Source organism: Salmo salar, chromosome 20 (assembly GCF_965601325.2).
Source record: "Salmo salar chromosome 20, fSalSal1, whole genome shotgun sequence".
Classification (NCBI taxonomy): domain Eukaryota; kingdom Metazoa; phylum Chordata; class Actinopteri; order Salmoniformes; family Salmonidae; genus Salmo; species Salmo salar.
In genome coordinates this window covers 60,181,427-60,253,515 of record NC_138310.1, presented here as the reverse complement: position 1 = coordinate 60,253,515, position 72,089 = coordinate 60,181,427, and the positions used below count along the sequence as shown (strand labels likewise).

At 44.0% G+C, this 72,089-nt stretch overlaps 2 protein-coding genes across 5 annotated transcripts in view; both read left to right on the top strand.

The window, feature by feature from the left end:
- Positions 1–24,958, top strand: part of LOC106581007 (short transient receptor potential channel 4) — a 26,477-nt gene extending 1,519 nt beyond the window's left edge. The window contains exons 3-16 of the mRNA XM_045703718.2: positions 297–515; positions 6,234–6,374; positions 6,595–6,771; positions 7,168–7,368; positions 12,157–12,342; positions 12,493–12,643; positions 14,789–14,928; positions 18,066–18,209; positions 18,506–18,678; positions 19,350–19,545; positions 20,415–20,609; positions 21,449–21,490; positions 21,799–21,888; positions 22,081–24,958. Coding sequence (XP_045559674.1) covers positions 297–515; positions 6,234–6,374; positions 6,595–6,771; positions 7,168–7,368; positions 12,157–12,342; positions 12,493–12,643; positions 14,789–14,928; positions 18,066–18,209; positions 18,506–18,678; positions 19,350–19,545; positions 20,415–20,609; positions 21,449–21,490; positions 21,799–21,888; positions 22,081–22,662 — 2,637 coding nt within the window. The 3' untranslated portion in view covers positions 22,663–24,958. The remainder of the gene's footprint in view (positions 1–296; positions 516–6,233; positions 6,375–6,594; positions 6,772–7,167; positions 7,369–12,156; positions 12,343–12,492; positions 12,644–14,788; positions 14,929–18,065; positions 18,210–18,505; positions 18,679–19,349; positions 19,546–20,414; positions 20,610–21,448; positions 21,491–21,798; positions 21,889–22,080) is intronic.
- Positions 24,959–27,523: 2,565 nt separating this feature from the next.
- Positions 27,524–66,876, top strand: LOC106581008 (periostin). 4 transcript variants are annotated; one of them, XM_082966613.1, is made up of 22 exons: positions 27,524–27,694; positions 28,702–28,800; positions 44,975–45,039; positions 45,484–45,641; positions 45,895–46,059; positions 46,359–46,505; positions 46,728–46,869; positions 49,877–50,089; positions 50,434–50,568; positions 52,947–53,095; positions 53,802–53,938; positions 54,597–54,727; positions 55,027–55,157; positions 58,296–58,398; positions 60,882–60,949; positions 61,378–61,423; positions 61,549–61,581; positions 64,835–64,968; positions 65,126–65,222; positions 65,570–65,632; positions 65,861–65,899; positions 66,104–66,876. In XM_082966613.1, the coding sequence occupies exons 1-22, from the start codon at positions 27,579–27,581 to the stop codon at positions 66,145–66,147; spliced, it is 2,415 nt and encodes an 804-aa protein (XP_082822739.1). In that variant the 5' UTR covers positions 27,524–27,578; the 3' UTR covers positions 66,148–66,876. The 4 variants fall into 4 exon arrangements, with proteins under 4 accessions (XP_082822739.1, XP_014018133.1, XP_082822738.1 ...); XM_014162658.3 differs by having other exon boundaries at positions 64,835–65,007; XM_082966612.1 differs by having other exon boundaries at positions 61,549–61,593.
- The last annotated feature ends 5,213 nt before the right edge of the window (positions 66,877–72,089 follow it).

Below are 72,089 nucleotides of genomic sequence, written 5' to 3'. Positions count from 1 at the left end.
GGAGGGGGGAGAGAAGGGAGAGAGGGAAAGTATACTATACCTCCCTCCAACAAGCTTTAGAGGTTGGGATGGAGGGAGGAGAGGGAGGGAGGGGAGATGGAGGGAGGAATGGAGAGAGATGGAAGGGAAGGGAGGAAGGAAGGAATGGAGGGAGAGAGAGGGGAAGAGGGAAGGGTGGGAGGGAGGGATAAATAAGTCTCAGTTCAAGTACAACATCAATAAACATGATACAATTTGTTATCATGATACCATATAACAAAGTAAACATCCGTTGTCATTCCCTCTTCCACCTGTAGGAGGCAGAGATCTACTTCCGGATCAACATTAACTGTATAGACCCGTTGGGCCGCACAGCTCTGCTGATCGCTATAGAGAATGAGAACCTGGAGATTATAGAGCTGCTGCTCACCTATAACGTGTACGTCGGTGACGCTCTGCTACACGCCATCCGTAAAGAGGTGGTGGGGGCCGTGGAAATGCTGCTCAACCACAAGAAGCCCAGCGGGGAGAAACAGGTAGAACAGTTACAGAGTGCTTCCCAAATTGCACCCTTTTCTTGAGTGTTGGCTATAGTCACTTAGTGGAGGGGTTCACCTGCATACAGCACAACACACTGTCCTTGTGTTATCACCTACATACCAATAGGCTACCTGCTTTACAATCAGATTGGTCTTGAGAAAGGCCTTAGACCAGACATGTCGATATAGAACAGTCTCTACTATATGCCCTCTTGTTGTTTTCCTGTGCTTTACACTACCCCATCCCCTCCCAGGCACATACTCATTCCTATAAGGATTACTTCAAACCTATTTTATTTTTCATGGAATAGATCAGCAATGAAATTAGCAGATTTGAGTCTATTAAATAACATTACTTGCATCACTTCTAATCCCCCCCCTTTTTTATATAATGCCCCAACCCCCCTCTCCCCTGGTTAGGGGACTCAGTGGAAAACATTAACATTCAACCCTAACTGAAAGCTACAAGGAGAAAATGTACATGTGCAATTTAGAAATGTTTCTCCATGCTATTACACACTGTATATATGCTTCAGCACAGTGTCTCTCTCTTCTGCACATAATTCCCTTTTCACTTCTCTCTCTGTATGTGTTGGTCTACTCTAATTAACTGGTTCTCTCAGGACTGCAATGAGATACGCTACTCTGGGCAATTTACACATTTTCTCCATACACTTGCACTCTGGATATTTGAACCATCATTCTTACTATATATTCTCCACAGCATCTCTTCTCTCTCTGTGTTGATCTTGGTTGCATCCCAAAATGGCACCCTATTCCATATTTAGTGCACACAACCCTACAAGCCCTTATCAAAATGAGTGCACTATTTAGGGAATATGGTGCCATTGAGACTTAGCCATGAACAGGTGAAAAGAGGTATGATAAAACAGACAGGGGGTCCCTTAGGTTTGAAAGAGAACGCTTTACTCTGCTCATCACTTTATTTAAACCACTAAACAAGATCCTCCTCACCACATCTCCTAGCCCTCCTTGTGATTCCTCTGTTTGCAGTCTGTTTACTTATACACTCGCTTCGCAATATGTTAATCATCTGATTTACATGTCTGTGGATCACTATAGCAAACGAGTCAATAAGCAGGTACTGTCTTTCATTTGTATAGGCTACTGTATTTTTCTGATGTGTGTGTACTGTGATACATCTGTAGCCTATTGAAGACATCTTATTATGTGAAACTGAAAAGGTTACATGATCTCACCAGTCCTAAGGGCAGGCACGCAGTCAGTAAGAAAAGGATAAGGTGCACAAATATATTTTTCTAAGTAATGGTAGTGATGGTAGAATAAATAAACATGTTGGGAAGATAGGCAAAATGACTTACAAAAACAAACAAACTAGGAGCAAAAATGTATTTCCCCGGTGCGGCAGGTAACCTAGTGGTTAAGAGCCTTGGCAGGTTGCTGGTTCAGTGTCCTGTATGCTCTGAAGGGGAGAGTAAACATATGTGGGTGGGGAGCGAGGGAGCTCCAAGAAGCAACACACAAGGACACGGTCAAAGCATTAGAAATAAATGCTCAAACTGAAGGAAAATAACTTAACTCGAATTACATAGATAATTGGGCACTTGCGAACAAGTATTTAGCAGCGGTGCACATGTTAAAAACAGTAACAATATTGGCATGTCATAATTAGGCCTAACTCAAGGGTGCATAACTGAGACCGGGGCTGTGGCCATCACAGGCAAAACTCTTCCTAACAAAGGATACAATATCTAGAATTATGATATTAGGCTATTTAAACTCAACCGTTTATCTTGAAAAAATATATTTTATTGTGACTATTACTCTTGTTTGCAGAGGGCCAAAAATAGAACGTGAAATGTAACCGGAAGACATACACAGTCCTGAAATGCATACAACTTTATCAAAATACACTGTGCATTATCAAGGGTACATATATGATTCAGCTAGTTTTAAAACATGTAACAGAACAGAATACAGTAGGTCTGACACACACACACACACACACACACACACACACACACACACACACACACACACACACACACACACACACACACACACACACACACACACACACACACACACACACACACACACACACACACACACACACACACACACACACACACACACACACCATTACAGAGAAAGCATATGGGGGCTGAACACTTCTCAAACACATTTTCAAAGACGTCAAAGAAAACTCCCACAGCCCCAAAGCTGCTCTGAAACACTTTGGATTCAACTGAGACCCTTTTAACTAGATGGACAAGAACTCATAGAGCCTCCCATTTGGTTAGCTATTGAGACAATGTCTACATACACCATACAGTATTACATCTGAGTTAGGATTCTGTCCCTCCATCAGATGGAGAGAGAGAGAGGGAGAGGAGTGTAATAGAAGAGTGTATTTACACCCTCTCATCTTTCTATCAGAGGAGACCGTTGTGTCTCTTTTTCTCCACCTCTCTTTCTCCATCTCTACTGTATCTCCACCTCTATTTCTCCACCTCTCTTTCTCCACCTCTCTTTCTCCATCTCTACTGTATCTCCACCTCTATTTCTCCACCTCTCTTTCTCCACCTCTCTTTCTCCATCTCTACTGTATCTCCAACTCTATTTCTCCACCTCTCTTTCTCCATCTCTACTGTATCTCCACCTCTATTTCTCCACCTCTCTTTCTCCACCTCTCTTTTTCCACCTCTCTTACTCCATCTCTACTGTATCTCCACCTCTATTTCTCCATCTCTCTTTCTCCATCTCTACTTTATCACCTCTATTTCTCCACCTCTCTTTCTCCATCTCTACTGTATCGCCACCTCTATTTCTCCATCTCTCTTTCTCCATCTCTACTGTATCTCCACCTCTATTTCTCCATCTCTCTTTCTCCATCTCTACTTTATCACCTCTATTTCTCCACCTCTCTTTCTCCATCTCTACTGTATCTCCACCTCTATTTCTCCATCTCTCTTTCTCCATCTCTACTGTATCTCCACCTCTATTTCTCAACCTCTCTTTCTCCACCTCTCTTTCTCCATTTCTAGTTCATCTCCACCTCTCTTTCTCCACCTCTCTTTCTCCATCTCTTCTGAGGGAGATTAGAGATAATGATAGTAAGGTCAGACTCCATCTCAACAGCATGACCTAACTGGCAGCGATGCTAGTCATTGTTTCAACATCACTTTGTTATGCAAACTCATCCTCTGGACCACACGCATGCATGCACACACACCATCAGGAGCATCAGGAATCAATGACAAGAAGACCTGTGGTTTACGGGAACATCACTTAGATCTGAGTTGTTGTGATAAGGGGAACAGTAATGTAATCCTGTTAGCTAGTATTTCCTCATACTGTAAGTGAAGTGGTCACTCAAGTGCCTCTTTCCTTATTAGCTCCTCCCAGAGGGAGACCAATCAGACTGTGGTTGTCCCAGATGGCCCCCTATACCCTATATAGTGCACTACTTTTGACCAGAGCCCTATGATGGTGCCATTTGGGATGCATACTAAATGATTAGACCCTGTTAATCAATCAATCAATCAAATTGATTTATAAAGCAGATGTCACAAAGTGCTTTTACAGAAACCCAGCCTAAAACCCCAAACAGCAAGCAATGCAGATGTAGAAGCACAGTGGCTGGCTAGGAAAAACTCCCTAGAAAGGCAGGAACCTAGGAAGAAACCTAGAGAGGAACCAGGCTGTGAGGGGTGGCCAGTCCTCTTCTGGCTGTGTCCGGTGGAGATTATAAGAGTACATGGTCATTAAGGCAAGATTATTCTTCAAGATGTTCAAACATTCATAGATGACAAGCAGGGACAAATAACAATCATAGTGGTTATAGAGATATCCTGGGACAGGGCTAACCAGGCAGGATATAGCCCCACCCACATTGCTAATGCACAGCCCCCACACTACCAGAGGGATATCAACAGACCACCAACTTATTACCCTGAGACAAGGTGGAGTACAGCCCACGAAGAGCTCCCCCACCGCAAGAGCTCGAGGGTGCGGAAAACCAGACAGGAAGATCACTTCAGTGACTCAACCCACTCAATTATAGTATAGCGATACTCAAAAGTTATGCACCCCTCCTAGGGACGGTATGGGAGAGCACTAGCAAGCCAGTGACTCATACGGTCAGAGGCAGAGAATCCCAGTGGAGAGAGGGGAGCCGGCCAGGTAGAGACAGCAAGGGTGGTTCGTCACTCCAGTGCATTGGTGTTCACGTTCGCACCCCTGGGCCATACTTCACTCAATCATAGGACCTACTGAAGAGATGAGTCTTCAGTAAAGACTTAAAGGTTGAGACCATACCATAAAAATTAACCTAGGAGAAAGCCTTGCCTCCAGCTGTTTGCTTAGAAATTCTAGGAACAATAAGGAGTCCATGCAATGTTTTGTAGGTTATCAGTAAAACCTTGAAATCAGCCCTAGTCTTAACAGGAAGCCAGAGGCGGGCACTGGAGTAATATGATAAAAATGTTGGGTTCTAGTCAAGATTCTAGCAGGCGTATTTAGCACTAGCTGAAGTTTATTTAGTAGAACATTGCGGAAGTCTAATCTTGAAGTGACAAAATCATGGATCAGCATTTCTGCTTAATGTTTTGACAAAAAGCTTCAGATGTTTGCAATGATGAACATATTTTTTATATGTTTGTCAAAAGAGAGATCAGGGTACAGAGTAACAACGAGATCCTTCATAGTTTTATTTGTGATGAGATTAATTGTCAGATAAACCAGCAGATCTCTTTGTTTCTTGGGACCTCTGTTTTGTACGAGTTTAAAAGTAACAAATGTGCCGCCATCCACTTCCTTTTGTCTGAAACACAGTCTTCCATGGTAGGCAATTTTGGGGCTTCCCCATGTTTCATCGAAATGTACAGTTGTGTGTTGGTATGGTGTTTCCAAATGACATCACCAGGAGGTAGCACATACAGTGCATTTGGAAAGTATTCAGACCACTTCCCTTTTTCCACATTTTGTTACGTTACAGCCTTATTCTAAAATACCTTAAATTAAAAATGTTCCTCATCAATCTATACACAATTCCCCATAATGACCAAGCAAAAACAGTACATTTTTTTATTTTTGCAAATGTATATACATAAACCCAATCTAACATCTCTGGAGAGACCTGAAAATAGATGTGCGGCGACACTCCTCATCCAACCTGACAGAGATTGAGAGGATCTGCAGAGAAGAATGGGAGAAACTCCCCAAAAACAGGTGTGCCAAGCTTGTAGCGTCATACCCAAGAAGACATGAGGCTGTAATCACTGCCAAAAGGTGCTTCAACAAAGTACTGGTTTGAATACTTGTGTAAATCTGATATCAATTTTTTTTTCTTCTTATATATTTGTAAAAATGTCTAAAAGCCTGTTTTTACACACACACACACACACACACACACACACACACACACACACACACACACACACACACACACACACACACACACACACACACACACACACACACACACACACACACACACACACAGCTACTTCTCAAGTAAAACCTAAGCCATGTACCTCTATTGTATTGGTTCATAACGAAACATTATGGTATTGATATTGATAATACTACAATGTTGTTATTAATTAAGTTTTGTCTAATTCAGTTTTCTTCTTCAATCAATATCTGGATTGAACACATATCTTCTCTCTTGCCATCATCATCCCTATCTGACTATAACCCTTATTTATCTCTGCCCCGCCCTCCCTCCAGGTTCCTCCCATTCTTTTGGACAAGCAGTTCTCTAACTTTACTCCTGACATCACACCCATCATCCTGGCAGCTCACACCAACAACTATGAGATCATCAAACTGCTGGTGCAGAAGGGGGTGTCCATGCCCCAGCCGCATGAGGTGGGTCTGAATCTGGATATATGCTACACTGTGGTGTAGTACTATGGTAAATGATTAAGTACTACATGCTACAGTATGATATAGTATGTAATGTAGTACAGTACAATAGTCACAGCAGGCTACACTACCCTATGCAGTATGATACAATAGTAGAGTACAGTATGATAGTTACAATACTGCCCTTCCTCCACTAACTCTCCAGTACTGGTGTGTGTTCCAGGTGCGCTGTAACTGCATGGAGTGCGTGTCCAGCTCTGATGTGGATAGTCTGCGTCACTCCCGCTCTCGTCTCAACATCTACAAGGCCTTGTCCAGCCCATCACTCATAGCTCTCTCCAGTGAAGACCCTTTCCTCACAGCCTTCCAGCTCTCCTGGGAACTACAGGAACTCAGCAAGGTGGCTTTTTTAACAGATATTTGCTTATAGTTAGTTAATTTTATTAAATTGAGGTGGAGAACGAGTCAAAGAAGAGTGAGGAGTTGTCTCAGCAGTGTAAGTACTTTATAAGCAATTTATGGACTATGAATTGACTTTATCCTTTTCATTCTTATGTGGAACATAAGACCTCCACAAGAGAGTGCACTGACGCCCATCTTCTGCCTGTTAGGAAATGCACGGTGTTGTATGACAGTGTTTATTTGTGCTCGACTTTTAACTAACAGTTTATTCCTGTTTCAGGTGGAGAAATTGTTTCTGTCGGAGTATGAGGAGTTGTCCTAGCAGTATAAAGGTTTTATAAAGAGTTTTTAACTAGTTTATTGATTGTTAACTAACAGTTTCTGTCTGTTTCAGGTAGAGAATGAGTTTAAGTCGGAGTATGAGGAGTTATCTCAGCAGTGTAAACAGTTTGCCAAGGACCTGTTGGACCAAACCAGGAGTTCCAGAGAACTAGAGCTGATCCTGAACTACAGAGACGACATCAACCCTCTACTGGATGAGAACACCAACGACCTGGCCAGACTCAAACTGGCTATCAAATACACACAGAAAGAGGTAAGCCATAACCCATGTTTCCTCAGGAAGCTGTGTTTATTGTCGTTTTACTGCATGTTGAAGCTCAGCCAGGTGGCTCTCCCTCCCAATGTCTTTAGTACAGCTGAGGGTTTCACATGTTGTATTTCAGTGGATAAAGCATGAAGCTAATGTCTGCTGTTATCTCTAAGATAGGATTTAGAAGTAGTAGATGGCCGGATTGGGGTGGAGACTTCCTATGTGAGTTGTACTTCTGTGGTAATCACCAGGTTGTGTCTGAAAATGGCATCCTTCCTTAGTGAAACAACACATTACTGGAGCTATCTCAGTCTGCTGTCCAGTCCCTTGATGGGAACGTAATGAAACATAATGATAAAGCAATACGGATGCTACTAATAGGATAATGTTTGCTTGGAATACTAACTCACAATACATCTAAATTACACAGAAAGCAGCATGATGCACAGGAAAACAACAACCTTGGCCACGTCCTATATGGCACCCTATTCCCTAGTACAGTTATGAAATGGAAGTTGTGAAATGTTGCCCCCTACTGAGTAGAAGGGGACACTGCATCTGTACTCACGTAGAGAGTGAAGATGACTGAAAACTGCAGAAAAAACACACATTCATTGCTTATTACTTTTAACCCTTTCCATGAGACGGACATTTACAGTATGGCACTGCTGAAAATACGCAACATGCTATATCCTTTTAGGGTTAGGGATAGAACAGAGATAAGACTCAAGTCTCCACAGAGAGACATTTATAAGAACTCCATGTTCCTGTTTGAAAGAGTGCCTGTCCGTCAAATCTGTTCCTCATGAAACATTGTTATGTTTTTCTCTCTGGGAGATTTGATTGAACCATCTGCGCTGCTCTCTCTGTGTGACGGTGAGGTTAATCTCAGTCTAACAGAATTACAAACAAATTACAACCAAATGGATCCCCATCACTTAGAGCAGGGCATTGTGGGGGATGAGGTCATCAGTGAGGTCATGAGTCAGAGAGCGACTGAGACAGAGAGTGTTTTAGATGGTACCTGAGACAGTCAGAGTGTTCCTTATCAAACCTTGTAAGCAGAGGCAGATCTGAAAGAAATGCCCTTTTCACACTACTGAGGCTAGTTGAGCCAAACTGTAATGGTCTCATAACACATCCACCACAGTTCCTGGAACTGTGCTGACAAGGACAATATGAAGAGAAAGCATCTGGCGCAGAGCAGTACAGTGTGTGAGGAGGATATTAGAGAGGAACAAAGATGCCAAGGAGGGACACTTGGGACCAGGCCAGGGACAGCTGGTAACACTCACCAGAATGATCAGGCACATTAAGGTCATTAACAGCTGGAGGTGCTGCTGGACTAAACCAAACTAAACATTTAATGTAATCTGGGACCTTAGTTGACCTCCTCCATTAGCTGAGTGTGTTTACTGCTGTGCCTAACTGTCTAACTGTCAGTATGCTGTATGCTGTACACAACTGTCCAACTGTCCGTATGCTGTATGCTGTGCCTAACTGTCTAACTGTCAGTATGCTGTATGCTGTACACAACTGTCTAACTGTCAGTATGCTGTATGCTGTACCCAACTGTCTAACTGTCAGTATGCTGTATGCTGTACCCAACTGTCCAACTGTCAGTATGATGTATGCTTTACCCAACTGTCTAACTGTCAGTATGCTGTATGCTGTACCCAACTGTCCAACTGTCAGTATGATGTATGCTGTACCCAACTGTCTAACTGTCAGTATGCTGTATGCTGTACCCAACTGTCCAACTGTCAGTATGCTGTATGCTGTACCCAACTGTCAGTATGATGTATGCTGTGTCCAACTGTCTAACTGTCATTATGCTGTATGCTGTGTCCAACTGTCTAACTGTCAGTATGCTGTATGCTGTGTCCAACTGTCTAACTGTCAGTATGCTGTATGCTGTGTCCAACTGTCCAACTGTCAGTATGCTGTATGCTGTGTCCAACTGTCTAAATGTCAGTATGCTGTATGCTGTACCCAACTGTATAACTGTCAGTATGCTGTATGCTGTACCCAACTGTCAGTATGCTGTGTCCAACTGTCTAAATGTCAGTATGCAGTATGCTGTACCCAACTGCCAAACTGTCAGTATGCTGTATGCTGTACCCAACTGCCAAACTGTCAGTATGCTGTACGCTGTACCCAACTGTCAGTATGCTGTATGCTGTGTCCAACTGTCCAACTGTCAGTATGCTGTATGCTGTGTCCAACTGTCAGTATGCTGTATGCTGTACCCAACTGTCTAACTGTCAGTATGCTGTATGCTGTACCCAACTGTCTAACTGTCAGTATGCTGTATGCTGTACCCAACTGTCTAACTGTCAGTGTGCTGTATGCTGTGCCTAACTGTCTAACTGTCAGTATGCTGTATGCTTTACCCAACTGTCTAACTGTCAGTGTGCTGTATGCTGTACCCAAATGTCTAACTGTCAGTATGCTGTATGCTGTACCCAACTGTCTAACTGTCAGTATGCTGTATGCTGTGTCCAACTGTCCAACTGTCAGTATGATGTATGCTGTACCCAACTGTCCAACTGTCAGTATGATGTATGCTGTGTCCAACTGTCCAACTGTCAGTATGCTGTATGCTGTACCCAACTGTCCAACTGTCAGTGTGCTGTATGCTGTACCCAACTGTCTAACTGTCAGTATGCTGTATACTGTACCCAACTGTATAACTGTCAGTATGCTGTATGCTGTACCCAACTGTCTAAATGTCAGTATGCTGTATGCTGTACCCAACTGTCTAACTGTCAGTATGCTGTATGCTGTACCCAACTGTATAACTGTCAGTATGCTGTATGCTGTACCCAACTGTCTAAATGTCAGTATGCTGTATGCTGTACCCAACTGTATAACTGTCAGTATGCTGTATGCTGTACCCAACTGTCTAACTGTCAGTATGCTGTATGCTGTGTCCAACTGTCCAACTGTCAGTATGATGTATGCTGTACCCAACTGTCTAACTGCCAGTGTGCTGTATGCTGTACCCAACTGTCTAACTGTCAGTATGCTGTATGCTGTACCCAACTGTATAACTGTCAGTATGCTGTATGCTGTACCCAACTGTCTAAATGTCAGTGTGCTGTATGCTGTACCCAACTGTCTAACTGTCAGTATGCTGTATGCTGTACCCAACTGTCTAACTGTCAGTATGCTGTATGCTGTACCCAACTGTCTAACTGTCAGTATGCTGTATGCTGTACCCAACTGTCTAACTGTCAGTATGCTGTATGCTGTGTCCAACTGTCCAACTGTCAGTATGATGTATGCTGTACCCAACTGTCTAACTGTCAGTATGCTGTATGCTGTACCCAACTGTCTAACTGTCAGTGTGCTGTATGCTGTGCCTAACTGTCTAACTGTCAGTATGCTGTATGCTGTACCCAACTGTCTAACTGTCAGTGTGCTGTATGCTGTACCCAAATGTCTAACTGTCAGTATGCTGTATGCTGTACCCAACTGTCTAACTGTCAGTATGCTGTATGCTGTGTCCAACTGTCCAACTGTCAGTATGATGTATGCTGTACCCAACTGTCCAACTGTCAGTATGATGTATGCTGTGTCCAACTGTCCAACTGTCAGTATGCTGTATGCTGTACCCAACTGTCCAACTGTCAGTGTGCTGTATGCTGTACCCAACTGTCTAACTGTCAGTATGCTGTATGCTGTACCCAACTGTATAACTGTCAGTATGCTGTATGCTGTACCCAACTGTCTAAATGTCAGTATGCTGTATGCTGTACCCAACTGTCTAACTGTCAGTATGCTGTATGCTGTACCCAACTGTATAACTGTCAGTATGCTGTATGCTGTACCCAACTGTCTAAATGTCAGTGTGCTGTATGCTGTACCCAACTGTATAACTGTCAGTATGCTGTATGCTGTACCCAACTGTCTAACTGTCAGTATGCTGTATGCTGTGTCCAACTGTCCAACTGTCAGTATGATGTATGCTGTACCCAACTGTCTAACTGCCAGTGTGCTGTATGCTGTACCCAACTGTCTAACTGTCAGTATGCTGTATGCTGTACCCAACTGTATAACTGTCAGTATGCTGTATGCTGTACCCAACTGTCTAAATGTCAGTGTGCTGTATGCTGTACCCAACTGTCTAACTGTCAGTATGCTGTATGCTGTACCCAACTGTCTAACTGTCAGTATGCTGTATGCTGTACCCAACTGTCTAACTGTCAGTATGCTGTATGCTGTACCCAACTGTCTAACTGTCAGTATGCTGTATGCTGTGTCCAACTGTCCAACTGTCAGTATGATGTATGCTGTACCCAACTGTCTAACTGCCAGTGTGCTGTATGCTGTACCCAACTGTCCAACTGTCAGTATGCTGTATGCTGTGTCCAACTGTCCAACTGTCAGTATGATGTATGCTGTACCCAACTGTATAACTGTCAGTATGCTGTATGCTGTACCCAACTGTCTAACTGTCAGTATGATGTATGCTGTACCCAACTGTCTAACTGTCAGTATGATGTATGCTGTACCCAACTGTCTAACTGTCAGTATGATGTATGCTGTACCCAACTGTCTAACTGTCAGTATGATGTATGCTGTACCCAACTGTCTAACTGTCAGTATGATGTATGCTGTACCCAACTGCCCAGGCTTGCTTAAGATGTGCCTGTTTTCGTGTCAGTTGTTTGTCAATGTGGAGTGGAAAGCAAGTGAGAGAATAGTAAACATTGTGAAGTTGCATTAGACACACGTCTCCCCCCCCCCCCCTCTCGTTTCCTCCCTCCCTCCATCTCCCTCCTCCAGTTTGTAGCCCAGCCCAACTGTCAGCAGCTGCTTGCGTCTCGTTGGTACGATGAGTTCCCTGGATGGAGGCGTCGTCACTGGGCAGGGAAGTTCCTAACCTGTGTCTTCATCGGCCTCCTCTTCCCCCTCTTATCCCTCTGCTACCTGGTCTCTCCTAAGAGCCGCTATGGACTCTTCATCAGGCAAGTAGCCTAGAGGTTAGATAGGCAGGCCAGCAACCGGAGGGTTGCCAGTTGAATCCCTGGTCTGATGGGAAACATCTGTCAGGAAGCTGAAGTTGAATTTCTGTTAGACATATTGGACAATAAAGTAATCTTCTTCTTCATCATTAGGAAGCCCTTCATCAAGTTTATCTGCCACACAACGTCATATCTCACCTTCCTGTTCCTGCTGCTGCTGGCCTCCCAGCACATCGTCTCTACAGACCCCAACAGACAGGGGCCGCCTCCTACGGTTGTGGAATGGATGATACTACCCTGGGTACTGGGTAAGAGTGTGTGTGTGTGTGTGTGTGTGTGTGTGTGTGTGTGTGTGTGTGTGTGTGTGTGTGGTGTGTGTGTGTGTGTGTGTGTGTGTGTGTGTTTTACGTGCGCAGAGTTGCACAACATGGTTGATCAAGAAAGGAAAGACTTGGACACGTGCTTCATTGATACATAACAACTCCACAGAAGGCCAGCTGATAATAGAGTCCTTTGAGACATACCAAGTAGACTGCTATTGATGTTAGTTGATGACAATTCTGACAGGAAATGGTGGAAACCAAGCTTGTGTTTCAGCCAAATACTCTATCTACCGTTTACACCTGGTTTTCATGCATTGAACACACACTGCATTGCAAGACAACCCAGCCCATGTGTGTCCTATGTAACTTCCATTATGGTGCTCTGTTCAGTGCAACCGCATGGCAGGATGCATGGGCTTGCTACCTGTTCATACCTGTCTACCTGTCCTGGATCACAGCTTAATATGGCAAATGCATCACCCTCGATCGCCAAGCGATGCAGAGGGTAGCGTGGACACCCCGGTACATCACTGGGGCCGAGCTCCTTGCCATCCAGGACCTCTATATCAGGCGGTGTCAGAGGAAGGCCCGAATAATTGCCAAAGACTGCAGCCACCCAAGCCATAGTTCACTCTGCTACCGTCCGGCAAACGTTGCCGGCACATAGGCTCTTGGACCAACAGGCTCTGAGACAACTTCTACCCCAAGCCATAAGACTGCTAAATAGTTCATTAATGGTTACCCAGACTATATACACTGACCCTATCTTGCACTGACTGTATGCACACTCACACACAAACTACTATGACACTCTCACACAAAATCCACACACATTCACATACACTACACACGCACACACACGCATACCGAAAACACAAACACACATACAGATGTAGGATCTTAATTTGAGCCAGTTTGCTACAGCAGGAAAAAAATCCTGCAGCACCATGAAATGTGAATTATTACGTGGATTATAATTAATGGACATTTTGGTAGGGGTTGATACATTTTTCATTAGGGCAAACTTTAGAAGCCTAGTTAAAACTCAAATACACTACAAGTTTGCATTTCCTGCTAGGCAGGAACATCCTCAGAAACAAAAAAGTGATACAGTTAAGATCCTACATTTGTACACACACATGCATACTGAATCACTCTACCCTGCCTTGTACATATCTACCTGAAATACTGGTATGATCTGGTACTGGTACTCCCTGTATATAGCTCCACATTGATCTGGTACTGGTACTTCCTGTATTTAGCTCCACATAGATCTGGTACTGGTACTTCCTGTATATAGCTCCACATAGATCTGGTACTGGTACTCCCTGTATATAGCTCCACATAGATCTGGTACTGGTTCTCCCTGTATATACCTCCACATAGATCTGGTACTGGTACTCCCTGTATATAGCTCCACATAGATTTGGTACTGGTTCTCCCTGTATATAGCTCCACATAGATCTGGTACTGGTACTTCCTGTATATAGCTCCACATAGATCTGGTACTGGTACTTCCTGTATTTAGCTCCACATTGATCTGGTACTGGTACTCCCTGTATATAGCTCCACATTGATCTGGTACTGGTACTCCCTGTATATAGCTCCACATAGATCTGGTACTGGTACTCCCTGTATATAGCTCCACATAGATCTGGTACTGGTACTCCCTGTATATAGCTCCATTCTTGTGTATTTTATTCCTCTTGTGTTACTAATTAATTGTTATTATAATAGTTTCACTCTGCATCATTGGGAAGGGCTCGTAAGCAAGCATTTCATGGTTAAGTCTACACCTGTTGTATTTGGCGCATGTGGCAAATACAATTTGATTTGATTTTAACACCTGAGGAATGTGGCTCTAGATCAGAGAAGTGAAACAGACATGCCTGTCGGGCATCAGACAGGCATGACAACCCTAACCCTAGGACTGCGTCCCAAATGGCACCATTTTCCCAATTTAGATCACTACTTTTGACCAGGCCCCCATAGGCCCTCTTCAAAAGTAGTGCACTATGTAGAGGATAGGGTGAGTTACATAGGGCTCTGGTCAAAAGTAATGCACTTTGTAAGAGATAAGGTGCTATTTGGGACATACCATAACCTGCTGGTCTGTTCTCTGTCCTGTAGGCTTCATCTGGACAGAGATTAAACAGATGTGGGATGGAGGGTTCCAGGACTATATCCATGACTGGTGGAACCTCATGGACTTTGTTATGAACTCTCTGTACCTGGCTACCATCTCTTTGAAGTTCGTTGCCTATGTCAAGGTATGATGGTTGTTGTGTACTAGATAATATGAAATACGCTTGAATAAATTGCACAACGAGCTCTTGAAAATACAACCAGCTTACACTCAGGCTTCATTTAAATGAATAGGAGCGCCTCACGCTTGTCAAAAGTTGTCCGGTGGAGCAGTCTTACTGGACAAACTATGGAATGCCGCCTCGCTGTCTCGCCCTCACTCCCACAGTAGACTCTGACCTGTCCCCTCCATCTCTCCCTCTCTCCCACAGTAGACTCTGACCTGTCCCCTCCATCTCTCCCACAGTAGACTGACCTGTCCCCTCCATCTCTCCCTCTCTCCCACAGTAGACTCTGACCTGTCCCCTCTGTCTCTCCCTCTCTCCCACAGTAGACTCTGACCTGTCCCCTCTGTCTCTCCCTCTCTCCCACAGTAGACTCTGACCTGTCCCCTCCATCTCTCCCTCTCTCCCACAGTAGACTGACCTGTCCCCTCCATCTCTCCCTCTCTCCCACAGTAGACTCTGACCTGTCCCCTCCGTCTCTCCCTCTCTCCCACAGTAGACTCTGACCTGTCCCCTCCGTCTCTCCCTCACTCCCACAGTAGACTGACCTGTCCCCTCCATCTCTCCCTCTCTCCCACAGTAGACTCTGACCTGTCCCCTCTGTCTCTCCCTCTCTCCCACAGTAGACTCTGACCTGTCCCCTCCGTCTCTCCCTCTCTCCCACAGTAGACTCTGACCTGTCCCCTCCGTCTCTCCCTCACTCCCACAGTAGACTGACCTGTCCCCTCTGTCTCTCCCTCTCTCCCACAGTAGACTAACCTGTCCCCTCCGTCTCTCCCACAGTAGACTCTGACCTGTCCCCTCCATCTCTCCCTCTCTCCCACAGTAGACTGACCTGTCCCCTCTGTCTCTCCCTCTCTCCCACAGTAGACTCTGACCTGTCCCCTCCGTCTCTCCCTCTCTCCCACAGTAGACTGACCTGTCCCCTCCATCTCTCCCTCTCTCCCACAGTAGACTCTGACCTGTCCCCTCCGTCTCTCCCTCTCTCCCACAGTAGACTGACCTGTCCCCTCCATCTCTCCCTCTCTCCCACAGTAGACTGACCTGTCCCCTCCATCTCTCCCTCTCTCCCACAGTAGACTGACCTGTCCCCTCTGTCTCTCCCTCTCTCCCACAGTAGACTGACCTGTCCCCTCCGTCTCTCCCTCTCTCCCACAGTAGACTCTGACCTGTCCCCTCCGTCTCTCCCTCTCTCCCACAGTAGACTCTGACCTGTCCCCTCCGTCTCTCCCTCTCTCCCACAGTAGACTGACCTGTCCCCTCTGTCTCTCCCTCTCTCCCACAGTAGACTGACCTGTCCCCTCCATCTCTCCCTCTCTCCCACAGTAGACTGACCTGTCCCCTCTGTCTCTCCCTCTCTCCCACAGTAGACTGACCTGTCCCCTCCGTCTCTCCCTCTCTCCCACAGTAGACTCTGACCTGTCCCCTCCGTCTCTCCCTCTCTCCCACAGTAGACAGACCTGTCCCCTCCATCTCTCCCTCTCTCCCACAGTAGACTGACCTGTCCCCTCCATCTCTCCCTCTCTCCCACAGTAGACTCTGACCTGTCCCCTCCGTCTCTCCCTCTCTCCCACAGTAGACTGACCTGTCCCCTCTGTCTCTCCCTCTCTCCCACAGTAGACTCTGACCTGTCCCCTCTGTCTCTCCCTCTCTCCCACAGTAGACTCTGACCTGTCCCCTCCGTCTCTCCCTCTCTCCCACAGTAGACTCTGACCTGTCCCCTCCATCTTTCCCTCTCTCCCACAGTAGACTGACCTGTCCCCTCCATCTCTCCCTCTCTCCCACAGTAGACTCTGACCTGTCCCCTCCATCTCTCCCTCTCTCCCACAGTAGACTCTGACCTGTCTCCTCCGTCTCTCCCTCTCTCCCACAGTAGACTCTGACCTGTCCCCTCCGTCTCTCCCTCACTCCCACAGTAGACTGACCTGTCCCCTCCATCTCTCCCTCTCTCCCACAGTAGACTGACCTGTCCCCTCCATCTCTCCCTCTCTCCCACAGTAGACTGACCTGTCCCCTCCGTCTCTCCCTCTCTCCCACAGTAGACTGACCTGTCCCCTCCGTCTCTCCCTCTCTCCTACAGTAGACTCTGACCTGTCCCCTCCGTCTCTCCCTCTCTCCCACAGTAGACTCTGACCTGTCCCCTCCATCTCTCCCTCTCTCCCACAGTAGACTGACCTGTCCCCTCCGTCTCTCCCTCTCTCCCACAGTAGACTCTGACCTGTCCCCTCCGTCTCTCCCTCTCTCCCACAGTAGACTCTGACCTGTCCCCTCCGTCTCTCCCTCTCTCCTACAGTAGACTCTGACCTGTCCCCTCCGTCTCTCCCTCTCTCCCACAGTAGACTCTGACCTGTCCCCTCCGTCTCTCCCTCTCTCCCACAGTAGACTCTGACCTGTCCCCTCCATCTCTCCCTCTCTCCCACAGTAGACTGACCTGTCCCCTCCATCTCTCCCTCTCTCCCACAGTAGACTCTGACCTGTCCCCTCCGTCTCTCCCTCTCTCCCACAGTAGACTCTGACCTGTCCCCTCCATCTCTCCCTCTCTCCCACAGTAGACTGACCTGTCCCCTCCATCTCTCCCTCTCTCCCACAGTAGACTCTGACCTGTCCCCTCTGTCTCTCCCTCTCTCCCACAGTAGACTCTGACCTGTCCCCTCTGTGTCTCCCTCTCTCCCACAGTAGACTGACCTGTCCCCTCCGTCTCTCCCTCTCTCCCACAGTAGACTCTGACCTGTCCCCTCCGTCTCTCCCTCTCTCCCACAGTAGACTCTGACCTGTCCCCTCCGTCTCTCCCTCTCTCCCACAGTAGACTGACCTGTCCCCTCTGTCTCTCCCTCTCTCCCACAGTAGACTCTGACCTGTCCCCTCCGTCTCTCCCTCTCTCCCACAGTAGACTCTGACCTGTCCCCTCCGTCTCTCCCTCTCTCCCACAGTAGACTCTGACCTGTCCCCTCTGTCTCTCCCTCTCTCCCACAGTAGACTGACCTGTCCCCTCCGTCTCTCCCTCTCTCCCACAGTAGACTCTGACCTGTCCCCTCCGTCTCTCCCTCTTTCCCACAGTAGACTGACATGTCCCCTCCATGTCTCCCTCTCTCCCACAGTACAGTGGCTTCAGGGCCAGGAACGAATGGCAGATGTGGCATCCTACCCTGGTAGCAGAGGCTGTGTTTGCCATTGCTAACATCTTCAGCTCCATCCGCCTCATCTCTCTGTTTACAGCTAACTCCCACCTGGGACCTCTACAGGTCAGGATTATCATCCAACTGCGTTTCTGTCATTATGTCCAGGAGCAGTATGTATTAAGCATCTTAGAGTAGGACTGCTGATTTAGGATCAGTTTTTCCATTTAATTTGCAATGAATAATGTTACATGGTCAGGGGAGGCCCTGATCCTATATCAGCAATCCTACTCTGAGAAGATTGGTACATATGGCCCCTGATCTGTAAAGCACTTTGAGCTGCAATTTATTGCATGAAAGGTTCTAGTTGAAGATGATGATGACTATGATGATGAATATGATGATAATCCTCATTATTCCAGATCTCTCTGGGCAGGATGCTGCTGGACATCCTTAAGTTCCTGTTTATCTACTGCCTGGTGCTCCTGGCCTTCGCTAACGGGCTCAACCAGCTCTACTTCTACTACGAGACAGACGAGGGACTGAAGGGATGCAAGGGCATCCGCTGCGCAACACAGAACAACGCGTTCTCAACGTTAGTAAAGACCATGCATTATAATGTGTTTGTTTGTAACATATTAAAGTTTTGGTTGGGCTACAACATTCTGGTAACGTTCCCAATATTTCCAGAATCAGGAGGCAATTATCATTTTTGTAATTTAGACAGATATGTATGTTTTGACAATTACCTGGATTAGAGCAAAAGTAGAATGGCAGCCTTTTATGATAAATTGACTATTCTTGTAAATCCTGCTTACCTTACATATTTAGAAATATAACCCTCCCTCTCTCATCCCTTTCTCTGTCTCTCTCTCATCCCTTTCTACTCTCTCTCTCTCTCCCTCTCTCATTCCTTTCTCTCTCTCTCTCTCTCTCTCTCTCTCTCTCTCTCTCTCTCTCTCTCTCTCTCTCTCTCATCCTTTCTACTCTCTCCCTCTCTCTCTCTCATCCCTTTCTACTCTCTCTCTCTCCCTCTCTCATCCCTTTCTACTCTCTCTCTCTCTCTCACTCTCTCATCCCTTTCTACTCTCTCTCTCGCTCTCTCATCCCTTTCTACTCTCTCTCTCTCTCTCTCTCTCTCTCGCTCTCTCTCTCTCATCCCTTTCTACTCTCTCTCTCCTCCATTTTCTACTCTCTCTCTCTCTCTCTCTCTCTCTCTCTCTCTCTCTCAACCCTTTCTACTCTCTCGCTCTCTTTCTCCTTTAGGTTGTTTGAGACGCTCCAGTCGTTGTTCTGGTCTATCTTTGGGTTGATCAGTCTGTATGTGACCAACGTGGAGGCAGACCACCAATTCACAGAGTTTGTAGGGGCCACCATGTTTGGAACCTATAATGTCATCTCTCTGGTGGTTCTACTCAACATGCTGATCGCCATGATGAACAACTCCTACCAACACATCGCTGTGAGTGAAACCCTAACCTTAACCCTAACACCACCCCCAGCCATGATGAACAACTTAACACATCGCTGTGAGTGAAACCCTAACCTTAACCCTAACACCACCCCCAGCCATGATGAACAACTTAACACATTGCTGTGAGTGAAACCCTAACCTTAACCCTAACACCACCCCCAGCCATGATGAACAACTTAACACATCGCTGTGAGTGAAACCCTAACCCTAACCCTAACACCACCCCCAGCCATGATGAACAACTTAACACATTGCTGTGAGTGAAACCCTAACCTTAACCCTAACACCACCCCCAGCCATGATGAACAACTTAACACATCGCTGTGAGTGAAACCCTAACCTTAACCCTAACACCACCCCCAGCCATGATGAACAACTTAACACATCGCTGTGAGTGAAACCCTAACCCTAACACCACCCCCAGCCATGATGAACAACTTAACACATCGCTGTGAGTGAAACCCTAACCCTAACACCACCCCCAGCCATGATGAACAACTCCTACCAACACATCGCTGTGAGTGAAACCCTAACCTTAATCCTAACCCCAGCCATGATGAACAACTCCTACCAACACATCGCTGTGAGTGAAACCCTAACCTTAATCCTAACCCCAGCCATGATGAACAACTTAACACATTGCTGTGAGTGTAACATTAATCCTAATCCTAACCCTAGCCATGATGAACAACTCCTACCAACACAACGCTGTGAGTCTTACTCTATCACTGGAATGCAAAATCATTCATTCATTCACTTGTTTGTTTATGAGTCCAACCTGTCTGCTGTCATTTAATATCACACAGTTTTGTTCATATCACTTGTTCAGATGCTTAGCATGTGTTGTTTCTGTTCAGGATCATGCAGACATTGAGTGGAAGTTTGCAAGAACCAAGTTGTGGATGAGTTACTTTGAAGAGGGGGGGACTCTGCCTTCTCCATTCAACATCATCCCTAGCCCCAAGTCAATCTGGTACTTCATCTGCTGGATCAGGAAACACATCTTCAAGATCACCAGGGCCAAGAAAACAGAAACATTTGGAACCATAGGGGTGAGGATGAAGTCTCTAGTCTACATTAACAGTACTTTTACTGAACAGTAGGGTTGCAAAATTACAGTCATTTCCCCAAATTACCAGGTTTTCCAGAAATCCTGGTTGGATGATTCCCGTATTTCATGTTTATTCCCCTCTGATTCTGGGAATCTTCCAACTAGGATTTCTGGAAGACCTGGGAATTTGGGAAAGTTACTGGAATTCTGCAACTCTACTGAACAGCTTACAGTTGAAACTTCTACTCCTTCTCTTCTCTAGTCTCAGTGGGTGGTTCACAACGAATTATCATGAATGAAATGACCTGTTCTTCCCAGAATGGTTAGACGTGCATCATGAGACATAACTGTTCTGATAGCATCAGAATGGTTAGACGTGCATCATGAGACTTAACTGTTCTGATTGCATCAGCAGTTAGAAGTTAAAGGGATAGTTTGGGATTTTGGCAATGAACCATTTTTATGTCTCTGCATTCAGTATGAAGGAAGTTAGAGGTAGTTTCACAAGCCAATACTAACTAGCATACGCGCTAGCTTAGCAAAAAAGTCGTAGCCCAAAGACGGGAAGTCTTTTCATACAGCTAGTTAGCATTGGCTCACAAAACTACCTCTACCTTCCTTCATACTGGATTAAAATTGTATCCACGAGTTCATCTGACTCTGGAGAAGAAGATAAAGGGCTTCATTGCCAAAATCCCAAACTATCATTTTAACAGGAATGAATGGGCAGGTGATGACAGAGCTAGCTGGCCAGCTCTCTACCAAGCAGGAAATCACATTAACTGATTAGTAATGCTGCCTGGTGTGCTCTTGGAGTAAATTAATGTTCTTCTTTTGTAGAGACGGGCTGCTATAAACGTAAGAATAAACCACCAGTATCAGGTATTTATGTGTTTCTTTTTTCAATATAAAATTCATTATGTTTCAGTTTTCAATGTGTTTCATTCTGTAGATGCACATATTTTGAACTTGATTTTTCTGAAATGGCACCCTATTCTCAATATAATGCACTACTTTTGACCAGAGCTCAATGGTAGTGCACTATAGTATATAGGGAATAGGATGCCATTTGGAACACATCCCTGTACCTGTCCACTCTCAGGATGATGCTTTCCATATTATCTCCAGAAGTTGTTGTTGTGGGTGTATTTGATAGGATTTTATCAACCTGTGGACTGTGTTGTTTTCAGGAGGTTTTGAGGAACCTGGTGAAGAGATATGTAGCAGCCATGATCAGAGATGCCAAGACAGAGGAAGGACTGACTGAGGAGAACTTTAAGGTAAGGTTTGGTTTCCTCTGACATTACACATTTATTTACATTTGTTTCTCTATCCAGCACCAGACAGGGACTACAGAAGAACAATAAGCATTGTTTCTAACTCCAGCAATGAATGTTGATTAACGTGCACTGTCCACTGTAAATGTCATAAATAGATAAACAAGTTGTATGTGTGTATGTTTCTTTCCCCAGGAGCTGAAGCAGGACATCTCCAGCTTTAGGTATGAAGTCCTGGGGATGATGAAGGGGAAGGTGGGGCCTGGGGGTGGGGGCGTGGCTCTAGCAGGAAGTAAACCCAGTGAAGAGGCAGGGGCCTCCATTCTGGTCTACCCTGACCACTCCTTCAAGTACTCCCCCAAGTTCTCAACAGCTAAGACCAACATGTTTCCCGACACCACGTCCATACTCCAGCAGAGGGTAGCCCCTTCCTCCACCTCCTCCTCCACATCCCCTTCCACCTCTCAGGGCTTGAACCGACTGGTCAACGGCTCTGTGGTACCCTCTTGGGCCTCCACTGACACCTCCTCCAACCCCACCTCCTCCACTCCCATCTCCTCTTCCTCCTCCACTCCCATCCATGCCTCCACCAAAGACAAGCTGGCCAGGAAAGACTTTCCAAAAGACATCTGTGACTTTGGGCTCTACTCTGTGTCTGAGGAGATGGGGGAGGCTGACCTGGAGGTGCTGGACTGTGATGGAGAGAAGGAGGAGCAGGGTGGAGCGAGGGAGAGGATGTGTACAGAGAAGGAAGAGAACGAAGGGAGGGGAGAGTGAAGAGAGAGAGTCCATGTTAAAAAAGACTGTTGAGGATGAGACTGATACGTAGAAGGACTTACCGTATCTCACATAAGTGAGTACACCCCTCACATTTTTGTAAATATTTGAGTATATCTTTTCATGTGACAACACTGAAGAAATGACACTTTGCTACAATGTAAAGTAGTGAGTGTACAGCTTGTATAACAGTGTAAATTTGCTGTCCCCTCAAAATAACACGACACACAGCCATTAATGTCTAAACCGCTGGCAACAAAAGTGAGTACACACCTAAGTGAAAATGTCCAAATTGGGCCCAATTAGCCATTTTCCCTCCCTGGTGTCATGTGACTCGTTAGTGTTACAAGTTCTCAGGTGTGAATGGGGAGCAGGTGTGTTAAATTTGGTGTCATCGCTGTCACACTCCCTCACACTGACTGGTCACTGGAAGTTCAACATGGCACCTCATGGCAAAGAACTCTCTGAGGATCTGAAAAGGAGAATTGTAGCTCTACATAAAGATGGCCTGGGCTATATGAAGATTGCCAAGCCCTGAAACTGAGCTGCAGCACAGTGGCCAAGACCATACAGTGGTTTAACAGGACAGGTTCCACTCAGAACAGGCCCCGCCATGGTCAACCAAAGAAGTTGAGTGCATGTGCTCAGCGTCATATCCAGAGGTTGTCTTTGGGAAATAGACGTATGAGTGCTGCCAGCATTGCTGCAGAGGTTGAAGGGGTGGGGGGTCAGCCTGTCAGTGCTCAGACCATACGTCGCACACTGTATCAAATTGGTCTGCATGGCTGTCATCCCAGAAGGAAGCCTCTTCTAAAGATGATGCACAAGAAAGCCCGCAAACAGTTTGCTGAAGACAAGCAGACTAAGGACATGGATTACTGGAACCATGTCCTGTGGTTTGATGAGACCAAGATAAACTTATTTGGTTCAGATGGTGTCAAGCATGTGTGGCGGCAACAAGGTGAGGAGTACAAAGACAAGTGTGTCTTGCCTACAGTCAAGCATGGTGGTGGGAGTGTCATGGTCTGGGGCTGCATGAGTGCTGCCGGCACTGGGGAGCTACAGTTCATTGAGGGAACCATGAATGCCAACATATACTGTGACATACTGAAGCAGAGCATGATCCCCTCTCTTCGGAGATGCTCTCCTGATGTTCGCAGGGCTACTCCTGCCCCCCTCCAACCAAGCCTCCACATGCCCTGTCTGCCACTGCAGCTGGAAATCCAGGATTGGGCTCCACTACCACCAAAAGACCAGAAGTAGGGCCTAAAGAAGATTGTTTTTCTATGCAAGCGAGTAAGACCTTTAGAAGCAACATGTTCTTGCAAGTGAAATCCCACAAGAGATGCTATACTGTACATGTAGGGGAGAGTGGTGTTAAAAGATGCTTAAACTTATTTAAAGACAAAAAAAGTGATTGTAATTGTGTTAAAGTTAGACATGGTTTTAAAAAGTTAGTGTTAATATTTCATTCAGTACAGAAATTTGAAGGTGGCTTAACTTACCCTGTCCCATGGTTCAACTTACCCCGTACTCTGGGTAAGTTGTGCAAAGAGACAACTTTTTTGGTACAAGCTATGTTTTTAAAAATACTGTTTACTGGAATTCTGATTATTTCCAGGGATACACAACATCCTGAAATATATGTAGATATCTTTGTTAGAAATAATATTATATTTCCCTTGACGGAGTGATACTGAATGAAAAAAAAAAAAAAATGGCTCAACTTACCCCACTCTCCCCTACAACTGAATGTTGACATGGCTTAGCTTGTGAAATCCAGTTCCTTAGCGCTTAGCTTTTGTGAGGAATTCCCCATGTTCTTACCATATGATGCTATACTCAGTACTGACAGTAACACTGCGTACTAACTCAGCTCCCAGCATGCCATTGTTAACCTTAAAGGGGAAATCTGAGATTGGTACATCCATTTGTGCATATTTTGGGTGGCTTTTTATAGATCTGTTTATGAGGGTTTTTTTTTTTCTTTAGGCCCATCCCTCAGCTTTTTATTAAAACAATTGGCGGGGTTACCACTGTTTTTTTTAGAATCCCAGATTTGCTCTTTAAGTTAATATACTGGGACTCTCAGCATCCCATTGTTAACCTTAATGACAGTACTGCATTCACATATGAAATATTGAATTATATTCTGATTATGTAAATTGATTAGATATGTATAATTTCTGAGGGAGTGCTAATGTTGCCAGTATTTTTATTGTATATTATTTTTGGCATTCATTCAAGCTCCAGAGGGCTATACAACATGAATCAATAAACATGTTTTTAACATAAATGATTTGAAGTCAGTATCACCATCCTTTCAATAGACAGTGAGGGTTTCTCACATACATATCACTGTTCCTCATTCAGCTTTTTGCACTTCCATGGATATTCTCAGCTTCACACCTACAGATCTGCTGGAGTGTCCCATCTACTCATTAGAGCTCTGTCTCCATGGTAACATGAATTGGAAGAATCTTTTTATTTTTTTCTTTAACCTTTATTTAACTAGGCAAGTCTATAATGAAGGTACTTCACTGCTACTTCTGACTAGTTAAGGTCACACAGAGGAACCCTCTCTTGGCTGAGATTTCTTTTTTTTTTCTTTTTTTTGTACTATTTGTCCCCCGATCCTCTGACATATTTAAAACATATTTTTTTTAATGATAGAATAGATGGGTACAGTTGGGGAGATAGACATAAAGGATTTAAAGGCACAGACAGACGGCAGAGCCGGGACTCAAACCCGCGTTGCCCCGTTGCACTATGGGCTGTGGTCAAAATTAGTGCACTTTATAGGGAATAGGTTACCATTTCAGAGTCAGACAGCCCATCTTTCCTGCTGCTCTTCTCCCCAGTCACTCAGTGTTCCATCAGTCTGCTGGCCTTTACAGGGAAAAGTCACACTGCATGTGTTAAATGTGTTGACCAGTCTGGGTGTAAAAACACTGTCATTATTCTCTCATCTAACAGGGACATGCTGCTCCGGGAGATTGCCTGGTAACTCTGGCCAATCGAAATAATAATTATGGATTGTAGAGTGAATTGATTGTAGATTGTTTAACTGGATTATAAACTGTATCAAATCACCATGGATGTGGTGGGATGTTTGGCTTGACAATGACAGCGACTGGCGTTGGGAAACCCTGGCTGTGGACTATGGGCTGTAAAGAACTGCCTGCATTCTCCACCGTATGCGTCATAAACTGTGAGTGTTAGGGTTCAGGGGACGTGCACTGTGTAGTGTCTGGTGTGTATACTGTGTACTGTGTAGTTTCTGGTGTGTATACTGTGTACTGTGTAGTTTCTGGTGTGTGTACTGTGTAGTTTCTGGTGTGTATACTGTGTACTGTGTAGTTTCTGCTGTTTGTGCAGAATCTAGTGAACAGTAGGTGTGTTCTGTTCATCTAACCAGAGAGAGAGACACTGCCCTCCCTGACGGTAGGGTTATCTCTATGGTCCTGCCAAACTCGCATATCTCTCTCTCATAGCGCATGTGGAGCAGCTCAAAACAATGATTGACTTGTTAGTTGGTTTTGTTTGGTGCAGACTCAACTCTTCAAATAGCTCTGTGAAATAATTTGATTCGATTGCCCCATTTCCAAAGGTACAGTAAGGTTGCACAGCTCACACATTTTAAAAATGATATTTCAAACACATGCGAACAATCAACAGATCATAGAAATAAATTATCTTATTCCTTTCTGTTAGAAGTTAAGTGATAACTGACCTATATCAACCACAAACACTGGTATGAGGGATCTCTCTTACACAAAAACGTTTTTAGAAGGGTGATTTTTTTTATGTCCATAATGCATCACTGGGAATTTCTCAAATTTCCTCCCACGACAATTGAGTTTGTTAAATTCTGAATTCAATTTTTTAAAGGCTCTTTGGATGTGTGAGACTGGCTTGTGTTAGTGGCACTGTTTGTTCCTCTGACGTGTAGACAGACAGGCTGAGCGAGGCCTCCCTCCCTAACATCTTTAGTGTATTAAAGAGTTCATATGGCTCTGGTATTTACAGCCATACTCTGAACTCTCTCCTCTCCTCTCCTCTCCAATAGTCATAGGCTCCTCTGTCACACTCCCCTCAGTCCCCTAGGTGGGGCTAAACACAAACTTACTTCTGACAGAATCCATTTCTCACTCCTACCTCTGAGTGTGAGTTTTGTTTGTGTGGTTTAATAACTGGGCATTGATATACAGATCAGTGACTAGCACTGGAGGACATAGCTCCTTTAAGTCCATCTGGAGTGTATTTGTGGCTTTCTAAATCTGGAGGCCAGCTTTGTTCTGAATAAAAATGACTTACAGCCTCCAGTGGTGCCTGCCTGTTCACAGAGGTGGCTAATGCTGCAATATGGTACCATGTCTGTCTGGACTTTGTCTGACTAGAACAGGATACCTCTCTGTCTAGCTACTTATTTTCAGATAGGAATGGTGGATCTATGTTCTGGCTTCTACATGCCAGTGTGGTTTCCACAGGCATGTGTTTTCCATAGCATAAGTGAATACCATATGTATGATCTTGTCTTGATTTTTCCTTTAACTTAAACGTAATCTCAACAGAGTCTGAAGTACAAAATCTGAAGTGAGAGCAAATTATCAGTATGAAAATTGTTACTAAATAAAAATCTCAATGATGACAATACCTTCCATTCATCCTACAACTATTTCCCTGTACAGTAGCATGTCCACCACACAATATTAGTGTAGAGTGCATAACATGGTCTTGGAGGGGTGCTGGGTGGTCCAGGCGTGGCTCTGACTTTGATGTGTTGCATTCCTCCCTCTTAGTTCCTCAACCAGCCAGCCTAGTGAGTCTCTCCTACTATATAAGTTCCCTCTCCCCAGCCAGATCCCAGTTCTCAGTGTTTCTGTGTACCTGGAGGAGCTTCCTGGGATATCATCATGAAGATCCTGTTTGCAGCTCTCCTTGCTGTGTTTGTCCTGTCTAACTTTGACATGGTGGACTCTTCTTATGATAAGATAGTCTACCACAGTAAAGTCAGGGCAAGAAAAGAGGGGTAAGTTTATTATTTTGGTTATTATTGGTAGTAGTTGTAGTAGCAGTATTATTATTTGTATTATTGTTGTTATTATTATCTGAAGGTCTTGCTCTGCATTCACAGATTTATGCTGATCCATACACAGTCTCTACAAAATGCAAAAGTTGTTTTTAATGCAAACTTTTGCTTTTATAATAATTTACGGCGACTTTAGTTCTGAATATGATTATTTCATAAATGATAAATTGATCATGGTTTAAAGTTCACTAAACTACATTTAAGAGCGAAAATCAAATCAAATGTTATTGGTCACATACACACGATTAGCAGATGTTAATGCGAGTGTAGCGAAATTATTGTGCTTCTAGTTCCGACAGTGCAGTAATATCTAACAGGTAATCTAACAAATTCACAACGACTACCTTATACACACAAATGTAAAGGGATGAATTAGAATATGTACATATAAATATATGGATGAGTGATGGCCGTGCGGCATAGGCAAGATGCAGTAGATGGTATAGAATACAGTATATACATATGAGATGAGTAATGTAGGATATGTAGACATTATTGAAGTGCCGTTATTTAAAGTGACTAGTGATACATTTATTACATCCCATTTATTACATTTATTAAAGTGGCCAGAGATTTGAGTCAGTATGTTGGCAGCAGCCACTCTATGTTAATGATGGCTGTTTAAAAGGCTGATGGCCTTGAGATAGAAACTGTTTTTCAATCTCTCGGTCCCAGCTTTGATGCACCTGTACTGACCTCACCTTCTGGATGGTACAGATTAATGTAAAGAACTTGCTATGTCAGATACATTTTTATGAAAGCAAATATTACCAAATTGAGAAAAGTGAAATAACAAAAGTGAAATATACTGTGAAAGTGAAATAAGGATAAGAAATCAAACAGACATACAGTATTTACTACATGGTATGCTGCATGCAGAACACTTTAGCTATTCCAACTGTGTTCATTTAACCATCTGTCTCCTCTGTTTCCCTGGCGACCGTTAGACCCAACGTGTGCGCTCTGCAGCAGGTCATGGGGACCAAGAAGAAGTACTTCAGCACGTGTCGTAACTGGTATCAAGGGGCCATCTGTGGAAAGAAAGCGTAAGTGACTTTTAGTTATTTTTTAGGCTCCTCCTGGACACATTCTTTCCTCTGGGTTGAAAGATGAATAATATGACACTGCTAGGTTAGGGTCAGAGCTTTGATAGGGACCTCTGTGTGGACCACAGAGGATGTGTCCCAAATGGCACCGTGTCCAGAGTCCGTAGGGGGTCATAGGCTTCTGGTCAAAAGTAGTGCACTATACAAAGAATAGGTTGCCATTAGGGACAGACATGAACCCAGGAATGATGTAGTCTCATGTACCACACAGAAATGTCCAAATGGACACTGGATGCTCCCTAGTGCCATGGAAACCATAGAACCTCAGAGCAGAGCTTAATAATAGCAATAATAATAATAATAACAATAATTTTTAAGTGGGTGCTTATATTTGTCTTTTTTCACACATGTACAAGTAAGTGTGTATTAATACACGTGTGAATTGGAAATGTGTTTTTTTGCGTATCCCAACTCCCCCGTGAGAACCCCTCAGAGAGTGGGGTCACAGCCAGGGGTCACATTCCCTCACTTGGAAGTCAATGTAACAGATTTATGTGCCTTTCGTGAGGATTTGAATCAGTTCCAGAGTCAAATATGGTACAGATTATACGTGGTATGTGTTATGGTACAGATTAAATGGGTTATGTGTTATGGTACGGGCTATACGAGTTATGTGTTATGGTACGGGCTATGTGTTATGATACGGGGTTATGTGTAACGGGCTTCGTCGGAAAGAGTGGACCAAAGCGCAGCGTGGTACGTGTTCATGATTATTTATTAAATAATGAAACACTAGAACAAAGAAACAAAAACGAAAAGCCAAACAGTTCCGTCAGGTAACGAATACAAAACAGAAAACAACTACCGTAATTTCCGGACTATTAAGCGCACCTGAATATAAGCCGCACCCACTGAATTTACATGTTTTTTTTTATTTTGAACATAAATAAGCCGCACATGTCTATAAGCCGCAGGTGCCTACCGGTACATTGAAACAAATGAACTTTACACAGGCTTTAACGAAACACGGGCTTGTAACAAAAATAAATAGGCTTTAACAAAACACGGCTTGAAATAAAAAATTTGCAGTAAGCTTTAGTTGTCTTTTTGCACTGAGTCAATTCCTCACGCTGCTGTTTCCAACGTCTTATCAGCTCCCGTGCAGCAGCTCTATTTTATTTTCCAACAGCCAGATCAATCGCCTTCAACTTGAAAGCTGCATCATATGCATTTCTCCGTGTCTTTGCCATGATGAGGGTGACAAAATGACTACCGTAATCAGAATGATGGGAAGTTTGAGAGCGCTCAATTTAATCTAAACAGTAAACAAAAAAGTTGTTTGACCTTAACCCGTTCGGCAATTTCATTGGTCAAATGAAAGCTTCATGCCGCCAAAAAACTGAACACGTCACAGAATGTGTTTTTTTGGAGCAAAAAAAATTGAAAGCGGGAAAAATCCATATATTAGCCGGGTCATTGTTTAAGCCGCGAAGTCCAAAGCGTGGGAAAAAAGTTACGGCTTATAGTCCAGAATTTACGGTACCCACAAACACAGGTGGGGAAAAAGGCTGCCTAAGTATGATTCCCAATCAGAGACAACGATACACAGCTGCCTCTGATTGGAAACCATACTCAGCCAAAACAAAGAAATAGAATGCATAGAATGCCCACCCCACATCACACCCTGACCTAACCAAAAAGAGAAATAAAACGGCTCTCAGGTCAGGGCGTGACAGTATGTATTATGGTACGGGTTATACGGGGTATGTATTATGGTACGGCCTATATGTTATGGTACGGGGTCTACGGTGTATGTGTTATGGTACGGGCTATACGGGGTATGTGTTATGGTACGGATTATACGGGGTGTGTGTTATGGTACGGATAATACGGGGTGTGTGTTATGGTACGGATTATACGGGGTATGTGTTATGGTACGGATAATACGGGGTATGTGTTATGGTACGGCTAATACGGGGTATGTGTTATGGTACGGCTAATACGGGGTATGTGTTATGGTACGGCTAATACGGGGTATGTGTAATGGTACGGCTAATACGGGGTATGTGTAATGGTACGGCTAATACGGGGTATGTGTTATGGTACGGATTATACGGGGTATGTGTTATGGTACGGATTATACGGGGTATGTGTTATGGTACGGATTATACGGGGTATGTGTTATGGTACGGATTATACGGGGTATGTGTTATGGTACGGATTATACGGGGTATGTGTTATGGTACGGATTATACGGGGTATGTGTTATGGTACGGATTATACGGGGTATGTGTTATGGTACGGAAAATACGGGGTATGTGTTATGGTACGGTTAATACGGGGTATGTGTTATGGTACGGCTAATACGGGGCATGTGTTATGGTACGGATTATACGGAGTATGTGTTATGGTACGGATTATACGGGGTATGTTTTATGGTACAGGTTAAACGTGGCGCAGTGGTCTAAGGCACTGCATCTCAGCGCAAGAGGCGTCACTATAGTCCCTGGTTTGAATCCAGGCTGTATCACATTCGGCCGTGATTGGGAGTCCCATACGCCAGCGCACAATTGGCCCAGCGATGTCCGGGTTTGGCCGGGGTAGGCCGTCATTGTAAATAAGAATTGACTTGCATAGTTTAAAAAAATAGTTAAAAAAAATAACAGGGTATGTGTTACCTCACGGGTTATATGGGGGTATGTGTTATGGTACAGGGTTATATAGGGTATGTGTTATGGTACGGGTTATACGGGGTATGTGTTATGGTACGGGGTATGTGTTATGGTACGGGGTATGTGTTATGGTACAGGGTATGTGTTATGGTACGGGGTATGTGTTATGGTACGGGGTATGTGTTATGGTACGGGGTATGTGTTATGGTACGGGGTATGTGTTATGGTACGGGGTATGTTTTATGGTACGGGTTATACAGGTTATGTGTTATGGTACGGGGTATGTGTTATGGTACGGGGTATGTGTTATGGTACGGGGTATGTGTTATGGTACGGGGTATGTGTTATGGTACGGGGTATGTGTTATGGTACGGGTTATGTGTTATGGTACGGGCTATACGGGGTTATGTGTTATGGTACGGGCTATACGGGGTATGTGTTATGGTACAGGTTAAAACGGGTATGTGTGTAGATTTACGATCACCCTTTAAAACCAGTCAGGAATTTCGAGGATATGTCCCAAATGGCACCCTATTCCCTATATAGTGCACTACATTTGACCAGAACCAAAAGTAGTACACAATATAGGGAATAGGGTGCCATTTGGGACGAAGCAGGGAGTTTTAGGGAAGATAACAAAGGCCTGTGTTATCTTTGACTTATTTTGTCACCAACATCAGAGTAATGTTTAACGTAGGAGGATGTTGAGAAACAAAGAGACCTTTAAAGGAACTATGCCTGAATTTGAACTTGAGAGGGAGAGCAGTTAAGAAGGATAGGTTTAATTAACAGCACTCAAGATTAATCTAGGAGGATGACGGACCATCAAACACCCTCTCTTCATCCAGTGTATGTTGGGAAACAAAGACTACTCTGATGCAGAGGAGTTCAGAGGGTTTAGTAATGAACGTCAAAGGAACAAGATTTAAGATTATACCCAAGCAAGCCTTCAACTCTTGCATGAAACATCAATGCACAATCACATGCATTATAAAGGTCCTGGTTACGATGGTTATTATGGTATGGTGAGCGTGGACGCCGTAGGGACGCCACTGTGGTGCACTGCTGGATCCTGGCTCTGATAGGGCAGGAATGTGTCATCCATATTTCCTGGTTGGAGGTTGAAACATTGGAAACTCTCTGAGTACAGACAGAGAGGACAGAGCCCACATAGTACAGAGAAGTTTCCCACATAGTGCTGCTCACATAGTGCTGCTGCTGCTCACGTAGTGCTGCTCACATACTGCTGCTGCTGCTCACAAAGTGCTGCTGCTCACATGGTGCTGCCCACATGGTGCTGCTGCCCACATGGTGCTGCTGCTGCTCACATACTGCTGCTGCTCACATAGTGCTGCTGCTGCCCACATAGTGCTGCCCACATAGTGCTGCTGCTGCTCACATAGTGCTGCTGCTGCTCACATAGTGCTGCTGCTGCTCACATAGTGCTGCTGCTGCTCACATACTGCTGCTGCTGCCCACATAGTGCTGCTGCTGCTCACATAGTGCTGCTGCTGCTCACATAGTGCTGCTGCTGCTCACATAGTGCTGCTGCTGCTCACATAGTGCTGCTGCTAGCCACATAGTGCTGCTGCTAGCCACATAGTGCTGCTGCTAGCCACATAGTGCTGCTGCTGCTCACATAGTGCTGCTGCTAGCCACATAGTGCTGCTGCTAGCCACATAGTGCTGCTGCTAGCCACATAGTGCTGCTGCTAGCCACATAGTGCTGCTCACAGGAAACAGACACTCAGCACAGCCACATAGTATTTTGAGGACCACACTGGAAAAAAGTGTATTTCCAATGTACTTTCATGTGTACTCTAGGATTTCTTTCTACTTTTCAATTGTTTAAACTGTATGGATTGTTGTACCAAAAAAATACATCAAATCAAATAACAGTATGGTTCCCTTGGTTCCAGCTCTCTTATTGACTTTCTGATCCATGCTGGACTCGGGTCACGTCCTAGTTCCCTATCATCAATTTGACAGCATGGACACTGATGCTAGGTTGTGTTGCATGTTGATGCACTTACACTCTTAGATGCTGAATCGTAATAGTGTTCTATGCTAGCTATGCCCTTGGACCCTGAGTAGTGTTCTATGCTCCTGGATCCTGAGTAGTGTTCTATGCTCCTGGATCCTGAGTAGTGTTCTATGCTCCTGGATCCTGAGTAGTGTTCTATGCTCCTGGATCCTGAGTAGTGTTCTATGCTCCTGGATCCTGAGTAGTGTTCTATGCTCCTGGATCCTGAGTAGTGTTCTATGCTCCTGGATCCTGAGTAGTGTTCTATGCTCCTGGATCCTGAGTAGTGTTCTATGCTCCTGGATCCTGAGTAGTGCTCTATGCTCCTGGATGCTGAGTAGTGTTCTATGCTCCTGGATCCTGAGTAGTGTTCTATGCTCCTGGATCCTGAGTAGTGTTCTATGCTCCTGGATCCTGAGTAGTGCTCTATGCTCCTGGATCCTGAGTAGTGCTCTATGCTCCTGGATCCTGAGTAGTGCTCTATGCTCCTGGATGCTGAGTAGTGCTCTATGCTCCTGGATGCTGAGTAGTGCTCTATGCTCCTGGATCCTGAGTAGTGCTCTATGCTCCTGGATCCTGAGTAGTGTTCTATGCTCCTGGATCCTGAGTAGTGTTCTATGCTCCTGGATCCTGAGTAGTGTTCTATGCTCCTGGATGCTGAGTAGTGTTCTATGCTCCTGGATGCTGAGTAGTGTTCTATGCTCCTGGATGCTGAGTAGTGTTCTATGCTCCTGGATGCTGAGTAGTGCTCTATGCTCCTGGATCCTGAGTAGTGTTCTATGCTCCTGGATGCTGAGTAGTGTTCTATGCTCCTGGATGCTGAGTAGTGTTCTATGCTCCTGGATGCTGAGTAGTGTTCTATGCTCCTGGATGCTGAGTAGTGTTCTATGCTCCTGGATGCTGAGTAGTGTTATATGCTCCTGGATGCTGAGTAGTGTTCTATGCTCCTGGACGCTGAGTAGTGTTCTATGCTCCTGGACCCTGAATAGTGTTCTGTGTTCTTGGACACTAAATAGTGTTCTATGTTCTTGGACACTAAATAGTGTTCTATGTTCTTGGACACTAAATAGTGTTCTATGTTCTTGGACACTAAATAGTGTTCTATGTTCTTGGACACTAAATAGTGTTCTCTGTTCTTGGACACTAAATAGTGTTCTCTGTTCTTGGACACTAAATCAGGGGCGAAAATCTGATATCAACTTTGGAGGGGACAATTACATGAAATTTTCTCAAGAGCAATTCCTGAGGGGGACACCAAAAGTAATGCTGTAACACATAGCCTACGTTGTAATATGGTAAATGTATATTGAGGAACCAAAGAAATAAGGTGTTTGCCGTACTCCTAACTACCGGTACCCAAAACTACACAACTAATCACAACAGCAATACCATTGCCTTTAACAAATCTTAGTTCAGTCACCAGTTTAAGTTGAGAGTGGGGGTATCCATGGCATTTTCCAATTATGTTCCTATTTTACTAGTCAAAAAAATTGAGAACCTTTCATAATGTTGCCAAACAAAGACTCAACAAACTTACCTGAGACTCCCTGTCTCTGCCAGTCTGTCCCTGCATATCTGTCCCCAACTAAGGAACTGGCAGTGGATCAAACCATTGTGAGCAAAGGGTGGGGGGGGCGCAATCTTTTGAAACTTAAAAACGAGCTATTAAGTGTCTATAATCAGCACAATTGCTTTCATTGCGTATTAGTAATATTATTTAAATGAGAGTTATGTTTACAGTGATATATTGGGGGGGGACAAATCATATTTTTCCCAGGATGGGGGGGTCGTGTCCCCCCCGTCCCCCCTGGGATTTCCGCCCCTGCACTAAATAGTGTTCTATGTTCTTGGACGCTAAATAGTGTTCTATGTTTGTGTATGCTGAATAGTGTTCTATGTTCTTGGATGCTGAAAAGTGCTCTATGTAACTATGTTCTTGGATGCTGAGTATAGCCAAAGAATGTGATCTATGTTGATGAGGAATTATTGGATTGTTTGTCTGTCTATTCTTTCTATGGAATCAATCAAACCACAGTATCCACCACCAGGGGGCACAGAACATTGTAATCTTTATTTTTTTTAAACCTCCACCCCTCAGAAGTGGTAGCTAAAAATAGGTAAATTAGGGGCAGTTTAAGGGGAGAGTCAATGAAACCGTTGTTGGATCTGGGTTCGATTCCTGGTTGGGGCTACAACATACTTCCATGGTTGTTTTCATTAACTCTCACCTTAAACTGCCCCCAACAACTTCTGAGTCTGTTGGAGACGATCAGCTTGAGCAAGGTGATGTGCAGAATCACTGATCCACAAATAGAATTCCCTCCCAAATGATAGGCTTTGTCGAACCCTGGTCCAGCGACTGTCAAGCCAAACCTCTTGGTGTAATGGTTAATGTGTTGGATTCCATGGTTGGTTTCATTGACTGTCCCCTTAAACTGCCTCATAATTGACCCATTTTAAGCTGTAACTTCCGAGTCTGTTGGAGAGGATCAGCTCGAGCAAACGGAGGTGTTGAATCACTGATCTAAAAATACTATTGCCTGACAAATAACAGGCTTTGTGCAATTAAGATTCGTAGAGCTACGCTTCCCTGGCTTAGGCGATTCCCCCACCAAACACTCACAATCAGACATTTATAGAATAACTGATTGATTGGAGACAGCGTGTTTCAATTAAATAACATGTCCTAACATTTTCTATCTGCAGCAAAGCTAATGGATAATGCTGGATAGAAACCCCCACAAAAAACTACCAAAAAACTGGCCCTGCTCATTAGTAATGATATGTGTTTTGGAAACAGCACAGTTTTCTCCTGTGACCACATGCCAGTACTACAGTAGTATTGGGTTGGCCTGCTGACATACAGAGATCTCCAGTATAAAGTAAAGCTGCTCACCAGACAGAGGGAAGTTTCCAACCCCGGGGCAAGGCCAGAGGGAGTCTTGGTTCTCCTGTATGTGCGTGGGAGAGTGAAGATGGTTTTGCTGACTGTGCCTCATCAGGGCATGTGTAATCTCATGCCTGGCTCGTCTCCCCACTCCTCTTCTTCTCTGTGTTTCCAGGGGCTAAGTGCAAAAGAAGACAACTATGGCAGTCAGCCATGAGCCATGACCACTTCTCTCCTCATCTGTGTCCCTATTGGCACCCTATTCCCTCAAACTCGACTCTGGACCTAAAAGCCAGTTACTCTGTGTTTTTTCATAGTTGCCCTCTAATCAGGAAGTGATTTAGAGTTGGGACACCAGGTGGATGCAATTAATAATCAGGGTAAGGGTTGAATACCTCTGTTCTATATAGTGCAATACTTTTGACCAGAGCCCTATGGGCCCCTATGGGTCAAAATGTTCAAAATGGTGCATTATATAGAAAATAGGGTGCCATTTGGGACGTACCCTTCTCATCGTACAGCAGGACTTTATCTGCTCTGTTTCTGTCAGCTCTGTGTGTGCGCGTTTGCGTGCATGTGTGTCCGAGGGATGAGCTGTGGATGACAGCCCTGAACACCCAACCACACTGTAGCCTCATCGTCTGTTGCTATGAAGGAAACAAGCCACTGTAAACCTCACTCCATCCTGCCCTCAACCCCCCTCTCGCGCCACTCAAACTCTGTTGATTTAGACAAGGCTGTCTTGTCCCATTATGGACTCAGCTACCACTGGAACATGCAGAACATGTGGAAATGTTTTTCTGGTTTGTAGGCGTCCCAGGGGGACCACTGATGAAGAAGCACAGCTGGACATAAGTTCCAAGCCACCACAGACTGAGCAACCATTACTCATAAACCATTACTCTAGAGAAAAGAAACGAAATCCCCTACCATCATCCAGACATGAGTTAGTGAGTTATCTAGGTTCAGCATCATGCAGGGTGAGCTCACTGGGCACAAAGGTCAATTCAACGTCTAATTTCGTTAAAATAACTGGGAAAGAATGTTGATTCAACCAGTGTGTGCCCAGTGGAAGGGTTCATACAGCATAAAGCTTTCTCCAGAGATCTGAAACCCACACTAGACATTTCAGTTTCACAACCATGTAAGGTCTGGTCCACATCAAACTGGACATCTAACTCCTACTATAGCCTACTTCATGTATCCTTATTATTTGTATATTCAGCATTTGCTGATTTGTTGTCGTGGTTTAGAATTTCTGCAGCCGAAAACAGTGGAATAGCTTGCTGTCAAGGAATGTACTTGTACATCAAGCTGACTCACATTTGTCTCTGGCTCAGAAAAGGCTTACTTATGTCACGACTTCCGCCGGAGTCGGTCCCTCTCCTTGTTCGTTCGGCGGTCGACGTCACCGGCCTTCTAGCCATCACCGATCCACTTTTCATTTTCCATTTGTTTTGTCCTTGTCTTACACACCTGGTTTCAATCCCCAATTACTTGTTCATTATTTAACCCTCTGTTCCCCCATGTTTGTTTGTGAGTGATTGTTTATTGTATTGCGGTCTGTTATTGTGGCCTTGGATTTATTTGACGTGTATTGTGATTATTGTTGAGTAAAATTGTGTATATTACTCATATCTGCTGTCCTGCGCCTGACTCATCTACACCAGCTACACACAGACGCATTCCAACTTACATTTTACATTTCAGTCATTTCTTCTTCTTAAACAGTAGAATACACACTGGGGCATTTACTGGCATATCATAAAGCAAGGTCAGTGAGTTCTCATCTCTCAACAGAACTGCTGGCTATGCACAAATTGAAGCATCCTTGTTCTGCTTTAACGAGTAATGTCATGGTTCATGAGGTGTGGGATTATGAAATTGTCTAGCTAGCTTACGTCCCAAATAGCACCCTTTTCCCTTTAGAGTGCACTACTTTGATCAATGCCCATAGGGTTCTGGTCAAAAGTAGTGCACTATATATAGAGTAGGGTGCCATTCAGGAGTCAGATAGTGTCATTCTATGGTTTTTGTCTTTTAAACCCAACAGAGCTGGAAGGGCTCTGCTTGTAATTAATTAATTTAACTCTGATGCCAACTTTCTGCCCATATGGTACTGTTTACAGTTTAAATACATATATACAGTAGGAGCTGATTACCGCTAAAGACAGAGATGAAGAGTAGAGACGGGGTTTCTCTGAGTGGATAAATCAGACTTTTACTGTACACTCACAAATGTGCACAAACACACACAGACACACACTCTCTCTCTCTCTCTCTCTCACACACACACACACACCCATGAACATGCACACACACACATGCACACACACGCTCAGACATGATCTACAGGATAAGGCCCTTTATATAGCTAACAGCTGCAGGTTGGATTTCCCCGTCTTTATATCTTATAATTCTTTGTAGTCATTTATAGCTACGGTGTCCTGTCCTGTTCCCATTCAATTAGATTAAACAGGACTTCACGTCACATGTTCGTACAAGTCACAAAACATCTAACCTTCTCCCCAGGCTCAATTGCTACAGAGAGACGTCTGGCTGGGTGGACGAGAGTACAAAACATCCATGTGCAGAGGTGTCATAAGGATACATGGGATATGTCCCATTTGGTTCCCTATTCCCTTTATAGTGCACTACTTTTGACCAGGGCCCATAACGTGGTTACCATGTTCTCAGAATGTACAATATTAATGTTCTAAACACGATTCATTGGATGTTGCAAGAACATTCATGTGTTCAGTTTTTTTTAGGGTTAGGAGAATGTTCCATCAACGTCCCACCAAACATACACAGAAAATGGTTGCCATGTGCTCAGAATATAAGATATTCATGTTCTAGACACGTTTTATGGGAACGTTGCAAGAACATTCATGTGTCCATTTTTCTGTGGGTTAGGAGAATATTCCTTCAACGTCCCCCTAAACATACCAAGTTCTATTTTACATGAAACCTCCTATAATTTCCGCGGCCCATGGAAATCTAATCATAATTTTTTTAAATCCTCATCAAAATCTGCCTGTTTAATCTACACTCATACAAAAAAGGTGCTATCTAGAACCTAAAAGGGTTCTTTGACTGTTCCCATAGGAGAACCCTTTAAAGAACCCATTTTGGTTCTAGGCAGAACCCTTTTGGGTTCCATGTTGAACCCTTTCCACAGAGGGTTCTACATGGAATCCAAAAGGGTTCTACCTGGAACCAAAAGGGTTTTCCTATGGGGACAGCCGAAAAACCCTTTTGGAACCACGCCCACAAGCCTCACAAGACTCATCTAAAGGTCCCCAGTACCAGTTTGAATGGATGGACACTGAACAAAAATATAAATGCAACATGTAAAGTGTTGGTCCCATGTTTCATGAGCTGAAATAAAATTTCCCAGAAATGTTCCATAAGCACAAAAAGCTTATTTTTCTCAAATGGTGTGCCCAAATTTGTTTAGATATCTGTTAATGAGCATTTCTCCTTTGCCAAGAAAATCCAATCCAATCATCCAATCACAGGTGTGGCATACAGTTGAAGTCAGAAGTTTACATACACTTAGGTTGGAGTCATTAAAACTCGTTTTTCAACCACTCCACAAATTTCTTGTTGAACAAACTATAGTTTTGGCAAGTCGGTTAGGACATCTACTTTGTGCATGACACAAGTCATTTTTCCAACAATTGTTTACACACAGATTATTTCACTTATAATTCACTGTATCACGATTCCAGTGGGTCAGAAGTTTACAAACACTAAGTTGACTGGGCCTTTAAACAGCTTGGAACATTCCAGAAAATTATGTCATGGCTTTAGAAGCTTCTGATAGGCTAATTGACATCATTTGAGTCAATTGGAGGGACGTACCTGTGGATGTATTTCAAGGCCTACCTTCAAACTCAGTGCCTCTTTGCTTGACATCATGGGAAAATCTAAAGAAATCAGCCAAGACCTCTGAAAAGAATTGTAGACCTCCACAAGTCTGGTTCATCCTTGGGAGCAATTTCCAAATGCCTGAAGGTACCACGTTCATCTGTACAAACAATAGTACGCAAGTATAAACACCATGGGACCACACAGCCGTCATACCGCTCAGGAAGGAGACGCGTTCTGTCTCCTAGAGATGAACGTACTTTAGTGCGAAAAATGCAAATCAATCCCAGAACAACAGCAAAGGACCTTGTGAAGATGCTGGAGGAAACAGATACAAAAGTATCTATAGCCACAGTAAATACGAGTCCTATATCGACATAACCTGAGAGGTCGCTCAGCAAAGACTGCTAACCTGAAAGGCCGCTCAGCACTGCTCCAAAACCGCCATAAAAAAGCCAGACTACGGTTTGCAACTGCACATTTGGACAAAGATCATACTTTTTGGAGAAACGTTCTCTGGTCTGATGAAACAAAAATAGAACTGTTTGGCCATAATGGCCATCATTAAGTTTGGAGGAAAAAGGGGGAGTCTTGCAAGCCGAAGAACACCATCCCAACCGTGAAGCATGGAGGTGGCAGCATCAAGTTGTGGGGATGCTTTGCTGCAGGAGGGACTGGTGCACGTCACAAAATCGATGGCATCATGAGGATGGAAAATGATGTGGATATATTGAAGCAACATCTTAAAACATCAGTCAGGAAGTTAAAGCTTGGTCGCAAATGGGTCTTCCAAATGAACAATGACCCCAAGCATACTTCCAAATGGCAAAATGGCTTAAGGACAACAAAGTCAAGGTATTGGAGTGGTCATCACAAAGCCCTGACCTCAATCCTATGGAAAACTTGTGGGCAGAGCTGAAAAGTGTGTGCAAGCAAGGAGGCCTACAAACCTAACTCAGTTACATCAGCTCTGTCAGAAGGAATGGGCCAAAATTCACCCAAGTTATTGTCAGAAGCTTGTGGAAGGCTACCCGAAACGTTTGACCCAAGTTAAACAATTTAATGGCAATGCTACCAAATACTAATTGAGTGTATGTAAACTTCTGACCCACTGGGAATGTGATGAAAGAAATAAAAGCTGAAATAAATCATTCTCTGTACTATTATTCTGACATTTCACATTCTTAAAATAAACTGGTGATCCTAACTGACCTAAGATAGGGAATTTTTACTAGGACTAAATGTCAGGAATTGTGAAAAACTGAGTTTAAATGTATTTGGCTAAAGTGTATGTAAACTTCCGACTTCAACTGTATCAAGAAGCTGATTAAAAGCATGATCATTACACAGGTGCACCTTGTGCTGGGGGCAATAAAAGGCCACTCTAAAATCTGCAGTTTTGTCACACAACACAATGCCACAGAAGTCTCAAGTTTTGATGGAGCGTGTAATTGGCATGCTGACTGCAGGAATGTCCACCAGAGCTTTTGCCAGAGAATTGAATGTTCATTTCTCTACCATAAGCCACCTCCAACTTTGTTTTAGAGAATTTGGCAGTGCATTCAACCGGCCTCACATCAGCTGACCACATGTATGGTGTCGTGTGGGCGAGTGGTTTGCTGATGTCAATGTTGTGAAACGAGTGCCTAATGGTGGCGGTGGGATTATGGTATGGGCAGGCATAAACTACGGACAACAAACACAATTGTATTTATTGATGGAAAATAACTGTACAGAGATACCGTGATGAGATCCTAAGGCCCTTTGTCGTGCCATCCATCACCTCATGTTTCAGCATGATAATGTCGCAAGGATTGTACGCAATTCCTGGAAGCTGAAAATGTCCCAGTTTTTCCATAGCCTGCATACTCACCAGACATGTCAACCATTGAGCTTGTTTGGGATGTTCTGATCCATGCCCCTACCTTTTTTAAAGGTATCTGTGACCAACAGATCCATATCTGCATTCCCATGTGAAATCCATAGATTAGGGCCTAATTTATTTATTTCAGTTGACTGATTTCTTTGTATGGACGGTAACTCAGTAAAATCTTTGAAATTGGTGCATGTTGCATTTATATTATTGTTCAGTATATATAAGGAGATAGTTTAGTGCTGAAAATAAGGGGTTAAATACATATTGATTTTTCTTTTTATAGTTTCCTGATCTTTCTTATATCTCAGATATAAGAGAGACACTTCAAAACAAACTTCCTTTGATTTTTGGGGGACTATCTGTTGTTCCATGTAGTGAATCTGTTATTCAATATGTTTCTATTGGCTAATAGTAGTAATGCCAAATTCAATGTTTCATTAAATATATCTTTTTTAATGATATACCTTAAGGGATCTTAGACAGGGCTTAGACTCTAGAGCAGGGTTTCCCTTACCCAAGGGGTGCACGTTTTGTTTTTTTGCACTAGCACTACACAGCTGATTCAATTAATCAACTAATCATCAAGCTTTGATCATTTGAATCAGCTGTGTAGTGCTAGGGCAAAAACAAAACATGCACACCTTTTGGGTCCCGGGGACCGAATTTGGGAAACGTTGCTGTAGAGGGTTAATGGAATGGTCTCTTGGAAACAATATCTTGCATATCACAGGAAAATTCCTATGAAAATGTTAGTTAATGACCCAATGAGACTCTTAAGGGAACGTTCTCTAAAGTTGTGGGAAGGCTTGTTGTTAGCTGGGTTGTAATGTCATGGGGTTTAATTAAAGAGGCCTGTTCTGTTTTTGTGTCCCTATGATTACGACTGCTGTTAAAAGCTGTTTGATTTAGATTAAAGATTACAGTGCCATTTCCTCAAATTTCCTCCCCCAAGTCATTTCTAATGAGCTAGTCTGTTACAGTTTCCACACAGCCCATTCAACAGTTTGTGGCATATACAGGAGTTGAAGGGTTCCATTTCCTAACCAAGGTTTTCAACTACTTACAGATTTGATTTCAAGACCCAAAACATAATAATGTCTTAGAGGTTAAACAAGGCTAAATCATGGACTAGAGCGCTAGAATAATTGTTTAGCTTCAAAGGGGAAGGGTCCTTGGTAAATGACACAGTATTCCCTACAAAGTGCATTATACATGGACTAGGGTGCCGTTTGGGAGGCAGACATAGTTTATGTATCTACAGTATACAATGTGGTAGCGTTAACCTGGAGGCGTGCTGGCCTGGGCCCTTGGACCACAAAGCCTTATGGTTAATAAAACAGATAATGAGGACCATGTGGAAACAACTGAACACACACACATACACACAGGAGCATGAAACAGCCTTTCAGTACAGACATTAGTGATGATTCAGCTGAAATACACTAGGATGAACTCCAGGATAAATATACGATGTGCTCTGATGTTCTGAAATAAGTTCTAGAACACTCTAATTACATGGGATGTGGTGATCACTGTTTATGTACCCCGACTCTGAATATTTAAACAGAGGATAGGGTATGTCTCTTTCTCTAGCTCGTGATCTGTCCGTCTGTGTGTTGTCTCTGTCTCTAATGCGTGATCTGTGTGGGATGTCTCCATCCCTCCCTCCTCTCTGTCTCTGTTTGTGGCCCTGTGTTGTCTGTTGGACAGTGCTGTTTATGGTGTGTCTCTGTGTGTTGTCTCCGTCTCTAAAATGTGACGTGTACATGCGTTGTCTCTAAATTTGGTCTCTGTGTGTTGTCTGTAGGACGGTGCTGTATGAGTGATCTGTCTCTACACATGGTGTCTATGTGTCTCTATGTCTGTAGGACGGTGCTGTATGAGTGATCTGTCCCTAAACATGGTGTGTCTGTGTCTCTATGTCTGTAGGACGGTGCTGTATGAGTGATCTGTCCCTAAACATGGTGTGTCTGTGTCTCTATGTCTGTAGGACGGTGCTGTATGAGTGATCTGTCCCTAAACATGGTGTGTCTGTGTCTCTATGTCTGTAGGACGGTGCTGTATGCGTGATCTGTCCCTAAACATGGCGTGTCTGTGTCTCTATGTCTGTAGGACGGTGCTGTATGAGTGATCTGTCTCTAAACATGGTGTGTCTGTGTCTCTATGTCTGTAGGACGGTGCTGTATGAGTGATCTGTCCCTAAACATGGCGTGTCTGTGTCGCTATGTCTGTAGGACGGTGCTGTATGAGTGATCTGTCACTAAACATGGTGTGTCTGTGTCTCTATGTCTGTAGGACGGTGCTGTATGAGTGATCTGTCTCTAAACATGGTGTGTCTGTGTCTCTATGTCTGTAGGACGGTGCTGTATGAGTGATCTGTCCCTAAACATGGTGTGTCTGTGTCTCTATGTCTGTAGGACGGTGCTGTATGAGTGATCTGTCCCTAAACATGGTGTCTATGTGTCTCTATGTCTGTAGGACGGTGCTGTATGAGTGATCTGTCCCTAAACATGGTGTGTCTGTGTCTCTATGTCTGTAGGACGGTGCTGTATGAGTGATCTGTCTCTACACATGGTGTCTATGTGTCTCTATGTCTGTAGGACAGTGCTGTATGAGTGATCTGTCCCTAAACATGGTGTGTCTGTGTCTCTATGTCTGTAGGACGGTGCTGTATGAGTGATCTGTCCCTAAACATGGTGTCTATGTGTCTCTATGTCTGTAGGACGGTGCTGTATGAGTGATCTGTCCCTAAACATGGTGTGTCTGTGTCTCTATGTCTGTAGGACGGTGCTGTATGAGTGATCTGTCTCTAAACATGGTGTGTCTGTGTCTCTATGTCTGTAGGACGGTGCTGTATGAGTGCTGTCCAGGTTACATGAAGCTGGAAGGAATGAAAGGATGCCCTGCAGGTATGTAGCTACGGTCGGTTACAGTGTATGTAATGTTATATGGTACAGGATACGCAGTGTACTCAATTTTGTAGTGCACTTAATGTTATAGTGTACTTTAAAGGTGAAACAAACTAAGACATATCAATGGGTATTGCATGTTCTCATAAAATGTATGAGTCACAACGCCACACCAACATAAAGATTCAGCTGGCACATCATCCTACCCATACATGTTCCCTTTCAGCGTTATCCGGCTATCTTTGGGGTTCTTTATAGTTGTTAGAGCTGTTTTAATGAGACTTGTGTGTGTCCCAAATGGCACTCTATTCCATATGTACTGCAACACTTTAGGGCTCTAATCAAAAGTAGTAGACTATATAAGGTATAGGATGCCATTTGGGATCACTCCTGGTATGTAGGGTGATGTAGTCCTTATGGTACCTTCTCTTCCCTGTTCCACAGTGGCCCCTATAGACAATGTGTATGGTACCTTGGGCCTGGTCAAGGCCATCTCCACCCAGGAATACTCTCACATCTCCAAGCTGAGGGAGGAGATAGAGGGATCTGGGTCGTACACCTTCTTCGCTCCCAGCAACGATGCCTGGGACTTGTTAGATGGGGTACGTTAGGATAAGTGTCATCTCTTACAGCTGGAAAATTCCAGGTACCTGGAAAAATGAACCCACCAGCGATAGTAGTAACTATTCCAAAACCAAAACCATTCAGTGCTTGTAATGTGACCATTTAAAAGAGCTACAACATAAATCACCAGAATGTATGGTTTGACCTGAACCCTACAGCCAGTTGCTGTCATCACGTTATGTGAAGTATTTATGTTATCTTAAGCCTTTTTATTCGGCATTTCTTCAACAGGAAGTGCGTAGTGCGTTGGTGAGCAACGTGAACATTGAGCTGTACAACGCCCTGCACTACCACATGGCTAACAAACGCCTGCAGACCAAAGACCTGAAGAACGGCCTGGTGGTCGACTCCATGTACAACGACCTGGGACTCTACATCAACCACTACTCCAACGGGGTGAGCATCCCACTAGACCTACACAACATCATCTTCTGCATCTCAAATGGCACCCTACTCCACATGCAGTGCACTAATTTGACCAGCGCCCATGGAATGTATTGGAAATCCAATAGTTTTCATGCCATGAGATAGGAAAGTTGACATCATGGAGAGCTAAGGCTTTATTGTGTGCAGGTAGTTGTTGAAGGGTGTGTTGTGTGAACATTGGAGAGTTACGGACGGTATGCTGTTGTGTGTTGTGTGCAGATACTAACTGTGCTGTGCATGTCCTATGCGGTGTGTTATTATGTATGAAGATCGTGACGGTGAACTGTGCCAGGATTATCCATGGCAACCAGGTTGCCACCAACGGAGTGGTGCACGTCATCGACCGTGTCATCACTGCCGTGGGCAACACCATTCAGGATGTCATTGAGGTTGACGATGACCTCACCACTCTCAATGTAAGTTTTATTTTCTTCTGTTCTCCTCTCTTCTTTCTCCATTTCCATTCCTGTCACTTTCTTTCCTACCTTTCCTTTCCTACCTTTTTCTTCTATATCCTTCTCCTCTTGTCTCCTTTCCCCTTCTCGTCTTTTTGTTTTCATTCTATTCGATTTACACAGGGTGACACACAGTATTAATGGAGGATATGATGAAGGATATGATGTGTTCTATCACTACAGGATGTGGCCCTGGCCTCAGGCCTGCTGGACAAGCTGGGACAGCCAGGCCAGTACACCCTGTTTGCCCCCACCAACGATGCCTTCGCCAAGCTGGACTCAGATGTGCTGCAACGACTGATGGGTGACAAGGGTGTCCTCCAAGGTAAACCAAACCGCTGGGCTAGGCTTCAACGCTCTATCACCTCTCTGGAATGTCTTCTATGAATACAGAAAGCAGCTCCCAGGAGAGTACTTTAAAGCAGAGGGGAGACATATAGACTTTATATAAATCTCCAAACTCAGGCCATATCCGTGTTTAATGAGATAAAAGTGCAGGAAAAGTAACTCAATGGTTCCCACTCGCTATGTTTGCAGGGCTGAGTAACCGCAGAGTTTTTACATGTAAGCGCTTTTTCCTACTCTAAACAGATGGAGCCGAGTAGTTAGATTCTGAGCTGTGGATTTTGAATTTTCAGACAGTTGGCAAACTAAGCGTTCACCACAGTTGTGTGAGTGAGTAATGAAAAATAAAAGAGCTCTAGTTTCAGATGATGGGCTACGAAATAATGGCTATTCAGACATAAACCTTCATATGGTGAAGCTTTTTCATAATTTGACACATTAAAGAGCTAAACATTTACTGTCACTCTATAATTTATGTCTGGGTGGCACACAATAATAAAACACTCTCACTTGTTCCAAAACATTTCCAAAGAGGTATCGTTCATACGGTTCTAAACACCACAGGGCAGGAAGCAGGAAGCACCCCGCTCTGCCTGTGTCCCAAAGGCTGTGCACCCTATTCCCCACTTCGTTCATACAGCTATGGTAGTGCAGTAGTGCACTATTAATGGGGTACCATTTTAGGACACACCCCAGTCAGGGGGTTGGGACTGGAAAGGTTCAGAAGGTTCAGAGCATTAGGAGGGTTGGCAGCGGTGTGATGATCCCTAATATTAGTCCTAGGACTTCCCTGAGCTATGAGATCACACCACTTCACACACAGTCGAACCGAGTCAAACAAGGCAGTAAAACAGTCATGAATCTCCCTGCACTCAATAGTCTCCCGACACCAGAACCATGAGATCTAAGGTCTCCAGGTCTCCTGAATTTCATAGGTTGTGTCCCAAATGGAACTCGATTCCCTATTTAGCGCACTTCTTTTGACCAGGGCCCATAGGGATCTTAACCCTAATTGCTCCTGTAAGTTGCTCTGGATAAGAGTGTCTACTAAATGACTAAAATGTAAATGTAGAACAGCCTGAATTCTTCGGCATTGAAAAGTTGCTCAATTGGTATCAAGAGACCTAACGTGTGCCAGGAAAAAATTCTCTACGCCACTAGTCTGTATCGTTGACACCAGCCAGGATGGGGCCATGGGTCAAGCTGCTTACACCAAATCCTGAATCAGCATGATGCAACATGAACTGGGATTCGTAGCACCAGGCAATGTTTTCCACTCCTCAATTGTCCAGTGTTGGTGATCATGTGCCCACTGGAGCTGCTTCTTCTTGTTTTTAGCTTATAGGACTGGAACCCAGTGTGGTCGTCTGCTGCAATAGCCTATCGATGACAAGGACCGTCGGTGACATGGAGATGCCGTTCTTCACACCACTGTTGTACTGCGCTGTTATTTGCCTGTTTGTCGCACCATGCTCGGTAAACCCTAGACCGTTTCTGAGATACTGGAACTGGCATGCCTGGCACCGATGATTGTACCATGCTCAAAGTCGCTTAGGTCACTAGTTTTGCCCATTCTAATGTTCATGTGAACAGTAACTGAATGTCTCAATGCCTGTCTGCCTGCTTTATATAGCAAGCCGTGGCCACATGACTCATTTTTCTATTGCAAGTCTTTACATCTTTTACCTCTAGCTAAGGTGTTTCGTGCATGAAGAAGGATTTTTTTGTTAGGTTATTATATTTTGAGATAAAAATGGCTACATTGGACCTTTAATGGATAATAGGGTGCCATTTGGCACGGAACCTGTGATTCATTCGCTATTCTGAAGCCATGCTGGAAATGACATAATTCTAGCAGCCAACTGGCCTACTCTCATGTTCATGTTCAAATCTCAGTCAAATTCATCCAGACATGTAATACAAGCCATAATACTAGGTAGCCATGGATTTGCTCCTACAATCCGATACGGTGCCAGAGCTTATGAAAGTATAAAAACCTATGCCAATATTCTCAAAGTTCTTTATAGTCCTAATAAAAAGTGTGTGTGTTGGGGGGTTTAGACCAAATGGAGGACCCCATTGTGAGTGTCTCCCCTTTCCACAGTGGGGTCATATTAGTTTGAAGCCCAAACTGTTCAGATGCTACAGACAGAAGTTGGCACATCAGTATTACCAACTGCAGACAAGTCCTTGTAGGAAGCTTTCGTGAGTAAGTAAGTAGCCTGGCACAAGCGAGCTGGAACAGCTCATAGGGCAGGAGCCAATCTCCTGATTCTGTAGCGTGAGGCAGCTTGATGTACAAGTACATCCCCTGGACAGGATGCTTGTCTATCACAGGGCTTTAGCCCCAATCTATCTCCTTAACGCTGAGTGACAAGGGGAGATGCCCTCAGGTCCCAGTTTTACAGTCTTTGTTATGACTCAGCCAGGGATTAAACTCACAATCTTCCAATTTCAGGGCAGACACTCTAACCACAAGGCCACTGAGTTGACATTGTCGTGAGAAGATCAATTTTTGGCATGTCTCATGGTCTGACAAACACCACTGTAGCTTGGCTAACTTCCATCGCAGATGCGGAAGGCCAACATAGGAGGATGTGGTGGATTGAGACGCAGCCCATGCAAAAAAACGCGATCCTAAACTGACTGATTTTGATGGGGATTATTTTATTATGTTACTAAGGATAGAAAGTATGCATTGCTAGTACAGTATATTAATTCAAATGTTCTCAGGATGCTGGGCCAGTCATGTCCGTAATGTAGTAAACCAAATAAAAAAAAATGCTGTTAATCAATAACGGTATATATAGAAGTATCTGAGTCTGTGGGTCCGATTGACACTTTTATCCTCTCCTCTCCTCTCCTCTCCTCTCCTCTCCTCTCCTCTCCTCTCCTCTCCTCTCCTCTCCTCTCCTCTCCTCTCCTCTCCTCTCCTCTCCTCTCCTCTCCTCTCCTCTCCTCTCCTCTCCTCTATCCTCTCCCTCCAGCCCTGCTGAACTTCCACATGCTGAACTCTGTCCAGTGTTCAGAGGGCATCATGTCCGGCCAGACCTTTGAGACCGTGGAGGGCCACAACATTGAGATTGGCTGTGACGGGGAAAGCCTGACGGTCAACGGCATCAAGATGGTGCTGAAGAAAGACATTGTCACCACCAACGGAGTCATCCACCTCATTGACGAGGTCCTCATGCCTGACTCAGGTTAGCTCTCGGCCCACCTAATAATAATGCATGTAATTTGTATAGTGCTTTCATTACAGAGCTGTAACACACATCTCAGAATATGCATGTGTTTGTGTTTTTGCATTTGTTTGTTGAAATGTAAACGGAATGAACTGTTTCACGAAATACACAACACCTTTATTTGGAGCTCTCTTTGCTGTTACACTAGTATACAACTCAACCATACACATAGGAAAATAGATGGAAACAATGACACAATGACGCCAAGACTAAGATTAAATCTGAAAACTCTGAATAAGTGTAGAAGTGTTGATCTTTCAGTGGTAGAGAAGCTTTTAATGGTGTTGTCTGTGTCCTCTAAGCTAAGCAGGTGATGGAGCTGCTCACCCCTTCCCAGTCCACCTTCAGTGATATGGTGTCAGAGCTGGGTCTGTCTGCAGCCATGGAAGCCAAGGCAGAATACACACTACTGGCCCCGCTTAATTCTGTCTTCACTGGTGAGTAACACACCACTGGCCCCGCTCAATTCTGTCTTCCCTGGTGAGTATACATTATGGCCCGGCTCAATTCTGTCTTCCCTGGTGAGTACACATTATGGCCCGGCTCAATTCTGTCTTCCCTGGTGAGTACACATTATGGCCCGGCTCAATTCTGTCTTCACTGGTGAGTACACATCATGGCCAAGCTCAATTCTGTCTTCCCTGGTGAGTACACATCATGGCCAAGCTCAATTCTGTCTTTCCTGGTGAGTACACATCATGGCCAAGCTCAATTCTGTCTTCACTGGTGAGTACACATTATGGCCCGGCTCAATTCTGTCTTCCCTGGTGAGTACACATTATGGCCCGGCTCAATTCTGTCTTCCCTGGTGAGTACACATTATGGCCCGGGCTCAATTCTGTCTTCCCTGGTGATTACACATTATGGCCCGGCTCAATTCTGTCTTCCCTGGTGAGTACACATTATGGCCCGGCTCAATTCTGTTGTCACTGTGAGTACACATTATGGCCCGGCTCAATTCTGTTGTCACTGTGAGTACACATTATGGCCCGGCTCAATTCTGTCTTCACTGGTGAGTACACATCATGGCCAAGCTCAATTCTGTCTTCCCTGGTGAGTACACATCATGGCCAAGCTCAATTCTGTCTTCCCTGGTGAGTACACATCATGGCCCAGCTCAATTCTGTCTTCACTGGTGAGTACACATCATGGCCCGGCTCAATTCTGTCTGTAACACTTCTCTCGTTCCCTTAAACACTCTTGAACATCCTGAACTGACATCCTATCTCTCTCTGTCTCTCCCTTTTTCTCTCTCTAGCTCCTCTCTCTGTCCCCCTATTCCTCTCTCTAGCTCCTCTCTCTTTCCCCCTCTTCCTCTCTCTAACTCCTCTCTCTGTCCCCCTCTTTCTCTCTAGCTCCTCTCTCTGTCCCCCTCTTTCTCTCTAGCTCCTCTCTCTGTCCCCCTCTTCCTCTCTAGCTCCTCTCTCTGCCCCCTCTTCCTCTCTCTAGCTCCTCTCTCTGCCCCCTCTTCCTCTCTCTAGCTCATCTCTCTGTCCCCCTCTTCCTCTCTCTAGCTCCTCTCTCTGTCCCCCTCTTCCTCTCTCTAGCTCCTCTCTCTTTCCCCCTCTTCCTCTCTCTAACTCCTCTCTCTGTCCCCCTCTTTCTCTCTAGCTCCTCTCTCTGTCCCCCTCTTCCTCTCTAACTCCTCTCTCTGCCCCCTCTTCCTCTCTAGCTCCTCTCTCTGCCCCCTCTTCCTCTCTCTAGCTCCTCTCTCTGCCCCCTCTTCCTCTCTCTAGCTCATCTCTCTGTCCCCCTCTTCCTCTCTCTAGCTCCTCTCTCTGTCCCCCTCTTCCTCTCTCTAGCTCCTCTCTCTTTCCCCCTCTTCCTCTCTCTAACTCCTCTCTCTGTCCCCCTCTTTCTCTCTAGCTCCTCTCTCTGTCCCCCTCTTCCTCTCTCTAGCTCCTCTGTCACTACTTTATCACTCCTCTCCTTTCTGTTTCTCTCCTCTCAACAGGTGGGTAATGCACACTGAGCTCCAAACTGTGACTTAGTCTTGCTGTCATGCTGACTCACTAGTAAGCTTCATATACTAGACTTACTATATACGGGTCACCTGAGGGAAGAGTGCTGGAGCTTTATGCCATAATCCAGCATTTGTAACGCACATGTGATTGAACCAAAGTATAATAATCACCAGTATGATAGACTAGTCTGCTGCACACTGCAGGAAAGAAAATAATCCCCCAGGGTGGAAAAGCTGTGTTACTGCGTTGAGCTCGTAAATTCCCCCACTAAATTGTTCTCTGATTTAGACCCTACATAATTTGTCCATTTTCGACATAAAGTACAGTGTGGAACAGCTCTGTATCTCAGACAGCCCAGCAGCTGTTAAAAGTTCCTCTGTTAATAGAGCCATAGTTTCCTTTCTGGAGGAGGTAGCTCTTCTTCCACAGGACATCAGTATAGTCGGTATGACAACCCCAGGGTAATGCAGACTGGAACAGTCACTGGCTTTGTCCCAAATGGGACCCTATTCCCTATATAGTGCATTACTTTTGACCAGAGCCCTATGGGAATAAGGAAATAAGGAGCCATTTGGGACACAGACACAGTTACAATGTGGCTGATTAATCTGATTTCCTGGAAAATAAGGTTGACATTTTACAATGACTGACTAGACCACCAGACTGCAACATTAGACTATATTATGAATCATATGACAATCCTTTTTTTATCGTCTACGTCCTGGGAAAACCTTGTATCTCCATTTTTGCAGAATTGGGGATAGTTTCTAAAAAGTTATTGTTTACAAACATATTTAATGTCATATTTTGATCTCTTACAATGTATCTATATGAAATATATTGTCTTCCAGATGAGGTGATGGCCATTGACCAGAGCTTTCTGAAGATGATTCTGGAGAACCACATCCTGAAGGAGAAGATCACTCTGGGACAGCTGTACAATGGACAGCGCCTGGAGACCATTGCCGGGAAATTCCTCAGAGTCTTCATCTACCGCACAGTGAGTTTGTGTGTGTCTGTCTGTCTGTCTGTCTGTCTGTCTGTCTGTCTGTCTGTCTGTCTGTCTGTCTGTCTGTCTGTCTGTCTGTCTGTCTGTCTGTCTGTCTGTCTGTCTGTCTGTCTGTCTGTCTGTCTGTCTGTCTGTCTGTCTGTCTGTCTGTCTGTCTGTCTGTCTGTCTGTCTGTCTGTCTGTCTGTCTGTCTGTCTGTCTGTCTGTCTGTCTGAGTTTGTGTGAGTACACGACTGTGTGTGTGTATGTGGATGTGTGTGTGTGCGTGCATCTCTTGTTTCTGAACAGCTGGTCGAACACAATGGCCATACAACACATATCCATTTCACTGGGCTATCCATCTACTGGACTGACTAAGAGGCTGTTAATTCAGTAGCTAGCAGACTGTTCAATTCCATGCCTTATAAAGAGCCACTTCAGCAGATGTTCCAACTCATATTTCAGTTTTAAATATGCTCAAAACAGAAGTTAGGTGACTGGAGAAACCATTAGCCTAGCTAGCTAACTATCTGGCTAGCTAACTAGTTAGTTGCTTATGCTAGCATACCAAAATGCCCAAATATGTAATCATTTTACTAGAATTAGGATATTAGGACTAGAGTTTTTAGGATAAAACCCAGAAAAACAGTTTTCAACAAAAAGTAGAGTTTTCACTAAAGTGGTTCTTTAACCTGTTCTGTGTCCTGTCTGTCTGTAGGCGGTGTGCATAGAGAACTCCTGTCTGGTGCGCGGCAGCAAGGAGGGCAGTAACGGAGCCCTCCACCTGATGAAGACTCTGATGAAGCCAGCTGAGACCACCATGTTCCAGCTCCTCACTAACAACGGAAGATTCAAGTGAGCTGCTTGGGCACATATAGACTGTGTGCTTTTGCCTGGTCCCAGATCCGTATGTGCTTCAGCAAATGAAATAGTCAGAGAAGTTAGGTCAAGCTCATACAGATCTGAGACCAGACTAGTGGAAGGATTTTAATCAAGGGACAGACAAAGATTGTTCTGATTTTGCAGCCAATTCACGAATATACTGTATATTAAACAGTGTTGGACAACCTTGTCTCACCCCCTACTCGAGAAAGGATTTCTTTAGCTAACCCAATAGCCAGAGAGTCAGAGAGAGTTCACAAGTCAGACAGAGTTCAATCAAATTCATACAGACCTGGGAGCAAGCTGGGAAAACAGTTTATACAGACATGTGGGCCAACTTCTTTCTAAATCATGTACACCTCTTGTAAGTTATCTTATTTTCTAAATAATACAAAGGATCTCATCACTGAAGAGGATCCTGTTCTATAGGTCAATCAGTTTGTACATTGTCAAGCCGGCGGTCACGTGTGTTGGCGAGGTAGAGAACCCTGGTCAAGCCCAGTCAGAGATGAGTTTAGAGACAGCGCTATATGCTAAGCTATCACACTGGCACACCGGTTATACAGTATATACCCTCAGTGGTTGTCATGAGTGGCAGGTAACTGTTTCCTTAATGTTGTTTTGGTTGCAGGATCTTCCTGTCACTGATGGAGACGGCTGGTCTGACTGACCTGCTCAGACAGGAAGGAGAATACACTCTGTTTGCTCCCAGTGATGAGGCCTTCGCTGGCGTCAGAGAGAGCGACCTGGCTCTGCTCAGAGGTTGGTTCGTCTCTCTCTCCGTCTCTCTCAGTCACTCTCTCCATCCTTTTCTCCATCCTTCTTAGTCTGTCTCAGTCTCTCTAAAAAAAAATCCTAGCCAGAGGTTTTTCTTGTCAGGCCACATCATGATGGTCAGGAAAAACTGCTGACCTTAACCATAACTACCATAGCTACCATAGCTACCATAGCTACTAGCTTTCCCCTAAAGGTTGTAATGTCAAAGGAACATCCATAAGACTTAGAGTTTGTGGTTGTATGTACTGTAGTCTTCCATCTAAAGTCCTGTCTGTCCTGACCAGGTAATATGAACGCCCTGCGTACCATCCTCCTCTACCACTTCAGTAACGGAGTGTTCATCGGTGGAGGTCTGGAGACTGGGGTGACCAACCTCCTCAAGTCTCTGCAGGGCAATAACCTCCGAGTGCTGCATGTGAGTCCAAATCTCTCAACATTCAACAAGGCTGTATATATAAGAAATCATGGCATTTTCCAATGTATGTGTGTATGAAAAGCCGGAAAAAAAGCTATTATCAGACAGATCCTGATGAGATTGTACAATGTTTTTACAGTGAATCAAGAGCCTCTCCTCCAGATCCACTCAGTATTACTAACATCCGCAATCCTTTGTCATCAACAATGTAAACCAACGTTCAAACTAGGAATTATGACTAACTATTACTTCTTCAAAAACGTATATATAACAGTTGAACATGGAAAAAGAGGACGTCTGAAATAACCGTCATCTGATGAGTAAGAAACCAGAACCGTATTTGTTGGATTAACTTCCCGGGAGACAACTTCCCAAACATAATTCAGCACGCTGACAAGATTTAGGATTTCACAAAGGCTTGCATTGACCTTTGATATTTACTGTTTTAACCTTGGGTTAATTTTATACTTAGCTTTTAAGTTTGATTACAGCAATGTCCTTAGGGTCATATTCTAAGATCATTAAAAAAAATCCACCATAAAGCCATGTGAGGTCCCTAGATGTTTGTAGTGCAGACTATTCATGATTTAGTTTAGATTACATTTTACTTCCAACAACAGACATTCCATTGCTACCAATTACTTCACACTGGAAGAAGTTAAGCTACACTAAAGATACCCTTAAAAATATATAGTTCCCTTAACTACAGTTACTTTGAAAAAGTACTTCACTATATCCAAATTACTTTGTGATAAATGATCATACAGTATGTAAATCTGAAATGTCGTAGACTACAAACTGCAAGAACATATCACTTTGGGGTCAAATGTCAACAGCATGTTTAATTTAGCCTATTAAAAACAAAAACAATGGTTCAAGTGAGAATTAGGCAGGTCTGATGCCGAAAAGGAAATAAAATTCTTGCCATATTTTATTTTATTTTTGCAAAGAAAAGTGTAGTTCTAGTAGTTAGCTATACCGCTACATGGCAGAAAAATGATTAACTGATTAATTTAAAACTAGCACCAAGTTATTGAAAAATTTACACTACCGTTCAAAGTTTGGGGTCACTTAGAAATGTCCTTGTTTTTGAAAGAAAAGCACATTTTTTGTCCATTAAAATAACATCAAATTGATCAGAAATACAGTGTATACATTGTTAATGTTGTAAATGACTATTGTAGCAGGAAATGGCAGATTTTTTATGGAATATCTACATAGCCGTACAGAGGCCCATTATCAGTAACCATCACTCCTGTGTTCCAATGGCACGTTGTGTTAGCTAATCCAACTTCTATAATCAAGTCTACCACTGTAGTTTCGTCTGCAAACTTGATGATTGAGTTGGAGGCGTGCATGGCCACACAGTCATGGGTGAACAGGGAGTACAGCAGAGGGCTGAGAATGCACCCTTGTGGGGCCCCAATGTTGAGGATCAGCGGGGTGGAGATGTTGTTTCCTACCCTCACCACCTGGGGGCGGCCCGTCAGAAAGTCCAGGACGCAGTTGCATAGGGCGGGATCGAGACCCAGGGTCTCGAGCTTAATGACGAGTTTGGAGGGTACTGTGGTGTTAAATGCTGAGCTGTAGTCGATGAACAGCATTCTTACATAGGTATTCCTCTTGTCCAGATGGGTTAGGGCAGTGTGCAGTGTGATTGCGATTGCGTTGTCTGTGGACCTATTGGGGCGTTCAGCAAATTCGAGTGGGTCTAGGGTGTCAGGTAGGGTGGAGGTGATATGATCCTTGACTAGTCTCTCAAAGCACTTCATGATGACGGAAGTGAGTTCTATGGGGCGATAGTCGTTTAGCTCAGTTACCTTAGCTTTCTTGGGAACAGGAACAATGGTGGCCCTCTTGAAGCATGTGGGAACAGCAGGCTGGGATAGGGATTGATTGAATATGTCCGTAAACACACCAGCCAGCTGGTTTGCACATGCTCTGAGGACGCGGCTAGGGATGCCATCTGGGCCAGCTGCCTTGCGAGGGTTAACACGTTTAAATGTTTTACTCACGTTGGCTGCGGTGAAGGAGAGCCCACAGGATTTGGTAGCGGGCTGTGTCGGTGGCACTGTATTGTCCTCAAAGCGAGCAAAGAAGTTGTTTAGTTTGTCTGGGAGCAAGACATCGGGGTCCGCGACGGGGCTGGTTTTCTTTTTGTAGTCCGTGATTGACTGTAGACCCTGCCACATACCTCTCGTGTCTGAGCCATTGAATTACGACTCTACTTTGTCTCTATACTGATGCTTAGCTTGTTTGATTGCCTTGCGGAGGGAATAGCTACACTTTGTATTCGGTCATGTTTCCGGTCGCCTTGCCCTGATTAAAAGCAGTGGTTAGCGCTTTCAGTTTTGTTGCCATCAATCCACGGTTTCTGGTTGGCGAAGGTTTTAATAGTCGCCGTGGGTACAACATCCCTGATACACTTGCTAATAAACTCGCTCACTGAATCAGCGTATACATCAATGTTGTTGTCCGACGCTATCCGGAACATATCCCAGTCCACGTGATCGAAGCAATCTTGAAGTGTGGAATCAGATTGGTCGGACCAGCGTTGAACAGATCTGAGAACGGGCGTTTCCTGTTTCAGTTTCTGTCTGTAGGCTGGGAGCAACAAAATGGAGTCGTGGTCAGATTTGCTGAAAGGAGGGCGAGAGAGGGCTTTGTATGTGTCGCGGAAGTTAAAGTCACAATGATCCAGAATTTTGCCAGCCCGTGTCGCGCATTCGATATGCTGATAACATTTAGGGAGCCTTGTTTTCAGATTAGCCTTGTTAAAATCCCCAGCTACAATAAATGCAGCCTCGGGATATATGGTTTCCAGTTTACATAGAGTCAAATGAAGTTCTTTCAGGGCCGTCGATGTGTCTCCTTGGGGGGGATATACACGACTGTGATTATAATCGAAGAGAATTCTCTTGGTTGATAATGCGGTCGTAAGGAATTCTAGGTCAGGTGAACAAAAGGACTTGAGTTCCTGTATGTTATGATCACACCACAACACCACGACTGTAGCAAATGTTCTGTATATAATGTCATCAATGCCAACCTAATGGAGAAACATATGGTGCATTACCAGCTTGTACTCATCATCTCATCAGTGTTTGGATCTTAATCCTCTCTACTCCTCTCCTCCAGGCTAACAACACAATCAGAGTGAACACTATCGAGGTCCCTGAACACGATATCATGGCCACTAACGGAGTCATTCACTTTGTCAAAACCCTCCTCTACCCTGGTGGTAAGACTGACTCAAACCTCTCTGACTGCCATCTCCTCTGTTGGAGAAACTGATTATACCGTGCAGTGAATCATTTATTGATATATTACATATATTTGGCAGTGCTGAATAGATCAGTATGTCTAACACCCTGTGCTGTGCTGTATTTATGCTAATGTAGGTATGTAGAGGTAACTGCCAAAATAAAGGACACGCCAACAAAAAGTGTCTTAATAGGGACAACACAAGCCCGAACATGGTTTTATGCTCATCAAATCATTCAGTGATCACTCGTGCCTTGTGGATGGGGCCTTTGCCATCCTATGGGCGTATAGCCATGGTGGCCAAAATAATGGCCTGCCCTGCATTTTTATGCATGACCCTAAGCATGATGGTTTGTTAATTGCTTAATTAACTCAGGAACCACACCTGTGTGGAGCACCTGCTTTCAATATACCTTGTATTTACTCTAGTGTTTCCAATTATTTTTGCAGTAACCTTTAGTATAAAGTGTTACCAGTATGTATCACACCCTGTACTGTGCTGTGCTGTATGTACCCTAGTATAAAGTGTTACCAGTATGTCTAACACCCTGTACTGTGCTGTACTGTATGAACCCTAGTATAAAGTGTTACCAGTGTGTCTAACACCATGTGCTGTACTGTATGAACCCTAGTATAAAGGGTTACCAGTATGTCTAACACCCTGTACTGTGCTGTATGAACCCTAGTATAAAGTGTTACCAGTATGTCTAACACCCTGTACTGTGCTGTATGAACCCTAGTATAAAGTGTTACCAGTATGTCCAACACCCTGTACTGTGCTGTATGAACCCTAGTATAAAGTGTTACCAGTATGTCTAACACCTTGTACTGTGCTGTATGAACCCTAGTATAAAGTGTTACCAGTATGTCTAACACCCTGTACTGTACTGTATGAACCCTAGTATAAAGTGTTACCAGTATGTCTAACACCCTGTACTGTGCTGTATGAACCCTAGTATAAAGTGTTACCACTATGTCTAACACCCTGTACTGTACTGTGCTGTATGAACCCTAGTATAAAGTGTTACCAGTATGTCTAACACCCTGTACTGTACTGTATGAACCCTAGTATAAAGTGTTACCAGTATGTCCAACACCCTGTACTGTGCTCTATGTACCCTAGTATAAAGTGTTACCAGTATGTCTAACACCCTGTACTGTACTGTATGAACCCTAGTATAAAGTGTTACCACTATGTCTAACACCCTGTACTGTACTGTATGAACCCTAGTATAAAGTGTTACCAGTATGTCTAACACCCTGTACTGTACTGTATGAACCCTAGTATAAAGTGTTACCAGTATGTCTAACACCCTGTACTGTACTGTATGAACCCTAGTATAAAGTGTTACCACTATGTCTAACACCCTGTACTGTGCTGTATGAACCCTAGTATAAAGGGTTACCACTATGTCTAACACCCTGTACTGTGCTGTGCTGTATGAACCCTAGTATAAAGTGTTACCAATATGTCTAACACCCTGTACTGTGCTGTGCTGTATGAACCCTAGTATAAAGTGTTACCAGTATGTCTAACACCATGTGCTGTACTGTATGAACCCTAGTATAAAGTGTTACCACTATGTCTAACACCCTGTACTGTGCTGTACTGTATGAACCCTAGTATAAAGTGTTACCAGTATGTCTAACACCCTGTACTGTGCTGTATGAACCCTAGTATAAAGTGTTACCAGTATGTCTAACACCCTGTACTGTACTGTGCTGTATGAACCCTAGTATAAAGTGTTACCGGTATGTCTAACACCCTGTACTGTACTGTATGAACCCTAGTATAAAGTGTTACCAGTATGTCCAACACCCTGTACTGTGCTCTATGTACCCTAGTATAAAGTGTTACCAGTATGTCTAACACCCTGTACTGTACTGTACTGTATGTACCCTAGTATAAAGTGTTACCAGTATGTCTAACACCCTGTACTGTACTGTGCTGTATGAACCCTAGTATAAAGTGTTACCAGTATGTTTAACACCCTGTACTGTACTGTACTGTATGTATCCTAGTATAAAGTGTTACCAGTATGTCTAACACCCTGTACTGTGCTGTACTGTATGAACCCTAGTATAAAGTGTTACCAGTATGTCTAACACCCTGTACTGTACTGTATGTACCCTAGTATAAAGTGTTACCAGTATGTCTAACACCCTGTTCTGTACTGTATGAACCCTAGTCTAAAGTGTTACCAGTATGTTTAACACCCTGTACTGTACTGTATGAACCCTAGTATAAAGTGTTACCAGTATGTCTAACACCCTGTACTGTACTGTATGTACCCTAGTATAAAGTGTTACCAGTATGTCTAACACCCTGTACTGTACTGTATGAACCCTAGTATAAAGTGTTACCAGTATGTCTAACACCCTATACTGTACTGTGTTGTATGTACCTTAGTGTAAAGTGCTGCCAGTATGTCTAACACCCTGTACTCTAATGTCTTGTAGAGCTGCCTGCTGGAAACTCTGACCTGCTTGGGCTGCTGAGAAGACTCATCAAGTACATGGAGATCAAGGTACTGTACCAGGCCACACCCACATAAAGGAACAGACCACACCCATATAATGAACCAGGACGATAGGCCACATCCACATGACTATCGTGCCACAGCATTACTTACAGTACTGAACAAGGCTAGACAGGTTATTATGATTAGGAAAATGACTACGATGCCAGAGAATCCTGAGCTAACAAGATGAGATTAACATCTAAGTGTTTGTTACAAAATGACCTTAAGATGACAAGACGCCATGTAAAGCCTTGAACAAATACAGTACCTACCACATAATAGAGGCAGATATGTCTCCTGCCTTCACAAATCCCAAGCAGTGCATCTGAAGGTTCATTGTTGCCCTCTGCATTGGACTTGAGCAGAACGATGTGTACACAGACCTACAATAATATGGTTTACAGCCTCTAATCCTTCTTTCCATTCATTCACAGTTCGTGTCAGGATACAGCTATAAGGAAATCCCCCTCACATTCTTGAGTGAGTTAAACTATATCTGTCCATTTCTTAGATGTCCGCTGTACCTTTTTGCATTGCAACTACATTTATTTGTAACTGTGTTGTTGTCCAGTGACTAACTGCTGTGTGTCTTCTGTTTCCTCTAGAGAGGATGATCGTCACACGCGTCATTGAGTCAGGTTACAGGATCAGTTAAAGGATCAAAGCAACATTCTTCATGCATAAATCTTAGCTTTGTGTAGTATGCTGAGTGTACAAAACATTAAGAACACCTTCCTAATATTGAGTTGCACCCCCTTTTTCCCTCAGAACAGCCTCAATTCGTAAGCGCATGAACTCAACAAGGTGTCGAAAACGTTCAACAGGGATGCTGGCCCATGGTGACTCCAATGCTTCCCTCAGTTATATCAAGTTGGCTGGATGTCCTTTGGCTGGTGGACCATTCTTGATACATATGGGAAACTGTTGAGCGTGAAAAACCCAGCAACATTGCAGTTCTTGACACACTCAAACTGGTGCGCCTGGCACCTACTACTATATCATATTTTGTCTTGCCCATTCACCATCTGAATGGCACACATACACAATCCATATCTCAATTGCCTCAAGGCTTAAAAATGCTTCTTTAACTTGTCTCCTCCCCTTCATCTACACTGATTGAAGTGGATTTAACAAGTGACATCATTAAGGGATCATAGATTTCACCTGGATTCACCAGGTTAGTCTATGTAATGTTTTGTACACTCAGTGTATATCATTTGAAATTATATTTCCCATTTAGTCTTGGAAAGACTTGAAGACATTGTGCTACAAGAGTTGATAGAATAGTTGGCACAGTTCAGATAGGGAGGATCTCGGCCTTCAATGAGATTCATGACCCACGTCCAAGAGGAAAAACCATTATGGCTGTTCAGATAATTACCGTACAGACAGCAACAAGATAGTAGCAGACACCTGGAAAGGTTTTATCTGTTCTGGGCAAAATAACCGTTCTTTATTGGGCTTAATCCTGACCTTTGATTTGTGTGGTTAATTCCTGACGTCAAAGAGAAATATGGACAGAAGTTCAAGTTACTGTTTATACAATTATCTCCAGTCAAGATTCTGAAAGAGATATATTACCGGTCAAAAGGTTTAGAACACCTACTCGTTCAAGGGTTTTTCTTAGTTTTTTACTACTTTCTACATTGTAGAATAATAATGAAGACATCAAAACTATGAAATAACACATATGGAATAATGTAGTAACCAAAAAAATGTTCAACAAATCTAAATATATTTTACATTTGAGATTCTTCAAATAGCCACCCTTTGCATTGATGACAGCTTTGCACACTCTTGGCATTCTCTCAACCAGCTTCACCTGGAATGTTTTTCCAACAGTCTTGAAGGAGTTCCCACATATGCTGAGCACTTGTTGGCTGCTTTTCCTTCACTCTGCGGCCCGACTCATCCCAAACCATCTCAATTTGGTTGAGGTCGGGGGATTGTGGAGGCCAAGTCATCTGATGCAGCACTCCATCACTCTCCTTCTTGGTCAAATAGCCCTTACATAGCCTGTAGGTGTGTTGGGTCATTGTCCTGTTGAAAAACAAATGATAGTCCCATTAAGCCCAAACCAGATGGGATGGCATATCGCTGTAGAATGCTGTGGTAGCCATGTTCGTTAAGTGTGCCTTGAATTCTAAATAAATCACTGACAGTGTCACCAGCAAAGCACCCCCAGACCATAACACCTCCTCCCCCATGCTTTACGGTGGGAAATACACATGTGGAGATCATCCGTTCACCTACTCTGCGTCTCACATAGACACGGCGGTTGGAAACAAAAATCTCCTATTTGGACTCATCAGACCAAAAGACAAATTTCCACCGATCTAATGTCCATTGCTTGTGTTTCTTGGCCCAAGCAAGTCTCTTCTTCTTAATGTTGTCCTTTAGTAGTGGTTTCTTTGCAGCAATTTGACCATGAAGGCCTGATTCACGCAGTCTCCTCTGAACAGTTGATGATGAGATGTGTCTTTTCCTTGAACTCTGTGCTGCATTTATTTGGGCTGCAATTTCTGAGGCAGCAGACGTAACTCTGGGTCTTCCATTCCTGTGGCGGTCCTCATGAGAGCCAGTTTCATCATAGATGGTTTTTGCGACTGCATTTGAAGAAACGATCAAAGTTCTCTAAATTTTCCGTATTGACTGTCGTTTCTCTTTGCTTATTTGAGCTGTTTTTGCCATAATATGGACTTGGTATTTTACCAAATAGGGTTATCTTCTGTATACCCCCCTACCTTGTCACAACGCAACTGATTGGCTCAAATGCATTAAGAAGGAAAGAAATTCCACAAATTAACTCTTAAGAAGGCACTATCATGACACAAGGCGAGACCCAGATGCAGACACAGAAGGCAGATGGTTAAAGTCTTACAATATTTATTCATCCAATAGGGTAAGGCAAAAGAATGGTCGTGGACAGGCAAAAGATCAAAACCAGATCAGAGTCCAGGAGGTACAGAGTGGCAGAAAGGCTCGTGGTCAAGGCAGGCAGAATGGTCAGGCAGGCGGGTACAGAGTCCAGAACAAGCAAGGGTCAAAACCGGGAGGACTAGAAAAAGGAGAATAGCAAAAGCAGGAGTACGGGAAAAACCACTGGTTAACTTGAAACATACAAGACGAACTGACACAGAGAGACAGGAAACACAGGGATAAATACAATGGGTAAAATCAGCGACACCTGGAGGGGGTGGAGACAATCACAGGGACAGGTGAAACAGATTAGGGCGTGACAGGCACACCTGTAAATTGAAATGCATTCCAGGTGACTACCTCATGAAGCTGGTTGAGAGAATGCAAAGAGTGTGCAATGCTGTCATCAAGGCAAAGGGTGGCTACTTTGAAGAATCTCAAATATAAAATATATTTTGATTTGTTTAACACTTTTTTGGTTACTACATGATTTCATATGTATTATTTCATAGTTTTGATGTCTTCACCATTATTCTACAGTGTAGAAAATAGTAAAAACAAGGAAAAACCCTTGAATGAGTAGGTGTTCTAAAACGTTTGACCGGTAGTGTAGTTGCAATTCTAAGGGGAAAACTGGTGTCTTGGAGAAAGCCTTTACCTTGAAAGTATCCGCAAAGCACATGTCCACAATTCCTTTGATTATATAAAATATTCCAGTCATATGAATCCTTTTAGAGTCTGTGAAATGTTGCCATTCAGTCTAATTTGATAAAACCTATAAACTGTAATCTCTATTAATCAAGGAGTAGAGGAACCACTGACACACTACATGTTTGTGGAGTCTAGAGTTTCTAAGTTCATTCGGACCTTCAGATCTTACTAGTGTGCCCTTAAACTTCATGTTCTTCAATGACACTTTTGTTGTTGTTTATTCCAGTTGTTAAACTTATTGTCCTCTCTCTCTTTCTAAAGTTCCTGATGTGACCCATGTGACTAGGGTTATCGAAAGAGAACCTACCATCACCAAGGTGACAAGGGTGATTGAGGGAGAGCCTACCATCACCAAGGTGACAAGGGTGATTGAGGGAGAGCCTACCATCACCAAGGTGACAAGGGTGATTGAGGGAGAGCCTACCATCACCAAGGTAAAACCAATGTAACAACCCATGTTTCAACCATTGCACCCACCCATGTACCCACCAAATCACTTTGAGCAATCGGGAAAAGCGTTACATAAATCTAATACATGATTATGATTATTAGGTGACCAGAGTCATTGAAGGTGAGCCACAGTTCACCAAGGTCACTCGAGTCATCGAGGGAGAGCCCATGGTCACCAAAGTTACCAGAGTGGTCTCAGGTACGTACCTCACAGACACACATGTCTTTATTGACTCTTGTCAATGAGGTCTGAAGAATTCTGGGTACATAGTAACATCTAGTAAAATAAATGTATTGTAGGCTACAGTATGCTATGCCTGTTTTGGTCTGTAGTTGCTATATAGTGTATTTATGCACTACATGAAACAAAGAAGGGTGTGTTTGGTTTGCTGAGGTGAGACACAGGTCTGCAGATGTGAGTGTTTTGTACTGAATCCCCTCTACTGTACGTCACCCCCCTCATGACTCCTACAGCTGCCCCTCTGTGAAAACATTATGTTTCTATGTGAAGACTGATGTAGTGTTTCATTATGATGTTATCCACAGGTCCTCAGTACTCGGCCAGCAGCAGTGGCTCCAGCATTGGTATCGCCAACATCCCACAGAAAGGTCAGTAACATCACCCCTCTGGTCATAGAAAGATAACTTAATATAGAGGAAATAATGCAATGTTTCATTTCAAATTACGTATATGCATCTCACTGGGTGGACATGTGACAGGTTATGTTAGAATCTGGGTTTAGCAGATAGTGTGAAGCAGAGACTGACAAACAGGATTCAAACTAACTGTCACATTTCCACCCTGTGATATTTGGCGTCGTAAATTTGTCTTTACAGTGGGAAACCCAAGACCAGTAACTAGCAGGAGAATTCCAGGTAGAACATGATTCCTTGATAACATAACATAATGTTAGACCGTGTTGGAGGGATTCAAATGATTGGTAATATCATCCTATGAGGAGCTGTGATTGCGACCATATACATAGAATGACCAAGAACATTGACTTGAATTCCATTCTAGGAACTTTATTTCTATGATTTTGAGTGTAATGATGATCTTTCTGTTGTCTCTGTTCCTAGCTGGTCCCAGAAGGAGTGTCAGACCAAAGGAACAAAGAGCATGAACATGGACAGACCAGGTGACTGAAGATGCACCAGCAACCAGAGAGGAACAACAGAGATAATGTCAATGAACGGTCTCCCATACAAGCGCTTCACTCCAAATGACGTGTGTGTAGACATACAGAACTTGAACTTAGTGAGACCAGTAAAGCTATTTGCCAAACAAAACACAAATCATTGGTGCATGTATCTAAAGATAACTAAAAGCCATCAATATATGTAAATAGTGTACACATATTTGTGGGTTTTGGGGGTATATTAGAGATTAAAGATTAGAAGCTAGCCAGGGGTAGCAAAATAATCTTTAAAACCAAGCTATTGGAAGCCTTGACCATTGGTTGAGGTGATACAACAGGATTTTTGGGAAGTTTTAGTAATTTTTGGGAACTTTTTTAATTTACCTTTGCATAATATCAAGTTTGTGGTGCTCACATAAAAATAAATAAAATACAAATGTGATTGCTATTTTCTGACTGTAACTTAATTTCTGCAAATGTTTATTTTTCTACCAGATGTAATTTCAGCTCTGATCTGACTTGAATGTCACAGTAGTGTGTTTGCTTACTCTTTCTGCCTTTCTGTCTGACTGTCTGTTATTCTACCTAGCTAAACATTCAGATATTGATCTTGTCTTTGCTTTTAGATGTTTCAAATGTGCAACATTCTGGCAAACTTAACTTTTCACATACTGTATTCTCTCAATAGCTTTTTCAATAAAGTATATTCTTGGATATGAAGTGTATCATTCACCAGGAGGAAAACCTTAGTTGGAAAACTTTTTAGTAGTTCATCGCTATAAGGAATTAAAGTCAAGTTACATTTTAGAATCACATTTACTCAATTTGCAGAGAAGATGTATGATAACCAAATCTAATTTGTGCCAGTGTACTGGTCCCTGCCTACTTAATGAATTCCATTTTCTTAGTATAACACTAGTTGTTTGAGGGAAAAGGGATTGTCTGTTTTTTAGATCTCCTAAAATCTATAAAAGAGTCAGACAATGCTAGAATTGTTACACTTTAACCTAGCTCCCTCTAAAGAGAAACTCATAAAGTGAGAATGAAGTCAAATCTAAAGCAAATGTGAAATATCAGAGTGTGAATTATACCGTGACATTCAGGTGTCTCTATTCTTTTGACTGGACCGCCTGTGTACACGCGCTTGCGCATACATTAAAAAAAGACATGTAAATGTCATTTAACAGTATTTTTTATTTATTACCTTTTAATTTGGCATGAACACAACCAATCATGATGTTTTCAACTTATTGTCAAACAAATCACTGTGCACTGTTTGGATGCTGGAACTGTTTTGGAGTGGACGAACATGCGCAGGTAACCTACTTTTTGAATGGATTTGTTTGACAATAAGATGAAAACATCATGACTGGTTGTGGTCATGCCAAATTAAAAGTGAATAAATAAAAAATACCATTAAATGACGTCTTTACTATTAGGTCCATAAAATGTCATGGAAGTTTGTGCACACATAGGAGGTCCAGTCCAAAAAAATAGAGCCCCCCCCCCAAATGTCAGACTTTAAGGGTTAAGAGTTTAAGGGCATTCCCCAAAATTTGACTTTGCTGCATTTAGACATTTACAGTTTAGTCATTTAGCAGACGCTCTTATCCAGAGCAACTTACAGCAGTGAATGCATACATTTCATACATTATTATTATTTTTTTTTATGTTTCTGCGCTGGCCCCCTGTGGGAATCAAACCCACAACCCTGGCGTTGCAAACACCATGCTCTACCAACTGAGCTACAGGGAGCCTCATGTCTCATTCAGCAGGTCCAGAGTACTGCTGGTTTTCTGCTCTACCTGATAATGAATTGCACCCACCCGCTGTCCCAGTTCAAAATCAATCCTTGATTAGAGGGGAAGTGTCACGTCTGTCTGATGAAGGAGACCAAGGCGCAGCGTGTGTATCGTTCCACATTTTATTTTTAACTGTGAAACTATGCAAGACATACAAATAAACAAAACAACAAACCGTGACAAAGAGGTGCAACATACACTAACTCAAAACAATCTCCCACAAAACCTAGTGGGAAAAACAACAACTTAAATATGATCCCCAATTAGAGACAACGACGATCAGCTGCCTCTAATTGGAGATCATCCCCCCCCCCAAAAAATTGAAATGCAGAAACTAGAACCCCACATAGATCATCCCCCCCCCCAAAAGGTGCCGACTCCGAACGCACAACCTTAAACAACAACAAAAAAACAGGGAGGGTTAGGGTGGGTGTCTAATGTCGGTGGCGGCTCTGGTGCAGGACGAAGAACCTTCACATCCCGCGGATCCTCCTGCGTCGGAGGCGGTTCTGGTGCGGGACGAAGAACCCTCACATCCTGCTTATCCGCCAGCATAGGAGGTGGCTCCGGTTCAGGGCGTAGCCCCCGCTCCGCCAGCTTATCCCTCCGCTTTCGTGTCACCGGACCGTGGATCATCGCCGGAGGCTCTGGACTGCAGACCGCCGCTGAAGACCCCGGACTGCAGATCATCGGCGGAGGCTCTGGACTACAGACCGCCGCTGAAGACCCCGGACTGCAGACCGCCGCTGGAGGCTCCGGACTGGGGGACGTCGCTGGAGGCTCCGGACTGGGATCCGTCGCCTGAAACTCCGGACTGGGAACCGTCGCCGGAAGCTCCGGACTGGGAACCGTCGCCGGAAGCTCCGGACTGGGAACCGTCGCCGGAAGCTCCGGACTGGGAACCGTCGCCGGAAGCTCTGGACTGCGAATGCGCACTGGAGTCCTGATGCATGGGGCTGGCACAGGTGGCGTCAGACTGGTAACACGCACCTCAGGGCGAGTGCGGGGAGCAGGAACAGGACACACCGGACTGGAGAGACTCACTGAAGGCCTAGTGCGTGGAGCCGGGACAGATGGCCCCAGACTGGTGACACGTACTTCAGGGCGAGTGCGAGGAGCAGGCACAGGGCTTACTGGGCTGTGGAGGCGCACTGGAGGTCTGGAGCATAGGGCTGGCCCAATCCGTCCTGGCTGGATGCTCACTTTAGCCCGGCAAGTGCGGGGACGCTGGCACAGGACACACTGGGCTGTTAATGCGCACTGGAGACACCGCGTGTATCACCGCAAAACATGGTGCCTGACATGTCACACGCTCCCTAAAGCGAGTGCGTGGAGGAGACACAGGACGTACCAGACTGGGGAGGCGCACTGAAGGCCAGATGCGTGAAACTGGTGCATATGACACCGGACTGGTGTCATGCTCCTCAGCACGCCCGCTCTGCAGCGCTCTCAATGCCAACACCTCTCTCCGGAATCTTGCGTCGAGTTCCTCACTCGTCTCCCTGACTGGCTCTGGTTCACCCCTCGGCTCTCCACGGTAAGCACGAGGTGTTGGCTCAGGTCCCAAACCTGACTCCACAAAACTCCCCATGTGTCCCCCCAAAAAATGTGGGGCTGCCTCTCGTGCTTGCCTTGATGGTATAACGCCTCGTAATATCGCCACTCTGCTCTCGCTGCTTCAATCTCCTCCTTTGGACGCCGATACTCCCCTTCCTGCCTCCAGGGTCCTTTCCCGTCCAATATTTCCTCTCATGTCCATTCCTGTTTACCACGCTGCTTGGTCCTTTTTTGGTGGGAGATTCTGTCACGTCTGTCTGATGAAGGAGACCAAGGCGCAGCGTGTGTATCGTTCCACATTTTATTTTTAACTGTGAAACTATGCAAGACATACAAATAAACAAAACAACAAACCGTGACAAAGAGGTGCAACATACACTAACTCAAAACAATCTCCCACAAAACCTAGTGGGAAAAACAACAACTTAAATATGATCCCCAATTAGAGACAACGATGACCAGCTGCCTCTAATTGGAGATCATCCCCCCCAAAAAAAACTGAAATACAGAAACTAGAACCCCACATAGAAATACATAAACTAGACAAACCCCCAACATAGAAAAAAGAAACTAGAACCAACATAGACATAAATAAACTAGACAAAACCCCCTGTCAAGTCCTGACCTACTCTACCATAGAAAATAAAAGCTTTCTATGGTCAGGACGTGACAGAAAGGATGAAAATCAGAGGTCCAGATTAAAATGTTAGTGTTTGTAGGGTCATAGCGTACTTGCTATATGATTGGTACGTCAACTATCTGCTTCTATCCAGACTATAACCACAACCAGCTGATCCCAGAACAGGAGATGTATTGCTATAGCAGGAATATAGATCAGATCAGGTTATTATCTCGATCTGGATGCAGATCTACAAACAGAGACACAGAAGTGTTTGTGTACAATAAGCCAGTGTTTATGGCTATACGGTTCAACAGTTGCACTAATAGTTCCTTTCACTGGATCCTACACTCTTTTAGAAAAAAATGGTTCTTCCTCTGTACCCACCATAGGAGGTTGGTGGCACCTTAATTAGGAAGGATTGGCTCGTGGTAATGGCTGGAGCGGAATAAGTGGAATGGTATCAAATACATCAAACACATGGTTTGATGCCATTCCATTTGCTCCATTCCAGCCATTATTATGAGCTGGACTCCTCTCAGCAGCCTCCACTGGTACCCACAGGTTCCAGAAAAAGTATTTTTTTTCTAAGAGTATAATGCAATTCCATATTCCATATCAGACCACCATATACATTTGACGTTAGCTGCAATATGTAACTTTATGTGTGACCCGACCAAATTCACATGTATTTTTTATTTTATTTAACCTTTATTTAACCAGGAAGGGCTCATTGAGATTTGAAATCTCTTTTTCAAGAGCGTCCTGGCCAAGATAGGCAGCACCAAGTCATTACACAAATACAGACAGACAACATGAACAACTACAGGTAATCTATTGATAAAACATAGAATTCACAAGAGTATAACAAAATCATAAAACAGCAAATTATAAACATTGACAGGTCAGGGAATCAGCCTCAAAATCCTTCATCAATGATTTTTTTAAAACAATCGGGACAAGTTCTTCCAGTTTGAAAGTATTTTGTAAGGCGTTCCAAGCCGATGGCGCAGAGTACATAAAAGCCCTTTTACCAAATTAAGTTCGGACATTTGGAACAGTAAGCAGGATAAAGTCCTGCGAACGAAGAGAGTACCCACCAACAGAGGAATATATAGCAGTGTAATTAGGGAATGTAAACCAGGTGTGCAGAACAAGACAAAACAAATGGAACAATTAAAAATGGAACGGCGATGGCTAGAAGGCCGGTGATGTCGAACGCCGAACGTCGCCCGAACAAGGAGAGGAGCCGACTTCGGCGGAAGTCGTGACAGTTTATACGAGGTTACAGTCTCAATCTCATTGCCCTGACAGGTAGTAATAGGTGAAAGGTTCAGAGATATATTTCTTGCTTTAGAAAACACCATTATTTTAGTTTTGTAAGTATGGAGGATAAGCTTCAATTGACTCAAGGTATGTTGAACAGTAATAAAAGCAGTCTGCAAGTTCTGGAAAGCTTTTGTGAGAGACGAGGCACAACAATAAATAACAGTATCATCAGCATAAAAGTGAAGTTGCACATTTTACACATTTTTGTCTAAATTATTTATATAAATAGTGAATAAGAGGAGACCAAGTACAGAGCCCTGGGGCACACCATTACAAACAGACAATTTAACAGACATGAGCCCATCAAATTGAGTGCACTGAGTTCTATCAGACAGATAGTTAGCAAACCATGCAACTGCATGCTCGGAAAGACCTACACTCGACAATCTCTGCCTCAGTATAGCATGATCAACTGTATCAAAAGCCTTAGAGAGATCAATAAAAAGTGAGACACAGTGCTGTTTTTTTTTGTCAAGGGCTTCAGAGATGTCATTTAAAACCTTCATTGCTGCTGTACATGTGCTATGCTTCTTCCTGAAGCCCGATTGGTACATTGATAAAATAGAGTTAGTATTTAAAAACTCTTTTAGCTGTTCACTCACAAGGGTTTCAAGTATTTT

Coding starts and splice junctions, on each gene's coding strand:
- LOC106581008 (XM_014162657.3), top strand. CDS start 27,579: ATGAAGATCCTGTTTGCAGCTCTCCTTGCTGTGTTTGTCCTGTCTAAC. Junction 28,801..44,974: donor GCCATCTGTGGAAAGAAAGC/GTAAGTGACTTT, acceptor CTATGTCTGTAG/GACGGTGCTGTATGAGTGCT. Junction 50,569..52,946: donor GCTTAATTCTGTCTTCACTG/GTGAGTAACACA, acceptor ATTGTCTTCCAG/ATGAGGTGATGGCCATTGAC.